This window comes from Cupressus sempervirens, chromosome 4, assembly GCF_028749045.1.
Source record: "Cupressus sempervirens isolate cs-2001-9-10 chromosome 4, ASM2874904v1, whole genome shotgun sequence".
Lineage (NCBI taxonomy): Eukaryota > Viridiplantae > Streptophyta > Pinopsida > Cupressales > Cupressaceae > Cupressus > Cupressus sempervirens.
Genome location: NC_143121.1, coordinates 161013162 through 161085250, shown reverse-complemented (window position 1 = coordinate 161085250; position 72089 = coordinate 161013162). Strand labels below are relative to the sequence as shown.

The window sequence follows — 72089 nt, the reverse complement described above, 5'->3', positions numbered from 1 at the left end:
CTGCGTACCACAGCAAGAGTTGGGGGGGTTAATTGATGTTAATGTTATGCAAAATAAAAACGTTATGTTAAAATGTTTATAAACAATCGATTCACATTGCTATATAATATGGTGTCAATCAAAATTGTTAAATCAATTTTATGAAAATTTATATATATATATATATATATATATATATATATATATATATGTAATATGTAAATATGTTATTTATAAATTTAAGTTATCATTATTTGATCAATGACTTATATTGATGGTTTATTTTCATAAAGGTGACTCTTTAATAATTTTCAACTATTTAATAATTTAATTGTTTTACATTATTAAATAAAGAATTGATAGTTTGGTGGGGAATGTATCAAACAAATGTTATTAATTGGAATATGGACTTTTAGTTCTAATAAGGAAAACTTTTATTTATCCAAAAACAATATATGTGTTCCCCCATTCATTCTTCAGACTTGGAAACTTAAACTGAGATCTCCACATTTAAATTCAAGTTGTAAAACCAAAACATGTGTTTATATTGTGTATTCTTTATGCTATTGTTTTGGGTTGACTAGTGTTGACTAGTATAGGACGTCTACCAGAGGCTTGGGGGTTATGTGATTGTGGTGACATGATGATGTTTTAATCTCGATCTTTATAAACCCAACCATGGTTATGTGATGGAATGCTCTATGTACTGGTTGTGATTACTGATTGTTATAGTTGAGATTCTTATGTATGAGACACTTGACTTAACCATTATTTTGGTCATCGATCAGTTATCCTTGGTTTATTTTTTAGTCACCATGATGGGACTGTAATGTGGATTTATTTTGATTATGTCATGATGTGACATGTTTGACTCAACCATTTTTGGAGTCTTCGATCAATATGATTGATATATATATATATATATATATATATATATATATATAGGTTTGAGAACCATTGGATATTTGATTATCAGTGATACTTCAGTTGCCAATAGAGAGCTTTTGTGTTCATGATTTTCTATGGATGTTAGCTCATGGAGATTTGATGCTTTTATGCATATTTGATGATTTTATTGATTATCTTTTGTAATTTTGAGATTTATGAGTCCATGAGCATTAGGGTAGGATATCTACATGTAGTGACGAGAAGTGGCTTGCAATGGGGGCCGGGGCCCTAAGAGGCTGCCAGGGTAACTCATTGTAAGTTGGATTAATAAGTGATAACATTCACACCTAATACTAACTGAATGAACCTAAAAAGATAAGTGTTTTGTTCTCGCCCATGCCTTGAGTGCTTGTACAGGCTAGGATGGGAGTAGTGAGATGCATGGTTGCGACCTTGCATTCTGTAGTATGCCTCATCAGTATGAGAGGATACTAGTGGCCGCATGAAATCAGTATGGACTCGTGGAATTTAGCTAACTACCAGGGTAACTTGTACGTGATAGTTGCGATGACACTTTCCCACTTGCATAGTAGGTTCCTACATGTCATTGTGTGCCTTTAGGATTAGATGTCAGATTTTGTGTTTGGAACCTTTGAGTTAGTATACTTTTAGGATTCCTGGACTTATAGAGATATGTGCTATGTGATTTTGATAGCCTGTTTGGGACTTGAGATTATCTCCTTAGCACGGTGGGAGTGGACCACTTAGGTACCATGCGGTCGGGTGGTAGTGTATTTTCCACTCTTATCATTTTGAGATTCATTGAGACATTGTGGCTGATGCGTCCTTCATGATGGTGGATATGTATCCTTTTTCATTGATGACTAGCATATGTTAGATGATGTTATCTTATGCTTTTATTTGCATGTTAGATTACTTCTATATATGATGTTGTATTTATTAGGAGTGACTTTCCTACTATGTAATATCGATGATCTCTTCGGTGATTTGGAATGTTACGCACAGAGGGATGGCTAGGATCCACGATGGTCTAATGATGCTATTGATGGTTGGGAGAAACCGTGCACTTAGTTTATTATGTTTGATCTTTATGATGGATGTATATGACTTCTATGATGATGTATCATGTGATTATCTTTACTTTGATGTATCATGGATTAGAATAGGATGATGTACCTTATTCTATGTATGTATATTTTTTGAGCTTGTCATACCCTATGACATGTACAGTGGATGAATGAGCATTTGAAATGTAATGTATAAATATTGGACTTATCATTATTATTTCATGTGGATGTTGTACTAGATGGATTCATGTATGTAATTCAACGTTAAGGGATCTTAAAGAATGTAATCTGTTATGTATGTTATGTTTACTCTCAGATGGACAATGCTATTACTTCCGTTATTGTGCATAAGTTATATGTGATGTTTACTATCATGAAAAAAATAAATTTGTTTCTAGACTTAGTGAAATTTTAGGTTAATTCTTTGGATCCCTTGGTGGGGCATTACAAGGGGTGAGGGGAAAACATGAGGTACGCTCTATACAAACAAAAGCAAAGCATTCATAACTATTAATGCTATTTAATTGAAAATATAAATGACTTCATTAAGAGGAAGATGTTATTTGGTATTTAAAGCATTAACTTTTTAGGGATTATGTTTCTACTAGCTAGAAAGTGTCAACAAGTCTCCAATTTCCAACACACTTTTTATTAGTCAAATTGGTAAATTGTCTTTCTTCCTAAAATTGTTCAAGAATCTCATCAATATTCCTACTTGACATTTACTTCACTTGACCCCTATATATGATCATATTCATACTCGACATGAGTGCTACTTGTTCTAATAATTACATCTTGTCTTTGACCTTTTATATATCAATAGTTCAATAACAAGATGATCCAATATTTAGCAATAGATAATATGGTAAAATCTTGATCTTCTTGTTAGTTGCAACATCAGTCGTAGCTCCTTATATTGGTCACATTATTATAAGAACTATAAAATTATGAGCCTCAATACTTAGTGTAATATATTGTGTCAAATAAATCTATCTTACCAATAATCCCTTCACTAATAATTATTGCATGAACTACCCCTTTTATTTTCATCATTTCTTTTTATATATCCAAACTTATTTCTTAATACTAATAATAAATTCATTTTCTTAAGCTAAACATTTTTCTATTTCTTAATCAAACTTTTCCTTGAAATATTCAAACATTGATTATCTCTATAAGAATGAATTAAACACAATGCATATCAATATAGACTCATAATTATAATATCTCATGCTAAGATTCATATCTAAAATGACTTCTATTGTTAAAGTTTAACACATATTAGAAAAATAATTAGCAATTTATAATTACTAAAAAATACAAAAGTTCAACTCACGAGTCTCATCTCATTAGCGAATATTATTAACAATTTTTTTTTTTCAAAACATCTATCAAACAATGAATTAACCTTATTATCCATTAAGGCTTGTTTTGTTGTTGGAATTTGGTTTGAGAATTGATATTTGGAATCCTGGATTTAAAATTCTAGAATTTGAAATCCATATTATGGTTTTGAAAATTTGATTTAAGACCATTTGATTAAATCCAAAAATATTTTATTTTCGAAATTTATTATTCCCGACCTATTTGTTTCAAACCTAAAAACATCTATCATTCTATATCAGAACAATTGAATCTATGAAAGACCTACAATCTATGAAAGACCCCATACACATAAAATGGTGAAATACAATTCATGCATCATGCAACAAATTTGACTTGCATTCAAGATCTGCATTCATCCACCCAACATTAACGATCCAGTTCTCTATGATTTCATTTTCTCAGTCTTTATAATCATTGTGCACCAAAGCATTGACCCAACTGAACTATGAGAGGGTGTTTCTATTATATAGTTCGAATCCCTTCCGTGTGGATCAGAGATCTCTGGAGACACTTTGCAGATCAACGTGTACATTACAAATTCAACTTTCAAACAAGCAGAGAGAAAACTGAAATATAAATTAATCATTGGGATGTTGAATGTAATTAAATTCACTTTATTTAGAAAATTATTTTGGAAAATAATAGATTTTAAATGTAGCTTTTAGAAATAAAAGTATTGAGGAGAGATGAAATTCTTATTTTAGAATCAAATGGGGATACCAAATTCACATTTCTCTAAATTCCAATTTTAATTTTGCACACCCAAACAACAGATTTGAAATTCTTGTCTAATTTCAACAAGCAAATAAAACACAATATTTGAATAACATGCATTAACCAACGAATCAACTTTATCATTTATCATTTTTGGACGCAGAAATTTTTCTCAGTTATTATTCCTCTGCACTTATTTGTATTCAACCATTTTCAATTGTAACTCTGTCATCTTTTTAAAAAAATTCAAAAGGGTGAAAGTAGGTATTCCAAATTTTCTATAAATAATTCTAGCTAGACTCAAAAAACTTCAGATTATTGATATAAAAAAAACAACAGATGGTGTTCATCATTTCCAAGCTTCGAGAAGCAAACAGTGTACGAGATCATTTCCTACCTTAAAAAATGGGCCCTCAGACTTGATTTACACAGTTCATGGTTGGCGAATCTGGCACGTTGTAGTTGACAATGGAGATATCCAGCTGTATTATGCAAGAAAGTCTGACGTGAACTACCCCATATCTATGTTTTTTAAGGGCCACGTCTGTCAATTAATTTAAAAATCCCATAACAGTAATTCTGTGATTTATAAATTAACTAATAAATTGTAGAAACTGTCACATCTGGTACATATTTTTTTGCTGTTTAGCCGCGGGCATTTTTTAAGTGCATTGAATTTCCAATACTTTAGCTTTTAAGATATTCTTCTGTAGATTTGTATCAAGTAATGTAGGTGCATCTTCTTCTTTTTTAATAGATATTTTCTTATGGATCTGTATCAAACATTGTAGGTACATCTCCTTATTTTTATTTGATAATAAAGAAAAATAACAAAATAATCTTTGACTTTCATTAGGTTAAACATATGACAGTCTGAAATTTAGTAAATCATTTTTTCTATTAAAATTGATAATGAGTGTGCCCATCTTCTTAATGTGTTTCTTGCTGAATAAGTTACACCAGTAACAAGCTGTTAAAATGCTCATAAGTTTATCTGCACTGTTCTTGTAAGCAATACATTCAATTAAAAAATGATATTCAGTGTCTACATTCATAGAGTTGCAAAGGGAACAAAGTTCTTTTGAAGTCTCCTTAGATCTTTTCCAATCCTAGATCTCAGAACTAGGTTGATGAGACTTAGTCATAAGATGGACAATAAGAATTTTGACTCTGGATGAAATATTTACCCAATGTAAACTTTTAAAAATTGGTCATACCTATCCCATTCTCCCATCTATAATATAATAAAAACTTTTGTTTCTTTTGGAAAAAAAATTCTATTTACCGATCCACTTAAATAGAAAACATGAACAACTACAACTCTTTTCATTGTTTTCCTCTGAAAGCTGGAATCACGCTTTTTTTCCAATCCCCATCTTTCTGCTTTTTGTAATTTTCTTCCAATCCTCGTGATGAAGCACAACTCTTTTCCTTCTATTCCTCAGAGAGGAAGCAAATTTCTTCTTACCCTCATCCTTCTTCTCTTTGTGATGAGTTTTCCTTGTATCATATGTACCTACGTATGGCACATCTGCGACAATTCTACAACTTTCACTGATGGCAGCAATTATTCCACAAACTTGAATCTGGTTATCAACGATCTGTTTCTTAACGCACCTCAAAGTTCAGGGTTTAACACTTCTTCCCGTGGACAATCTCCCAATAGGGTCTATGGTCTTCTGCAGTGTACTGGAGATATATCTGAACAGAAATGCTCAGACTGTGCGGTGGAAGCGAATAGCAGCATTCGACAACGTTGCTCCAACGATATAGGTGGGCGAATATGGTTGGATGACTGCTTTCTGCGCTATCATAACTCCAATTTCATTTCAACGCTTGATATTACTGGAGCACCTATGTTGGCGAACGTGATTACTGTAACCGGGGAGGCATTCAAATCCACTGTCACCGGCCTTCTGTCAAATCTGTCAAACAGAGCTTACATCCCTGCAAATAACGGTTTCGCTGCTGGATCAGCCAATTACTCTGCTTCAGGGGAGTTATATGGTTTAGTGCAGTGTTGGAGAGATATATCAATACAGGATTGTAGATCATGCCTGTTTCAAGCAAGAACAGATTTGAACAGTTGCTGTTCTTCAAACCAAGGAGCCCAGATTAACTATGGAAGCTGCAAGGTGAGATTTGAGACATCCCCCTTTTTTGAGACATCCAGTACAAATACCTCCACACCTCCAGCTGTTTCTACACCTGCTGCTGCTCCTCCTCCTCCTGTAGCCCCTTCACCTGATATGGTTAAGGGAACTTTGACCACACCAACAAGTATGTTCAAAGAATTAGATTATTCTCTTTTCATTTTATTAAAGCATGTTTAATTTTTTGACATCAAGGTTTCCAAAGCTCATTATTTGATTATCTCTTGCTTTCATTATCTGAATATAAGAGAAGAGAATAATAGAATGAATGTAAGAGAATAATAGAAAGAAAACAGATGGTGAATCACAGAATCTGATTTAAAACGTTCATGTTAGAAATGTTCAAAATTTGCATACAATTGAATCTAAAGATAAAGAACCATTTTTTAAATATTAAATTCATTTATCATTTATATCTTTATCTTTATTTCAAAATTGAGTAATTTCATAGATCTCATAGTTATTGGAAAGTTACCAGCTTGACTTGAATCTGTACTTGAATCTGTACTCCTTTATAGGAAAGAATATGCTCTTCTACTGTCTTTCCCATTTGTAGGGTCATTTCTAATTAATTAGAAGCCCAACTTAAAATTAAAAATGAAGACAATATCCATTAACTTTTCAAATCTCTCTTCTTCCAATGTGGGTGACCGTCCCCTCAAGAGAAAGAAAACAGATTAAATGAGGATTAGAAAGGGGTTTATATTCTCCCTCTTTAAGGTCTTGCAGGCTGATTGGCTGATCCCATTTCTGGGTTTTTTTATTAGTTGATTCAATTCACTTCTTGCGAATTTCTAAGACTTGATGTTACCCTATTTGTTAGATTCGAATTCTATCACACTTGAATTAATCAAAACTTACATTCAAATTAACTTCTTTCCTTGATTTTTTTTGGGTACTCTTGCAACGTTATGGAGCCAGAATTCTAACAAATATCTATTGTACTGTACAGAAAAAACTTCAAAAACATTACCCATAGTTCTAGGTATTATTGGAGGAATTGTTCTGGCGTTAGGTGTTTGTTTGATTGCATTGCGAAAAAGGGTTAAATCTGCCATTTATGGAAGGCCAACAATTGCTACTGCAGACAATCAAGGTGATTTTTTTTCAAATCCATTTCTAGTTTGTAAGCTTATTCTTTCTTACGGTTTTGGTGTAAAAAAATTTCATTATCCTCTATTAATGCAGAGGGGCGTGGATTTTCCTCCGAATCTGGTTTGCTTATGCAAGAGCAAAAACAATTTTTGTTCAGCTTAGAAATGTTAGTAGAGGCCACAGACAATTTTCATCACAAAAATAAACTTGGAGAGGGAGGTTTTGGTGCGGTATACAAGGTAAGTGAATAGATTTATTTATTTTCTAAAATAATGTCTTTCTGAATGGGGATCTCTAAATCTGTTTTCAATGTTGTAGGGAATAACTAGAGATGGAAATGAGATAGCAGTGAAAAAACTGTCTGCCAAATCTGCCCAAGGAAAGAAAGAATTTATGAATGAAGTGAGATTGGTGGCCAATATTCAACACAGAAACCTTGCCAAGCTACTAGGATGTTGTGCTGAGGGAAGTGAAAGGCTACTTATTTATGAATATTTTCCTAACAAGAGCTTGGACATGTTTATCTTTGGTAAGTCATCATTCAATCATAATTTTTACTTTGATAAAGATGAAGATGAAGGGGTTACTAATGTTGTGATAAATTTGGGTGACAGATTCAGAGAAGGGTAAAGAGATAGATTGGCAAAAGCGCCACAACATCATCTTTGGAATTGCACGTGGGCTTCTCTATCTTCATGAGGATTCACAACTACGGATTATTCATAGAGATATTAAAGTAAATAATATTTTGCTGGACCACAAACTTAATCCAAAGATAGCGGACTTCGGTTTGGCCAGACTTTTCCCTGAAGATGAGTCATATGTTCATACAAAAGTTGCAGGCACATAGTAAGCATAATAATAATAATGAGCTTTGTATACTTTCAAATTTAAATTAATGTCTTTTAACCTTTTGAAACTGTGAATATTGTTCTCTAATAGTTGTATTTATCAGCCAATTATTTTTCATATATAAATATTGTAGTTTTTAATGTAATTTGAATTTACATGCAGTGGTTACATGGCTCCAGAGTATGCAATGCAAGGGCAGTTGTCGGTTAAAGTAGACGTCTACAGTTTTGGAGTGGTGTTGCTTGAGATAATCAGTGGAAGGAAAAATGCTGTTGTTGATCTTCCCCATCATATGCAAAACTTGTTAGATTGGGTAAGAAATAGGATTTATCGCTGTTCATTTGAACATGTCTAGAATTATATATCTTAATTTTGTTCATCTCTGTATGCATATTAATTACTTAAAGCTAAGGTTTCAACTTATGAGTATTCACATATCTCTATAGAGATTGTCAAGCACTCAAAGGTCTAAAAGTGTTCATTTTGAAGTACTGCCCAATATCTATTATGCTTTGCATCAATAGTCGTTCAGTCAAAAATGCAAATAAAATTCCTAACAGTCATTACTAAATGTGTCAATACTAGTCCACAAATGGGCCAATTACCAAGCAAAATCATTTCTTGAGCTCCTTTAATTTTTGAGTTCAATAATCATTCACTTATTTTTCATACTGACCTTCAATAATCACTCATTTAAACAATCTCACATATACAAATAGTTGATCATTTATGTATCAATATCCAATTTTTTAAAAACTTTTTATAACATTTTTATTCATGATACACCCCAATTATCACTTATAAAAAGCTCCAAAATATGGTAACACATGTACTAATAGCTTTCTTGTTTGTTAATTGGTCTATTTGTGTGAAAAGTACCATTTTTTCTTATGAGTGGCTATTGGGGAGTGAACATAATAGGTATCCAGTGATTGTTATAAAAATGACACTTTTTTACCACCTCTCACTCCACGGCCTCTACATAGAGATTCTTACATCCCCGAATGCTGGAACCTTATCTTTAAGCTCTTGAGTCACCTAAGGAGACACAGTGAAAAAATCAACAGAATTTGACTTACGTTTAAGACATCTAGATGTGCAAAGTTAACCTAAGCAGCTAATTGATCTCTTCTCCTAATCAAAGTAAAAGATCAGCTTTTTTAAATAGTTAAATGACATAAAAAGAGAACAACTACTAAATCGATACCATTTAAAAATTTAACTATAACTAATAGTGTCTGTTTCCATTCTCTTCTGTTACTTTTTGATATTAGGAAGCCTCCAAAATTCTCTTATTTTAATGAGATGTGATACAGGCATGGAATTTATTCACGAAGGGAAATGCGCTGAATCTGGTAGACTCAAAGGCATCAGAAATCAATGAGGACCAGGCGTTAAGATGCATTCATGTTGGGCTTTTGTGTGTACAATCGGATGCAACACTTCGTCCAGCGATGTCTAATGTTGTTATGATGCTCTCCAACAGTTCAGTGAGTTTGCCAAATCCTTCAAGCCCTCCCTTTGTAAGGAATAGTGAAAGCTATGCTTCAACATCATCTCAGACCATATCAGGGACGACCACGTCATCTTCCCAAAGGATTCCATCTATAAATGAAACCTCGCTTACTCGAATGGAAGCAAGGTAAAGTAACAGAAGCATCAATGACGCACAATTCATTGTACCGCGTACAATGCTGCGTGTTTCACTGGAAACATGAAATTTATCGGGAGTGCTGCCGGAGAAAGAGGACTGTCCATTGCGGGGAATATTGTTAGCTTTAAAGGCATGAGGAGAGGCACATGGAGCAGGTAAGGGGGATTATTTTATATCATTACTGTAACGAGGGAATCGACTTGAGTTTATTGGTAAATGCACATGGTAGTGGAAATCTCTTTTTTAAAATGGCGTTGTAGACTTTTTCTGGCATCATGTGAATTTGATTTCGAAGACATGTTGTGGATGGGACTAGTGATTGTTACAGTTTACCATGTAAAAATAAATTTCATTAAATTTTAGATCTTTCGATCATTCATGGATGTTCTAAACATTCAAAAATATCATTGTAATGAAGAATATATTAAATTTCAATAAAAGTTTGTATAAACTGATTATAAAATTTCATGATTGTTTCATATAGGAGTTTGAAAAATCAATGGACTTTGTAAAATTAATGAATTTGTTTTGAACTAATTAATTAATGTTAGAAATTGTAAATCAAATACAAAGCTATCAATTACATCTTGAATTTAATTAATTTAATTAGAAATATATAATACAATAGTAGAACTAGAACTTCAATATTTTTTTAGAATACAAACTTTCTTATTAAAACCACCTTTTTATTAATTAGCTTAATCAATTTTTAGAATACATAATTTTATTTTATTAAATAGTTTAAATTTTACTATATTTAATATGTCTAAGAAATATAATTAAATTAGAATTACATTTACATATGTAACTAAAATTATAATTAGTTACAACACTTGTTTAAGTTGTGATATTTAAATTTTGTGTAATTGTTGCATGAAATATTATAGATATTCATTTTTTGGAAATCATATTTATAGTGACTCATAATGTCGGTTGTATAGAATTACTATCATAATGACGTCACAATTAGAACACCACCATAAGAAGCACCGATGGCTTATTGTTGGAACACTGTGAAAGACATCTATTGGTTATATAGTATTACTGTGGCGATGACATCACATTTGTGATGGTAAATATAATATCCAACAAGCTTGCAGAGCAATTTTCCCTCAAGGTACTAACGGTGTCTACCATTTCAATAACGATGGATATCATTTTGGTCAGGCGATCGATGACAAAAGTGCGATGGGAGCTTGTGTTGCTTGGCCGACGGGTAGATGTCAGAATTGCAATGGTTCACTGTCGGAAAAGGGCTCAAAAGTACTAGATTTCCTTCTTATTTTTTATTTTTAAATGGCTATAAAAGACCTTCACCCCTCATTTGGCCATCCATGATTCATGTAATCATTTGAATGCATCCATCAAGTATCGATCATTGTCCTTTAAGGCATTCGTTAAGAGAAATATTCATCCATGATATCATCCATTGAGGAAAGTTTTAATGGAGTGTTCAAGAATTCAATCATCAAAGAATTGAAGAGCATATCTTAATTTATGGATCTATCATTTTGTGTTATGGATCTAGTTTCATTTGTAGAGATATCTTATATCATTATCAAAGCATAGTCTTTGTGCATAGAAAATTTGAATCTTTTTATAAAAGTTTAACTTGGGAGAGGTGAAAACATACATTTCTCTCATTTATTTCTACTTTATCATTTTACGGTTGATTTCCCAAGCAAGGCTTGACCAAGGCAAGCCTACCCGTAGAAAAAAATACCTTTTTTTTCTTACTTGCAGGTGTAGATCTATACTTTATTGGAGTGTCAAACACAAAATTTAAAGTAGGGTTTCAATTCGTTGATTCAAATCTAAATTTGGAACTATGTGCATAAAAGATAAGTGAATACCCCATCCCTTACCTACCTTGTATAGAGACCCCTATGTTCACACAATTTGAAAATATCAATATGTAGGTCCTAGATCTAGATAGTTTTAGATTTCAACATATATTTATAAGAATTTTGTTGATCTGAGTTTATCCTCATCATTGTCTTACAAGGATAATTTTGTAATTTATTTTATCCTTTGATATCATTTATCATTTTTTTAAGATCTAATAATTGTATATTTTTAGATGTCACACATGTTCATTTATTACTTATATCTCATTTGGTCAATTCACTTTATTTTGATAATCACCTAATCAAATAAATCTATAACATAATATTCAAGGGATATATCAATCTATTTTGTACCCCTTTGAAGGGTTATGCTTAAAGGTCCTTCTTTCACTTTTCCTAACGTGGCATAAGAATTTAGGACAATTGATTAAATTTACCTAACAACATCTTAACATATAATCCCATTAAATTGTTATGTTACACTTCTTAATTACTTCTTTAGAATACATGAGGATGATGCCTTTGTTAACTTCCTAGTTATTTAACACATACATTTTCCTTTATTAATAGTAATATATTGTTTTACAACAACCTCAACCTTATCTATAATAGTATCAAGCTTGTCAATTTGATCATTCTAACAATGATATGATTGTGTTGTGGTTATATGCATGTTGTGCGGGTTGCAATGAATGGTTGTTCTCTTATTTCTCTCAAACCTCACTATTGTTAAAGATGTTTCAACTACCCTTACTTTTCTTCTTTGGATACCATGTGCGTTGAGTTTGTTTCTATTTTTTGTATTGTAATCCCACATATTTCTTGGGATTTTCAATGTTAGTTGTTCTTTTGTTGAACTCAACAATGGGGTGTTGGTTTGTTATCTCCTGGTGGCACTTTATGGTGTTTTAGATGGTTTTATCTCTTTGATAGCAAGATTATTACTAGTAGTTCTCAAGATCTTAATCTAGTTGTGGCTTATTTTTTGTTCAGATTTTTTTGATGGTTTCATATTTTCTTCTTTTGGTGCCTGGTGCTCATTAGTTCTTTGTTGGATGTCTATTGATTTTGGTTGGGCTCCAACCTATAATGCTTCTATTGGGGTGATGTTATCCCATATAGTTGTGTGATTTCTAATGGCTCAGGCAATGTTGTGGTAATGGCACATTCTACTGCTTTTTTCTCTTATATGTTCCTTATTGAGGGAGGGCATCTCCTATTGAAGTAAGGATCTACTTGTAGAAGGAGGAGGAAAATCTCTCTATGTTTTATTCTCTCGATTGTAGTTTCTTCAAAATAAGGATGATATATTTTTGGTTCACTCTTCTTCTTGTCTACTTACATGATGTTCCTATTGATGTGGGAATCTTCTTTTATCAAGGTAGATAGGAGTGTTATAGTTGAGAATTTATTTGGATGTTAGGAGTTCCTTGCTAGTGTTAGGTAGTTAGTTTTGGGCACTCACTTTAAATCCATTTTAAGGTTTGGGAAACCTTCAAAAAATTCCTCTTCTTGTACCAAGTTTTTTGAGTGGTTCTATATTAGGATACATCCTTGCTCCATCTTTCTAAATAGTTAGTTTTTGAAAATGAAGACTATGGGTCTCTTACCAAATACCACAAAGTTTTGGGTGTCATATAGAAACCCTTATTTGTGTTCTTGTTCTTGTATTTTATTTCATTAGACTAAATATCCAAATTTTCTTTGTAAAAGAGATCAAGACCCCTTTGAAAATCTCTAATTGCTTTATCAAAATATTAACATGGTTTTGATTATTTTTTGATGAATAGTCCTTTTCTATTAATAAATACTATCCTAAGATTACAATTCAGAAAAAAAGGTCAGAAGATACAAGATCACCCCGTGAGAGTTCACACGACTGAAGCTGGAATCAACAGCTACTCATCAAAAAAAAGAACATATAAAGCAACTCTCAAATAACTAGGGGGTGGTTCTGATTACTTTTCATATTATCCTCTTCAAATTATTTGACCTTTAATTTCAAGTACATGCATTTTTCAAAATAAATAACCGTTAGTCTTTATTCAAATGAAAATCTACAATTCAAAATAGTTTTGATTCTCTTGAAGAAAAAATGAACATAAATTGTTAAAAGAAACATCATTTTCTTTAAATTTTTAGAATGTATTTGTTTATGTAATTTGAAATACATTATTTAAATTTTACATATAATTACGAGAAGATTTCGGAAAAATATCACCTCATCAATTGTACGAGGGGGATGTTATTGTTTCAAGTAATTCTAAAAGTTATTTAAAACTTCCAGCTTCAATTTTGCTCCAGATATCATTGTATAGCATAGAGCTGTTTCAGTTTTTTCGTTAGATAGATAAGTTCTTTAAGCATAGCCTAATGTTACAACTTTTATTTCAGATGAATTTGTTGTTTCCTATCTGCTTCCTTATTCTTATAATCTCTTTGTTTGGACTATTTTTACTTTTCTTATAACAAACTTTCTTCAATAAAAGAGAAAAACAGTTTATGTATAATAAGGACAATTGACGAGCATCCAAACTACATTGAAAACGAATGAAACTTCTCATATTTTGTTGAATTTCATTGACAGATCTGATTGCACTTTGCATGTTCTACCCACTCAAAAAGAAAATCTACAAGAGGAACTGTTTGTCCACTGGATTCTGTGGATATAATAATTGTATAATGAGGGTAATCCATGCCAATGCAACAAAATCAAAGAGCGATAATGTTAGTTCTATATTAAATTATTAATGAAGCTCAAGTTTTTCTACAAACATCTTTATGTCAATGGATATTGGTTTAGAGGTGAAGTTGAATGATTCTAAATGAGCCCACCAAGTTTTGTTGAGTGTATGGCTCCTACATCATAAGAAATGAAGCACCTCGCATAAATGTTGACAGAATACATATCCCTTAGTCTTTGACTATTAACTAAAAGAACTCTCTGAACCTTCAATAATAAAAAATAAAAAATAAGTGCTTCCTTAGAGTAAAGTGTTCTAAATGAATATTATAGACTTGTTTTACATTGATAGTATAGACTTGAACAGTAATGGTTGTTCAGCAAATAATTTGTAAAAGCTAGAATGCCACAATAAAAAGACAGATGATTTCGGTGGTGGATAAAGCTGTTGTATAGATAAATCTTTCCAAAAATATGCTAGTTTTGAAAAATATATGTGCTTTTCTTCTCATGGATAATTTAAAGTCAAAAAAAAGTGTTGAATGTGTAACATGTAGTTTGTGGTTAGTGAGATGCAATAAAAATCAATAGAAGAAAACTCAGATGATGCTATTGCATACCTTTTATTACATGATATGCTCAATAACTATCTTTGTGCTTGCTTCATAGGGATGATATACATACATTCAAATTACACTCAATATATAACACATAATCCATAATAATCAATGCAATAGAATACAAAAAAAGAGAACTTTAATGAGTTGGTTGTATAATAAACTATATAAAAAGATTATATGTCTCCAAATATACTTAGTATTGAATTATATAAAAAAAAAATGCCTCAAATCTTATTTTATATAGATGACACAAATATTTGGATGCATATAAAAATAAACCCTTTTTGAAAACTCATTTCTACTCGACTTTATAAGATAAGATAAGATAAGATAATGATATTAATGTCCACAAATGACCTACAAAGGGTCCAAAGGACTAAAAGATACAAAGGGCAGAAAAAACACTCACAAGGAGCACCAAATGGTGTCTGAAAAAGAATAAGCAACAAAATGAAGAGAGAAAACAAGAATGAACAGATGAGAGAATGACTAGATATCCTTTCTCGGTACAAAGAAATTCATCACTGAATGATAATAACCAGGGAGACCAGATCTCAAATCTGAGTAGTACGAGGAGTAGAATGTCATTACTTGATGATTATGTGATGTGGTCTAATAGATCTCGTGTGTCTTGATGTGGGTTTATCTAGCAGTCGCTTCTTGATCTTGGAGGATGACAATGGGGACAAGAAGGCGATGATGAGCTGATCCAAGGCCTGACTTTGAGGAAAAATGAGTTGTAAAGTGTGGTCATAGAGCTACAAATTATCAAGGAGGTAGAGGGTTAAACAATGCTAGTTGGGGTAGCTAAAGCAAGCCTCTATAGTATTTGAATAGGCAATGAAACCTATCTCTGATCTGACAATAAATGGGACATCTAAAGATGAAATGGATCTTGAACTCCATCTCAGATAGAGTACAAAGGCAACATATCTGGTCGTCTCTGACCAAGTGGTGATCTATTTGACAAGGCAACCCGTGTGAACTCACTCTAAAGAACCCTAGGGAGATACAAAGGGTGTGGCTCCAGTGCAGGCTCAAGTAGAAAGGGTGCACAATAGTCCCCTCATGGATCTCTAGAAAATGCTCCAAGTAGAAGGCCATCTATGGGTATAGACCTTCGCATGGGTTAACTTGGGTAGTGGTGGTGTATTGTTTGTATAGGTTGAGTCTAACATGCCCATTCAACTCACCTTGTGAGGGGAGTAAATGAGAGGGAGCATCTAGTGAGAAATGGTAAGGAGGGAGATGATCAATATTGATCCCAATCGAGCTAAGTAAGGCAATGTCCTGGGCATACCAGTCATGAGCTCTAGGTCTCAAATCAAAGCTAACAATAGCAATAGAGGAGTAGTAGGTGAGACAGGAGTATCTGTGGTAATCATCCACTAAGTTAGCATAGCCCTTGAGGTGGTGGAGACCATCAAGTTGAAGATAGCACTAAGCCTGAAGCGATGGTCCTCGAACTTAACCAAACTAATGTTGTGGGTACTAGTGGAATTTGGTGATTCGATGGAGGAGAAGGATTTGGACCCACTCAACTGATGCCTAGTTAGAGTCCAAAAGTGAAGGTCCCCAAACCACTAAGTCATAAAGAATTGTCAGTTGCAATTATGTTATAATATTTTATATGTTAAACATGAGTTGCATGTTGTATTAAATGGTTTTATTTTGTTAGTTTTCTTTTATAATAATCCAATTACATATTTAAAATATTAATTGTGGAGGAAAAAATAACTATTATAGTTTATTATTTATTATTTTCAATAAATAAGAAATTATTATTTATTAAATAATAACCAATTTTATCAGAGTTTTTAAGCAAGTCTTTAATTACTTGTATTGTATTTATTGACATGTTTTATGTTACAAGGGCTATATTATACAATGGAAAGATACTAGTAATGATTAGTTAACTATTTATTATGTTGAATAATTGCATAATTCTTCTCAATATGATGACATGTCTCATATTTCTAGCATGGCTCCAACACCCTCATAGTCTATTGCAAAAAATTCCACCCTACCCTTGCAATAGGTTTGTACAACATGTAGGACACCGTTCCAACTAACATTGTCATTTGCATCTAGATGTTTCCTCTCTTTTGCTTGAGGATCCTCCGTGGGTATTTCTCTTTATACTTCTCATTGTAATGACCATTTCAATAATAACATCACTTGGGCTATTGCTATTCAAAAGCAATATATTATGTCTTCCTCTTCTCCAATTCATAACCATATTGTGGGTGAAAGGTCAAGTACCTTCTCACAAGGGTTTGTCTAAATGGGATATTGATGATCCCCACACTCTATCTATCTTGTGACATTCTCTCTCTCTCTCTCTCTCTCACTCACTCACACACACACACACACACACACACACACACACACACACACACACACACAATTATTTCTCTATTTCTTCTAACAAGTTTGGGCATGTTCTCTCCAACCTTTTGGTACTCTTTCTACTTTTTATGCTCTATTAATTGATTCTATATAAAACTTTGAGCTCTTCAAAATTCATACACACACACACACAAAAAAAAAAATTAAAAAAATTTGTTTCTCTATTTCTTATAACAAGTTTGGGCATGTTCTCTCCAACCTTTTGGTAGCCTTTTTCTACTTTTAATGTTGTATTAATTGCTTCTATACAAAACTTTGAGCTCTTCAAAATTCATACATACCTATAAACAAATAACAAATATTTTAATGGACTTTTATATTTTAACAATCACTCAAAGTTGAAATTTAGAACTTTATATTAATTATCCAACCAACATTGTGATCTATATTTATACTATTAATATTACTCATTTCTCGAACAAATAAACATTATAACACAATAAAATTCTAAAAGAATTTAATGAACATAAGCTAAATGTTCTAATTTCATTCTCTATTTATAACAAGCAGCTTAAAATTGAATGCAACTTAAGAAATTGTTTACGTGAAAACAATAACCTTGAAATTTTTGACATAAATTTTAAAATATTAAAAATATAAAATTTTGATATTATTTCAAAACTTTTTATTTTCTAATATTAAATAATTCATTGTTTAATATCCTTGAATAACTTTCTTATACCAAAGACATTATCTGTCAATGATCTTCAACAGGCAAACCGAAACTTGGTCTCCTAATTTGGGTATGTTAGAATCGGGTAAACATATAGACGGCAAGAGAACTTCACACAAATGTTGATCTGCCGATTGTTTACCATGGCATGCAAGAATTGAAGAATGATCGTTTAATCTCAGTGATTTGTAGGAGTGATCGTGTTTGAAGTAGTTAGTGGTTGAGTTCTAATGGGTCTAGGGACCCCATGGCTGGATGGCTTCATTTCTTTATGAATATTTTGTGTGCCTTTGTTTTCGTATTGATCTCGCATTGATCAGTGTTGATACTGTGTTGGGAAAGACTGAAGGTTTTCTTTTTAACTCTTTTCTTTCATAAGCCATGAACTAATTTGATTGATAAAATAGCATGGTAGCTTGTCATTTTGATTTTGTAATATATATTTTTTAAAATTACAAAATAACTATATATATAGACAATCTTCTTATCATATTTGACTGATATAATATTAAAATATTATATTTCTAATAATAAATTGGTTCACTTTTAATGTTTGATAATCCATTCATATAATAAGTACATGTAAATTTATTTTCAAAATAATTATATATATATATATATATATATATATATATATATATAATCTTCTTATCTAACTTGATTTATATAGTATTAAAATATTATATTTCTAGTAAACTAATTCACTTTTAATGTTTGATAATCAATTAATATAACAACTACATGTAAATTTATTTTCCAAATATGAAGATTTCAATATTATGTTTTGAATTATAAACAATAAACTACTTTTGCTTGGAGTTATAATACACATATTTTATATTTCATATTAATTATATATGATGGACACTTATTATAACTGCAATACTTAAATGTTTTTTACTACTTTTAATATCATGTGTATTAATGAACTTATCAATTTTGAATCATGATTTGAAATAAAATTTGCATATTATAATTCATGTATCCAAAAAATTTGAAGATGTTCCAAATTCATTTTGCTAATTTTGTGTGCTTGCAATATTTGAGAGACAACATATTTATAATTAAATGAAGATTAAATTTTTCATAAAATAAGAGTTCTATACAAATTAATATTCCTAGAGATTCCAATATCCAAAGTGAAAGAACTAGTTACTGAATTTAGAAGAAACCATTATATCTAACTACTTAAGCCTCAGTGCTTCAAGGATCAACTCCGCTTCCTTTGCTTTTCATAGTAGTATTCTTCAAAATCTACATGTCCAATCATCAAACTCAATCATGATTCTTCTAATTAGAGAAAGGAGGGAAAATAGGATAGAAAGAAAAATGGTACATAAATCATTGATACACACCTGTCTAAGCATAAAGTTTTCATTTTGTAGAGTTGAGACTCTTTCTTCCAATTCATTGTTCCTATCTTCAAGGTCCTTTGCCTTTGCTTCAAGCTCGCCCACATAAGCTTTCTTTCTTTCCCTTGCTTGTTGTGCAGATACTCTATTTCTAAGCAATCTAGTGAAAGAAAGGAATTTAAGGATTATGTAAAATGAGTTATGGTCATTTTTGCACAATTATAAGGAGAATATCTATTATTAAAAACTTTAAGTAAAATAAGATGTACAATAGTTATTAACTACTATATTATTAGATTTTATGTTTATAGAATGAGATTGAATATCATATCCAATTTCAAATTAAAGAATACATAAAATGTTGAATTCATTTATATATGTATATATTATTATTGCTATTATTTTAAAAAATCCAATAAGAAGAAAGAATTTCATTAGTGGTATAATGTTGACATTTGGTTGGGGCAATTTATACAATTTGAAATTTAAAGTTAAGATTAGAAAAATTGTTTTAATGATGATGAGTTGTTTAAACATGTTGAGTATAAATCATTTTATTGATGAGTTAGAAATTTTATTAGACATATTTTATTTATTTTATAATTGAAAGAAAATTATATCATTAACAATTTTATAAGTCAATAATGTGTTTGATGATTTTTTTGAAAAAACGAGAAATGTACAATTTTTATAGTGAATTATTTCCACATAAAAATATAGAAAGGAAAAATTTATGTGTCTATGCTAGAAAACTTAAACAATCTTCAAGTCACATTATTATAGAATTCAAAGGAAACCAAACTAGAGATTAAAAAAAACATATATCATGTTTACTATTCTATGTTGAAAATAAAACTTTTAAGTTTATGACCACATTTTTATGAAGAAGCTAAATGAAATAAAGGATGTGAAGATCCATGCAAGAAATTTGTAGTTGTAAATGACAAATATCATAGAAGAATTAAAGAAACTTCTAAAATGTAAAAATATTGTTGACATTAATTAGATTTATATGAAATTAATTGTGGCATGCTAGTGGGAACATTAGTCCCCGTGTATTAGTTCCCTACCTATTATATAGGCAGGGACTAATAATGGAAAGGAGTTTTTTTCATTAAACTTTCATGTCGCCAAAGTAACTCCAACATATTATAAGAATTGACTAAAATGTTTGATGGATTCAATTTCATGGAGACTTTTAGACTCGTCATTCGGGCAATAGCTCAATCTTAATAATGTCTATGGAATGGAATGTATACTATGATATGATAATAAGAGTAGTGAGGGCTATAAAAGGGTTTTATTCTACTATTGGGTTCTTACATATCTAATCTATATGTTTGAAGGAAAAATTGTATGGATGGAAAGTTGTGCAAATATGTGAGAGAAAGACACTAACTTAAGATATGGATTGTTATTAAATAATAGACTCCAACATGAAATAGAGTTGGTTGGTTACCAAAGCCTTTGATGTAAATGGATCAAATATACATTTTCCTATGGGTAAAAGTAAAAACATTATAATAAAATATTGTTTTTTTAAGGGGTTAATTCAAGTAAAGCACATGAAAAGTCAATGGTATTATAATTACATTGATTTGAGCATATGGAGAACGCTCACATGGTAATGATATATCAAAAATAATATAAGGAAAATAGACATCTACAAATGTTTTCCTTCAAGAACTATTGCAATAATTTCAAGACAACCTTATATGAGGTTGCTAGAGTTTATTGCTAAGAGAATCAAATATAAATGACATTGAACTAGTATCAATAGAATAAATATAGGAATTTTTTTAAATTAAGTTATAAATTGTTGTTTTTATGTGGTCAACTCAAGTAGAGCACATGAAAAGTCAATGGAGTTATAATTACATTGACTTGAGCATATGGAGAACTCACACATGGGAATAATATATCCAAAAGAATATAATAGGATATATGAAATCTACAAAAGTTTTCCTTTGAGAATTATTGCAATAATTTCAAAACCACCTTATATGAGTTTGCTAGAGTTTGTTGCTAAGAGAATCAAATATAAATGGCATTGAACTAGTATCAATAGAATAAGTATACAAAATAATTTAAATAATGTTATAAATCTCTAACTAATTTAGATATTATCAAATGACTCATTAGTGATCTAATTCTGAGTTATAAGAAGACTAAGAAAATAAATAAAGTTCTTCTAGGGGGTGATGGGACTCAAAATTGCATTCTCATTTTGAGTACCATTCCAAACTCTTGAGTTCATTTTGAGCCATGTTAACGCATTTTTCTTGTTTGTGTATTTGGCTATCATTTTGAGGCATTTAAGAGGTGTTTAATGTTTCTAAAACCTTGCAATTAGTATAACTATTAAATCTCTAACTATGATTCTGAGTCATTTTGTGACGTTCTATTTTGAGCAGTGATCAATTCAGCATTTTTGCCAAAGTGTCAAATAGCGACAGGAAGCCTAGTTTGCATTTGAATATCTTGTGTCTGGTAATGTTTCATGACTCCCTGCTTTGGGATTATTTAGCATGCATATCAGAGAACTTATGTTTCAATTTTGATATGTTTTGACTAGGTTTTGAATCCCTTGAAGTTGGTTACTTATCTTTGTCATACTGATGCAAATTGCCCTAAACTTAGGGAAGTCTTGTTTGACTAATTATAACACTAACTCATTTGACCATACTGAGAAAATTTCTTTCACATTGCATTCTAGAGGTTAGACACTTTCTATGTTCCAGATTTGAGTCTATGACAAAATGCGATTCCAAATGCAATTTATAACATTTTATTAGTGTCAAGAAATGCAGATTGATCGGTACCCCTGTTTGGGATGTCATGACTTTTAATTCATAATAGATGAGATCAATTGGTTTGTACCACTATGTTCCACTCTAAAAATACTTCAAGTATTCCAGTTTTTTGAGTCTTGACCAATCCATATACACACTTTCCTAGATTCATTCTGTTTGCACAAATCACAGTTATGCTGCTGTCTCCAATTCTGTAATTCAAAGTACCTCATTTTGCTTGCTTGCCAAATGGATTTTGTTATTCATCATGAGACCAAATCACAGATCTATATTCTCCTAATGGCAATGAACTATTTCCCTATTTTTTGTACCTTCAAGTATCCACTTGCCATGTTTTCGAAGTTAAAACCAAATGCATTTTATGGTTTTCTAATATATTTATTTGCAAACAGTTTTAACTAGGCAACTTCAATGGTCAATATCTTTTGACCCCAAAGTCATCATGACATGAAATCAGACATAGTGAAAGGATATAGAACAAAGAACCAACAATTTTCAGAGCCTAGTTATCTATTTTGGTCAGTTCTTAGAGCCGATTTTTAGGCCTTTCAATTAGAAAATCACAGTTTATAAATAAGTGATAAAATGAATTTTAAATGATGATTCGGATCTCAAAGTTGAATTTAGTTAGTTCGAGAAAGTCAAATTGATCAATTTGAGATATTAGGTGTTTCAGTTGAAAAATAAAAATTAGTTGGGCTTGCTTTGGGACCCAACTAACAACATTATATAGGATAAGTAAAAGAAAAGGGGACTAGTCAAATTGCACAATGATAACAAGTCTTAGAAGGTGTTCAAGTGCATCTGTGAAATGGATTTGTGTCTAGGGATGGATGTACCTTTCCAAACATATGGGTAAGGCACTGCTTTGATCCAAGAAGGATTATAATGCGGTGTCTCCATAGAGAGGTTTAAAAAGCAAAACTTCAAGCAGATCTGTGGATGCTCACTGTATTATCATGATAGTCTACCAGATAAATCATATGCCCATGCAGTTCTTTGTGAAGTTTGACATGAGAGACGTATATGAAGAAAGGCTCGATTTAAACGCAAAATCTCAGATATTTTCCTTTGTCATAGCGTTTGTCATAGCATGTGTTGTAATGAGAAGAGGGTCAGTCTCTTGTCTTGCTTGTCAAAATGTTTTTTGGACCATTATGGGTGAGGAAGTTTTCTCTCCCATTTCTACCCAGGCGTGTTTGTGTGATAGCTTTTGTTTTTCTTTGCATCCAATGTCTATGATTTAACACAAAACTCAACTCATATGTTGGGTATATGGGTTAAATACTTTCCTCCTAGTATCATATCTATCGAGGAACTATGTTTAGGCTCTGTCTAAATATAACTTGCGCCACGAGATGGGATTAATGGGTGGTATCTTTGCCCACCATTTATTACTTGAAGACTCCATTTTCTCCAGCCACTTTGACCACATTGAAATGTTCTTTGAATTTTGGGATCGATCTTTGGCATGCTGTCGAGTTTTGATTAGAAACAGGGGCGGTTATGATGGAAGGACATGCCCACAGTTAATGAGCAGAGAAGGATGGCTATGGTGGCATTTGAAGCTTGGGTCAGATTGGAAAGATTTCCTTATATTGGAACCCAAGTGCTCTACAATCGGGTGATGTTTTGGATCAGATGTTAGACATTTTTTAATGTCTCCCAAGCATGAACGGTGAGAAATAGAACAAACACGCTGAGGGAGGCCCATGCCTTGCACGTAGGAGAACGATGGAGAAAGACGTTGTCATTACCTTTGGGAGGCACGTCTCTAGCCCGCCTGAAGGCCAATTATGTTATAAATGCATGAGAATATGCAGGCTGTGGTTGGTCTCCTGAGAAATGAAATGGAAAATGTCAGTTTGGTGGAGACCTTGAACATATTCCACCATGTTTTGGATTCCACGAGGCACAACATAAAGATGTCCATTCCTGTCTGAAGACAAACAACAGAGACGTATCAAGACGTTAGACTAGACTTGGGTAGTCTGCAATGTAATTGGAAAGAAATGTAAACTCCTTACTAGTTCTCCAATGTGATTTCCTTATCTTTCACCAGCCAGATAAACCGAGAATTCGGAGTGAAAGTGTGTAGTGGAATTGAGGGAAGGAGAGGGGGAACTGGTTGCATACGTATGAGCAGAAGAATCTACATGTTTAATCCCACATTTGGGGTAAAATGATTTAGCAAGGTATTTAAAAATCGTGACACTCTAAAAGACAGTGTTCAAAAGACAAAAGCACAAGGAGGGGCACATCTTGTCAGTTGGAGGCCATTCTTGGAAAAAGCTACAGACAGATTTGTGATTAAAGTATCCTCAGTGCAAGTGCAGATCGTCTATTTTATAAGGAATAATATCAGATAGAGATCTGCTATTTCCTTCTAACTCCTATTAAAGGAATAATATTAAAGGAATAATATTAATATCAAAGATCTGTTATTTCGGAGTTATTTCCTTCTTTAGAAGGAATAATATCAAATAGATTTGTGATTGCGGAGCATTAATATCAAAGATTTGTTATTTCCTTCTTTAGAAGGAATAATATCAAATAGATTTGTGATTTCGGAGCATTCTTAGTGTAGATGCTGTTAGGATAAACTATGGACAAAAATAAAAACTACATGCAAATATAACCAATAACAAAAATAATAGAACACACAGAAATGAACACAAGGCACCAAGATTTAACGTGGTTCACCCAATCCCTGGGCTACGTCCACCAAACAGCAAGTCCGATCTTATTACAATCCAGTGATTACAACCTGATTACAATCCGTAATCCCTTACAGCTCAATACCGCCGCAAGAACCAATTTCGTATCATCACACATAAAAAATACCCAACCCTAAGCCCTTTTTATACAAGTATTAAACCGCTTTAGGGTTATAACATGTCGGCCATATATCGGCCATAATATGTCGGCTACCATGTCGGCTATCATGTTGGCTACTTCCAAAAAAAATAATTTTTTTTTGGGGCGATGCCCCGAACCCCACTATTTATGAAGTATGTACAGTACTTTCCTAATTAGTCACCACAATCTAACAATCTCCCACTTGGGGACTGATCAGGCTCCACACCAAACAACAATCTCCCACTTGGAGACTGATCCTGTAGTAATACAACTACCGCATGGGGCTCCCACTGGATCAAACCACCCTGGACTCTGCTGTTCTTTTATTCACATTTTAGTCTAAAAGACCAACTGAAGCTAAAGAGGAGTTCAGCTTCTCCCTTGTGACAACCTTTGTCAACATATCTGCTGGATTTTCATTGGTATGTATCTTCTCCAGCTTTAACTGTCCATCCTCTAAAACTGACCGAATGAAATGGTACCGCAACTATATGTGTTTGGTCTTAGAATGCAGAGCTGAATTCTTAGCAAGATGAATGGCACTCTGATTATCTGTGAACAAATAATTATCCTTCTGAGGATGTCCCAATTCTTCCAAGAAGAACTGAAGCCATATCATCTCTTTGGCTGCCTCTGTAGCAGTAACATACTCTGCCTCTGTAGTGGAGAGAGCATTAATCTTCTGTAGCCTAGAAACTCAGCTCACGGCTGCCCCACCAACAGTAAAGACATAACCTGTAGTACTCCGCCTGGTATCAATATCCCCAGCCAAATCTGAGTCAACATAGCCCTGTAAATCAGTAGTAGAGCCCCCAAACTGTAAACACTTATTGGATGTTCCTCTCAAATATCTGAGAATCCACTTGACAGCATTCCAATGCTCAAAACCTGGATGACTCATATACCTGCTAACGACTCCTACTGCATGTGCAATATCTGGCCTAGTGCATACCATAGCATACATCAAACTTCCTACAGCTGAAGCATAGGGTACCTTGGACATCTTATCCTCCTCTTCCTGTGTCTTGGGACACATCTCCTTAGTCAATTTCAAATGACCAGGTAAAGGTGTGCTGACAGCTTTAGCATTCTCCATAGAGAAACGTTGCAACACCTTCTCAACAAAATCAGCTTGAGATAGCGTCAATGTTCTGTTCTTCCTATCTCTGCAAATCTTCATACCAAGGATTTGTTTTGCTGCCCCCAAATCCTTCATAGCAAATGCATGTGCTAACTGGCATTTTAGCCCCTTAATATGATGCATGTTAGACCCAGCTATAAGCATATCATCAACATATAGACATAAAATAATGTAGCTATCATCATCCAACCTCTTAAAATAAACACAGTAATCTGAATGACACCTGTTATATCCATGCTCATGCATAAAACTGTCAAATTTCAGATACCATTGCCGAGGTGCTTGCTTCAGGCCATATAAACTTTTCTTCAATTTGCACACTAAGGTCTCCTTACCTTTGACCTCAAAACCCTGTGGCTGAGCCATATATATTTCTTCATCCAAATCACCATGAAGAAAGGCTGTTTTAACATCCATCTGCTCTAAATGCAAATCTTCAGTAGCCACAAGACTTAAAACAGTGCGAATAGAAGTCATTTTAACAACAGGAAAAAATATCTCATCAAAATCAATTCCCTTTTTCTGTGCAAATCCTTTTACAACTAACCTGGCCTTAAATCTTTTCTTACCTCCTTCCTCTTCTTTCAACCTATAAACCCATTTATTCTGTAAAGCTTTTTTACCTGCAGACAACTTGCACAAATCCCATGTCTTATTTTTCAGCAAAGAGTCCATTTCATCTTTCATTGCAGACTCCCATTGAATCTTAGTATCCACCTGCACAGCTTCATCATAACTTTCAGGTTCACCAGCATCAGTAAGTAAAATAGAATACAAAGAGGGAGAAAACCTTTGTGGAGGTCTAATTGGCCTTGTTGACCGTCTAACATTCACTGGTGTGTGTGGTATTTGTTGTTGCAGTTGTTGCACATCATGAGGAATGGCTGGAACATCAGCTTTTGGAGTATCATCCAGCACTACATAATCATCTTCTTTCTTCTCATGTTGCTGCAACAGATCTTTGTACAACACTTTTTCATTGAATATGACATCCTAGCTTCTTATAATTTTATGATTTTCAAAATCCCAAAGCCTATAGCCAAATTCATTAATGCCATATCCAACAAAGAAACATTTCTTTGATTTCACTTCTAGCTTGGTTCTATTTTCAGAGTCTATATGAGCAAAAGCTTCACAACCAAAGGTCTTGAGAAAAGAATAACTCACCTTCTTACCAGTCCATGCTTCCTCTGGAATACCACAGCCCAAAGGAGTAGAGGGACCTCTATTAATCAAATATACTACAGTATTGACAGCCTCCGCCCACATGTGTAAGGGCAACCCAGCATGCAACCTCATGCTCCTTGCGCGCTCCATTATAGTCCTGTTCATGCGTTCAGCCACTCCATTTTCCTATGGAGTTCTTGGAACAGTTTTTTGTCTACGAATACCATTAGTGGAGCAATAATCTTCAAATTCATGACTGCAATACTCACCACCATTATCAGATCTGAGACATCTTAATTTCTTACCAGTCTCATTTTCAACCAAGCATTTCCATTTCTTAAAAGTTTGAAATACATCAGATTTCTATCTAAGGAAATAAACCCATACTTTTCTAGTTGTGTCATCAATAAATGTAACGTAATAATGAGAGTCACCAAGGGAAGATACCTGAGCCGGTCCCCATACATCTGTATGCACAAGCTCTAATTTCTCCTTTTTGTTTTCCTTCCCTGTCTTTACAAAACTCACTCTCTTTTGTTTTCCATACACACAACTTTCACAGAAATCCATATTCACACATTTTAGACCTGGTAAAACTTTCCTTGAATGAAGTACTTTCATACCTTTCTCACTCATGTGCCCAAGTCTATTGTGCCACAGCGCTGTATCAGAATCTACAGCAGCTATTTGTTCTCCCTGCTCAACTGCAGTAATTGTTCCTGAATATTCATTTTTCTCTGAAACAATCAAAGTAGAAGGAACAATATGACCTGTACAAAGATATAAGGTGCCTACTTTCACACCTTTTGCTACTACAAGGGAACCTTTTGAAACCTTCCAATTTTTATCATTAAAAGTAATTAGACAACCCTCATCACCGAGTTGCCCTGCTGAAATTAAATTCCTACTCAGCTTTGGAACATGTCTTACCTCATGTAGTATCCAATGATTCCCATTCTGCAACTTAATCTTAATTTTTCCCTTTCCAACAATCTGACAGGGTTCATTATCCCCCAAATAAACAAGCCCAAAATCCCCTTGGACATAATCAATGAAATAACCTCTATGAGGTGTAGCATGAAAAGAAGCACCAGAATCTAAAACCCATGAATCATCAACACTCTCTAAAGACAGAAGCAAAGCATCCTCTTCGAATTTATTACTTACCACATTTGCCTCTTTGTCTCCATCTGATTTATCTCCTTCATTTTTCTTTCGAGTCCAGCAATCTTTCTTTTTGTGCCCTGGTTTCCCACAGTACCAGCAATCATTTGGTCCTCTCGATTGAGACCTCCTCCCCTTTGACTTTCCTCTTGATTTCCCACAATTTCCAGAGTTACTTCCTCTTTCAGTCGTTCTGCCCCTGCTTTGTGCATTTAAAACACTTCCTGATGTAGATCCACTTGAGGATTTTCTACGAGTTTCCTCACTTAAAATAACACCAATCACATCATCATATTTTAGGGTACTTGATCCAGGAACAGAATTACTCACCGCCATTACCAAGCCATTCCAGCTTTCAGGCAAAGAACACAAAATCAAGAGAGCCCTAATTTCTTCATCAAAATTGATACCCACAGAAGATAATTGACTAGTAATAGTATTAAACTCATTTAAATGATCTGCAACAGATCCACCTTCTGCCATTTTCATATTAAATAAACGCTTCATGAGAAATACCTTATTTGAAGCGGAGGGCTTTTCATACAGTGTCGCTAGGGCTTTCATCAAATCTTCTGTCGTCTTTGCTTTTGTAATATTAAATGCCATCAATGGTGCCAAGCATAACCGAATGCTTCCGAGTGCCTTTCTGTCCAAAAGATCCCATTCAGCCTCTGACATAGTTCCCTGATTCTTGGCTTTTCCTTCCAACAGCTTCCATAAATCCTTCTGATATAAATAGTCTTCCATTTGCATCTTCCATAACTGGAAGTTCTGCCCATTAAACCTATCAACCCTCAGCTTACCATCATTTGCCATTGCTCTCACTCAACCATGAGACTCCCACTTAACCGTGAGACTTTCCTGCAGAGGATAACTGAGAAACAACTAGGCTCTGATACCACTTGTTAGGATAAACCATGGACAAAAATAAAAACTACATGCAAATATAACCAATAACAAAAATAATAGAACACACAGAAATGAACACAAGGCACCAAGATTTAACGTGGTTCACCCAATCCCTGGGCTACGTCCACCAAATAGCAAGTCCGATCTTATTATAATCTAGTGATTACAACCTGATTACAATCCGTAATCCCTTACAACTCAATACCGCCGCAAGAACCAATTTCGTATCACCACACATAAAAAATACCCAACCCTAAGCCCTTTTTATACAAGTATTAAACCGCTTTAGGGTTATAACATGTCGGCCATAATATGTCGGCTACCATGTCGGCTACTTCCAAAAAAAATAATTTTTTTTCGAGGCGATGCCCCGTACCCCACTATTTATGAAGTATGTACAGTACTTTCCTGATCAGTCACCACAATCTAACAGATGCAAATCTCCTATTTCAAAAGGAATAATATCAGATTTGGATGATCTTTGGATAATATTTAAACTTTGCTATTTCAAAAGGAATAATATCAAATTTGGATGATCTTTGGATAATATTTAAGAACTGCTATTTCAAAAGGAATATATCAGATTTCGATCTTTGGATAATATCCTATTCTAGAAGCATCCTCGGTGCAAATGCAGATCTTCTATTTTAGAAGGAATAAGATTAGACAGAGATCTACTTTTTCCAAGAAGGAAATAATAGATCTTTGATATTATTCCTTTAATAGCAGTTAGAAGGATCTGTTATTTCCTTCTTTAGAAGGAATAATATCAAATAGATTTGTGATTTCGGAGTTATTTCCTTCTTTAGAAGGAATAATATCAAATAGATTTGTGATTGTGGAGCATTAATATCAAAGATCTGTTATTTCCTTCTTTAGAAGGAATAATATCAAATAGATTTGTGATTTCAGAGCATTCTTAGTGTAGATGCAGATCTCCTATTTCAAAAGGAATAATATCAGATTTGGATGATCTTTGGATAACATTTAAACTTTGCTATTTCAAAAGGAATAATATCAAATTTGGATGATCTTTGGATAATATTTAAGAACTGCTATTTCAAAAGGAATATATCAGATTTCAATCTTTGGATAATATCCTATTCTAGAAGCATCCTTGGTGCAAATGCAGATCTTCTATTTTAGAAGGAATAAGATCAGACAGAGATCTGCTATTTCCTTCTAACTGCTATTAAACGAATAATATCAAAGATCTATTATTTCCTTCTTGGAAAAAGCTATAGGCAAATTTTTGATTACAGTATCCTCTTTGCAAGTGTAGATCTTCTATTTTAGAAGGAATAATATCAGATAGAGATCTGCTATTTCCTTCTAACTACTATTGAAGGAATAATATTAATATCAAAGATCTGTTATTTCCTTCTTTAGAAGGAATAATATCAAATAGATTTGTGATTTCGGAGCATTCCTGGAAAAAACTACAGGTAGATTTGTGATTACAGTATCTTCAGTGCAAGTGCAGATTTGTGATTATAGTATCCTCAGTGCAAGTGTAGATCTTCTATTTTAGAAGGCCATTCTTGGAAAAAGCTACAAGCAGATTTGTGATTACAGTATCCTCAATACAAGGGCAGATCTTCTATTTTAGAAGGAATAATATCAGATAGAGATCTGTTATTTCCTTCTAACTGCTATTGAAGGAATAATATTAATATCAAAGATCTGTTATTTCCTTCTTTAGAAGGAATAATATCAAATAGATTTGTGATTTCGAAGCATTCTTAGTGTAGATGCAAATCTCCTATTTCAAAAGGAATAATATCAGATTTGGATGATCTTTGGATAATATTTAAATTTTGCTATTTCAAAAGGAATAATATCAAATTTGGATGATCTTTGGATAATATTTAAGAACTGCTATTTCAAAAGGAATAATATCAGATTTCAATCTTTGGATAATATCCTATTCTAGAAGCATCCTCGGTGCAAATGCAGATCTTCTATTTTAGAAGGAATAATATCAGGGAGAGATATGCTATTTCCTTCTAACTACTATTGAAGGAATAATATCAAAGATCTATTATTTCCTTCTTTAGAAGGAATAATATTAGATAGATCTGTGATTTCGGAGCATTCTTAGTGCAGATGCAGATCTCTTATTTCAAAAGGAATAATATCATATTTGGATGATCTTTGGATAATATTTAAAATCTGCTATTTCAAAAGGAATAATGTCATATTTGGATCTTTGAATAATATCCTATTCTAGAAGCATCCTCGGTGCAAATGCAGATCTTCTATTTTAGAAGGAATAATATCAAACAAAGATCTGCTATTTCCTTCTAACTGTTATTTCCTTCTTTAGAAGGAATAATAGTAGATAGATCTATGATTTCGGAGCATTCTTAGTGCAGATGCAGATCTCCTATTTCAAAAGGAATAATATCAGATCTGGATGATCTTTGGATAATATTTAAAATTTGCTATTTCAAAAGGAATAATATCAAATTTGGATGATCTTTGGATAATATTTAAGATCTGCAATTTCAAAAGGAATAATATCAGATTTGGATCTTTGGATAAAATCCTATTCCAGAAGGAATAATATCAGCTAGAGATCTGCTATTTCAGTTTAGAAGGAATAATATCAGATAGATTTGTGATTTCGGAGGATTCTCAGTGCAAATGCAGATCTGCTAATTCAAAAGGAATAATATTAGATTTGGACAATCTTTGGACAATATTTAAGATCTGCTATTTCAAAAGGAATAATATCATATTTGGATCTTTGGATAATATTTAGTTTACTACAAATCTACTATTTTAGAAGGAATAACATCAGATTTGGATGATCTTTGGATAATATTTAATTCACTGTAGATCTACTATTTTAGAAGGAATAATATCAGATTGAATGTTAAATGAGCAATTAATCAGGATATGATTTTTCGATAGATGGAGAAGAAACCGTTTTCAATAGCAACAAGGTGAGGAGATTCAGCAAGACACACGTAAAATTCAGAATCTGATCTGAGAGCTTCTTCTTCTCTATAAATTTCTCTTCATTTCTCATTGTACGAGTTCCATTTTTAATTGTGAGACCACAAGGTTCTGGTTTCATTTTCTACAACTGAGAAACCACAAGGTTGGATCTAGTTCTATTCTAGTTACTATGAGACCATATTTCCTCGATAGTCCTCTATTATGAAGAGCATCAGTTGTATTTCTTTTGAGCATTTTAACTTGCATAGTCATTCATAGTGTATTCTCTAAGTTTTTTTCATATACATGATGTATTGATTTCAAGGAATTGAACACAAAGTTTCATTGATAGTTTCATTTTGAAGTTGATCACCTTTTATGTGGGTTTGTAGTTTTTTGTTGACTATGCCCAAAGTGCATATTGTCCTATTGCATCTTGTTTTGAAGTTGTATGCCACTGTTGTCTTATTGTTGGGTCAAATACCTAAGTAATTTTCTTTGGATAATATTTAAGATCTGCTATTTCAAAAGGAATAATATCAGATTTGGATCTTTGGATAATATCCTATTCTAGAAGCATCCTCGGTGCAAATGCAGATCTTCTATTTTAAAAGGAATAATATCAGACAGAGATCTGCTATTTCCTTCTAACTGCTATTGAAGGAATAATATCAAAGATCTGTTATTTCCTTCTTTAGAAGGAATAAAATCAAATAGATCTGTGATTTCGGAGCATTCTCAGTGCAGATGTAGATCTCCTATTTCAAAAGGAATAATATCAGATTTGGATGATCTTTGGATAATATTTAAAATCTACTATTTCAAAAGGAATAATATCAAATTTGGATGGTCTTTGGATAATATTTAAGATCTACTATTTCAAAAGGAATAATATCATATTTGGATCTTTGGATAATATCCTATTCTAGAAGGAATAATATCAGACAGAGATCTGCTATTTTAGTTTAGAAGGAATAATATCAGATAGATTTGTGATTTCGGAGCATTCTAAGTGCAAATGCAGATCTGCTAATTCAAAAGGAATAATATTAGATTTGGACGATCTTTGGATAATATTTAAGATCTATTATTTCAGAAGGAATAATATCAGATTTGGATCTTTGGATAACATTTAGTTTACTACAAATCTACTATTTTAGAAGGAATAACATCAAATTTGGATGATCTTTGGATAATATTTAATTTACTATAGATCTACTATTTTAGAAGGAATAATATCAGATTGAATCTTAAATGAGCAATTAATTAGGATATGATTTTTCGAGAAATGGAGAAGAAATAGTTTTCAATAGCAACAAGGTGAGGAGATTCAACAAGACACATGTAAAATTTAGAATCTGATCCGAGAGCTTCTTCTTCTCTATAAATTTCTCTTCATTTCTCATTGTACGAGTTTATTTTTAATTGTGAGACCACAAGGTTCCGATTTCATTTCTACAACTGAGAAACCACAAGGTTGGATCCAGTTCTAGTCTAGTTACTATGAGACCATATTTCCTCGATAGTCCTTTATTATGAAGAGCATCAGTTGTATTTCTTTTGAGCATTTTAACTTGTATAGTCATCCATAGTGTATTCTCTAAGTTCTTTGCATATACATGATGTATTGATTTCAAGGAATTGAATACCAAGTTTCATTGATAGTTTCACTTTAAAGTTTATCACTTTTTATGTGGGTTTGTAGTTTTTTGTTGATTATGCCCAAAGTGCATATTGTCCTATTGCATCTTGTTTTGAAGTTGTATGCCACTGTTGTCTTATTGTTGGGTCAAATACATAAGAGATTTTCTTTATATTGCATTGACAAAATTGCATGGATATAAGGAGGATTTGATATGTAGTGCCTCTCCCATTTGACTTCTGTAAGTCATCTTGATGGATGCAATCTTTTTGATCTTTCGTTGAGAAGGGATCATGTTTGGGACCATGAGTGGTCTACACCATTGAGGTGATTTAATTTATGTTTCTATATCAGTTGCTTTGATTATGCTTTGGCTGACTTCTGAGATTATGGTGTGATTTATGGTTCATTGAGGTTTGTGCCAGTGGTTACCAGGATCGATGTGGTAACATGATGTTGTTCTATAACTACCATGAGATGTGTGCAAAGATTGCATTATGTACTATTACCATGCTACACTAGACTAGGTTCCTGTAGCAGTGGTCAGTCATGTTTATGACTGTGTTCACTTATGTATTTTAAGTGCCTTTTTGTTGTTCTTTAATCAACCTTTATTAAATGCTTAAATGATTAGAAATGGACTGTCCATTTGGATTATTTGGTTATGTGCTGCAGACATTTACCTTGTTATATTTTGATCTAATAGATATGTGTTACTTATGTTTTACATTTGAGAGGACCTGAGGGTCAGATGTTATACTTTGATTTCAATATTATAGATTTTAGACTACTATGATGTTTAGTTGATCTTTTGAATGATGATGCCATTTTGAGATGACAGTGTGTTTTATGATGATATTTGGTTATCTAGTATTTGGATATACCTTTAATTATGTTATGTGATGGGTTTAATGCTATGGTTATTTACTTCATTCCTGCATTGTTATGTTTTATGTGAACATGAGTGATGTAAATAGATTATTTTAATATAATTAAATAAATGATTAAATTAGGTGATTTAATGCATTTATTGCTTCGGCTATGTTATTATATGCAATTGCACCTGATTGTGTTGTTTAGTGTTTAGGATTTATATCCCTGGTAGTGGCACATGGAGTTAGTGATTCAACCATTCATATTTTATCAATGTCATCCTTGTATGGACAACATATCCTTATTTTAATTGTTTAATTAAACCTTTCAATGATTATTAAATCTAAACTCATTTGTATTATGTGATTAGACTAGTGAGCATGTCTATGCATTTAGAGTGTCCCATTGTCATGAAAGTTGTTAAGGAAATTTATGTGTTTTTGGGTTTTTGGGCTTTTTAATTGATTTATTTTAATTTCTGGCAGCTTTGCCATAGATAAATTCCTATTTTTAGGAATAACCTATTTTCGTTTGGGTGGATTCAGAATTTAACTAGGTTGGCTAGTTATTTGCCCTAATCAATTATTCACTTGAAAAGTGAATAAATATCCAAAAAGGAATTAAATTCCTGACTTCTCACTTTTGAATTAGAAAGTTGGAGAGTAAAACCCAAAATCCTCTTCATGAGGATTTACTGTTTTGTTTGTTGTGGAAGCTACGAGCATGGGATCGTCACGAGGTTGAGCTCATTGGATCTAGCTCAGGGAAACCTTGGATTGGCATGATTTTTAGCTACTTTTATGAGCTATTTATATTATGATTCAGATTCCCATTTTGCTCTTTTAGCTGTGAGGTAGGGCTTTTCTATTTTATTTTTTTTGCTCTATTTCTGCTTCTATTTTTTGTAGCCATTTGGCTAGAGGTTGAGAACTGGTGTTCCCCTCTGTTTCTATTTGTTGATTCTACCCAGTTGGTTAGGTATGAACATTTTCCTATTTTTCAAGATGAGAATTTGGGGTTTTACGTCGTTATGCTGGCCATTTTTTGCATACAGTGTTCGAACTTGATTATTTTTTGATTTTTGGAGTTTATATACCCAAAGGCCCAAAGGGTTTTAGTTTTGAAGTTTTTTCAAAATTTGGAGTTTGTACCTCGTTTTGTGTGTTGCCCTACTTTCTCAATTTTTTTGGCACGAGTTGTGTCATGGACCTAGATTATCCATTTGTATATCAGTCAGACTTTGTTGCACTTTTGTGTTTGCATTGGGATGTGTGTCACATCCATACTCCTAACTTTGTGTTTAGTTGAGTGATTTTATACTTGCAGTTATGGTTTCTTTTGGACCTTTGTTATTGTTTCGTGGACACTAGGATTCATGTAGAATCCATACTCCTGGATTAAGGCCGGTTAAGTGAGTTCATGATGTTTGGTCTTGTTGCATCACTAGGATTTGTGTAGAATCCATACTCCTGGATTGAGGCCAATTGAGTGATTTCATGATGTATGCTTCTATAGGCTTTGGGATTCATGTAGAATCTATCCTCCCATGTTACTTTCAGTTGGGTGTTATCTTTTGCATTGTGTTCTCATCTAGTCCTTGTGTTTTGATCTTTGTGATAGTGGTGCACCACACACGATATGTGTGCGTACATTTATCTGGTGAATTGCGAGGCCCGATCTTCCATGGTACTTTCAAAAGTTATGATCATTAGGGGTTGGGTTGGGAGTATGCATGCCCACGGGCACTTGTCATAGGATGAGCGTGCATAGAGTAGGGTAGCATATGGAGGGGGCTTCTATCTCGTAGCCTGGTGACCTCAGTCCCATAGGGTTGGAAAAGGAAGTTTTAATTAAGTGATAACTAAAGAAAATGTGTGAATGGTAATAAAACTTAAGATAATGAAAAAAGTTCTATGTGTTGGCCTTTAATGGAGTAGCTTGAGTGAGTGTCTACATTCATGTGATGGCCTCCAAGGGAGTACCTTAAGAGTGTTTCCACATGTGATCCAACCTTGGGCTTTTGGATGCCAACCAACTCTCCATGATGTCAACCCCTACTTAGTAGCCTATTGAGTGTCTGATTAGGACCTATACTCCTTGCATTGTCTTAGGTTCTTGGTTTCAGCCATCATCCTATCTAGCATGAGTGTTAGCCATGGATGTTGTTTTGTGTTTTTTGTGGCTAGATCTTTATCTCCATCAACACAATGGATGTGAACCTATGGGTGCCACATGGTTGAGAGGCATAGCTACTCACACCACTGTTAGGGACTGGTGGACAAAGATGATCTTGTATCCTAGTACGACTGTTGTTGGATGTGTTCACTTTGTACTTCAATTTATAGAGTATGCTTCTTGTGGTTTATGCTTTCATTGGGATGTTGTTTATCATGTTTAGATGATCTTAGTTTTGACACATTCCTTATTATGATGATTAGCATGTGATTAGGTGATGTTATCTACTTGCATGTTTATCTTCTATTGTACTACTAGCATGTTAGATTTCTTTATGCTTTTGGTTATTAGCATGCTTAGTAGTGATGTCCCTATCACGATAGTACCGATGGTTCGATCAGTGGCTTGGGATATTACATTCGGGGGATGGCTAGGGCCCATGATGGTCTTATGATGCCATTGACGGTTGGGAGGAACCATGTACTTAGTTAGTTATTCAATTATTGTGATGTTATTTTTGTACATTGCAATGTGTTTTATATTAACTATGATGTTGTTTCAATACGTTCTGTTATTTCTATGATTTAGATGGATAGATGTGCCTCTTTTTTGTTCCTTGGCATATTGTTGATTATGCACTCAATTGTTCACTTCTCGATCTATGTGGATATGGTACTCCTTAGTGTGGAGTATTTGAACTCTGTTTTTCTCTTATTTTCCCCCTCTTTCTTTCCTTAAATATTTTTGTGTTGTGACACAAAAGTGTATCACACGCCCATTGAAACTTTGTTGTACGTCCCCTAATTTTATTGCACGCCTCTTGGAGAATTATCACATGATACTAGAAAGTATTGCACCTCCTTATAAGAAATGTTGTAAAATCCTACGCAGGTAGGCAGTGGGCACCTTTTGGTCTAGTCCATACTTTTTGAGAGTTGATTCAGATACCCTCTTCGGTGTTCTTCAATCCTATGGTGTCACATTTTGGATCTAGGTTGTTTCTATTCTTATCTAGTTTTGCATCTTTTAGTTGTAGTCCTTTGGGGTTTAAAATATATCATTTATTTAATTCCTTATACTTAAGATATATTCTAATATATGCGACGATTCATTTGAGATGGGTTTCAGACCTCTACGAGCTAAGGTAAAGATTCTAGGAAATTTCAGAGCTTCAAAAATCTAGACTTAGCCAGTTATTAGGAGTCTACTTTGATCTTTTACCTTGGTTGATCTCTTATGCTTTCTCGTTTGTGGTTTTGGTAGTTGTGGCATTTGGAGATCCAGTGGTGTTGGATTGTGTGTCAGTCTTCCATTGTGATCTTTGTGATCTATGTGTGATAGTTGCTTTGTGCTCTTGCACTTGTTTTAAAAAAATTATCTTGCTTGTATTTCATCCTTGTTTCCAAGGATCTCTGAGTGGGGCATTACATGATATGTATGATTTTTTTTTTAAAAATAGATTTCTATTTACAAAGTTGATAGATAGATCAAATATCTAAGTATTTTAGGTATGCATGTGTATGTTAAGACTTAGTTTATGCTCAACGGATAAGGGAATGATCAACTTGGAGATTACATGTTTTTGTTGTTGCATACCTAGATTATGCTAATTCAATAATTAATCAAATATCTTTATCCCTTTATGTTTAAGAATTGAAAGGAGTTGCCTTCACTTAGTTTATCACATTCATAGGTCATGTCAATAGCTATTTCATGTCCATGAATGTTTGCATAAACATAGAAGATTCAGAGATTTTATCTGTTATCTAGATTCAGTTATAAGCCTTTACACTGATACCATATAAAGAATCTAGGGTCCACCCGCCTAGGTCTTGCAGAGCTTGAAGAAGAATGAGAGTTAAATAGCCTTATAGTTGGCCCTAGTGTCTAAATAGCTGCATCGAGGATGGGAGTTAGCTACCCTTAGGTGTAAATGTTCTTATCACTAGGTTATTCAAAAGTTGTTAATTCAAGAGCCAACAGGGGGAATAAATGTTCACTCACTCTTATAGATTTGCAACTAATGAAATAAGTATGGAAAGGATGATATAAAAATAATGTACTAAGAATAATATAGATCTCCACAAAAGCATTTAATTTTTTTTTAATGTTTAAGCTTGCTAATTTTAATGTTCTTTTAACAGGGGTGTGTACAACATGATAATTCAATTTAAAGTGTATATGTTTGATCTAATGGTTAGGAAATAAAACTATTAGAAAAACTATCTCTTCCAAGGATATAATTTTTCTATAGGTGATAATATGTCCTTTATATTCATTTTATGGCATGCATATGGAAAAATATGGAGTAATTGAAAATTTTAACTTGGTCATTGTTGAAAGAGAATGTAAAATTATCATTATATTTATAGAATCTATAGCTAGTAATAATTATTGGGCTTACCTAACTCTTTTCTTGATTGTTGATTTCAGCGGGTATCCACATCTCCAATTCTTCACTATTCTTTTTATTTTGCCTATAATCATGCTCTATTTGGCTTGGGGAATTGGAAAAGAAAGTAATAATCACATATGCATGATGTTTCTTGTTCAATATGACATGATAATATCAAAATATACACAATTATTTTGGTTTTTATTTTTTATTTTTCTACTAATATCAAATATTATAGTCCTCCAATTTGTCCCACTTAGTGTGGCCTTCATGTAGCTCATAGTTAAACTGCAGTGGTATATCTCTACTCCTATTCAAATGTCCAAGTAAGATAGAGATGTGGTAGAATAGAAAGAGCCTCTAGAGAGGAATTAGTTTAGGTGAGGAAACTAAAAGAAATCCTAGACTTTCTAATTGTGGGGGAGTAAAATGAAATTATCATGGTAGATTACTCTTGGAAGTGACCCTTCTACCAAGAACTTTCAAAACCACATTTTTTTAGACAAATGGGGCATATATTGGTCTCAAAATGGATAATTACAATTATTTAACCAATGTCTATCTTGAAAGTGACTCTTGAAAAGTGTTGTGTTGCATCAAAGGCATTCAAATCTTAAGTTGGACTATATATATTTTTGTAGAACATATATCATAAACATGCTTTGAAACTTTGAATGCTATAGGATATCTAATATATTTTGGAAAGGCAACTTGATTTTCAATAAAATGTCTATCAATGGAATTGTGGAACCTAATCATAGATGGTGGGGGATAGTGACTTCATCCCTATAAACATTAAAATGATAGTATTTATGTGAATTGAAATCTAACAAATTTGATAGAACTATTGGAAATGATGCCTTCTATCTCTAAACTTGTGCACAGAGAAAATATAAACCTATACTCTCTACATTAAATGGTGTCTAAAGGAAGAGTGTCTTTGTACATAGATCTTGGTATTTTTTATTGGTCCAATTCAATTTTCATACCAATGTTCTCAACTTCTATCTTTTGTTGGTCTTACTACAATATAAACAACTACAAAAATAAGGTCAATGCCACTTCCTACCACAAATGGAGAGATAATCTCCTAACCTAGGAGGAATTATTAGTAAGTGACCTAACAACCTATATCAAGAGGTTGCATGGGACCTTTGACGATTTCTTAGGAACCAAAAATTTGATGAAGTCGTGAACTTTTTCAAAGAAGATGAGTAGGACAAGGTGGAGAAAATGACAGATGGGGCTTAAGTTAGGGGAGCCACCTGTAACCACCCAATTATAGTCTAGTAAACTATAAACCCTTTATTTGAATAATTTTAATACTAGACCACTATTATGAATCAGATAAATTTTGCATAATTATTTGATCAATAATCCTTGCTCAAACCATCACATAATCATTTATTTGATATGTGTTAAAGTTTGGCACTTTATGGTAGGCTTATTTAATTTAAAAAAAAGTCCCCTTTTAATTAAATAATAAGTCCTCTTTATGATTTAAGTACCATGAAGGGACATTTAAAAAAATAAAAATAACATCCCACCTCTTAAAGTACACTTTTCAATTAGTGGAATCTTTGATGTTTGCAAAAGGATTTTTTCCTCTTTATCTCAACCACTCACTATTTATCTTCTTTATCATAGCCTTTTAATTTTATGCTTAAGACATGAGCATGTGGATCAACCAAGAATCAATCTCCACCATTGCTCATTATCTTTCCTCTTAATCTTGGTTGTCAACTCATTTTCAATTTCTTCAAAGGGGGGCCCTCTCCTTATTTCAAAGGATCCATGATATACCATCTTGAATTGAACCAAGGTTATGTTCTTACTTTTTCATATGATTTCTTGAGCACAAGTTGAGTTCTTGTGCCATCATCTAATTAAGCTTTTTATTTCCTTTCTTGCATTTATCTTAGATAAACTAGCTTAATTAAAATGGCATAGTAATATTTCATCCATGTTAGCTTAGATTTTGATTACATTTTAATTATCTTACTTTTCTTTATCATGGATTCCTTCATGGATATCTTTAGATTCTTTTAAACTTTTTACTTGGCATCTCTTTAAATTTTCCAATTCATAGTGCACCTTGTAGGGATCTTGCTTTCTCTATCTAAGAGCCACCTTTTATCAATTGGATTCTTGCATGTTATGAATAGGAAGATAAAAGTTATCATTAGAATTCAAATAGATTAGATCTTTTGGAGATAAGAGTTTATATAAGTGTTCAACATGTTGGAACAAATTACCAAACCACTTAGGACGATAGTGGCAAATTTAGTCATTTGATATCTTACTATTGAAGCCAACTTAAACATATCTTTAGCTACCATACTTTGGTACCAAATAATATTTTTCCATGATGAACATATTTCCTTTTCATTTTATTCTTTGTTACTTCTCCTTTTAATGGCCTAAAGACTTTCCATATAAACCATTATATTCTACTCCTCCATGAATTTTTATCCTTCTAACTATTGAACATGAAAATGTTATTTCTATTCTAAAGAACTCTGGCCTCCTAAAGAAGGTATAAAATTTGTGCAATGTTTTTGTCTTCATTATTTTGATATCTTAGTAGACCCTAAATGGGTTCCTTTGGATGAGAAATCATGCTTCTAGTTGTGAAAAAGGAAACACCTTAAGGACAAATTTGTCACAAATTGTACAAATGGTTTCAGTATAGATGATGAAGATTCTAATTAGATGTCATCTAATAGGTATGTATCATATTCTTATAAACCTAATTATAATATAGAAAGGGAAAAATAAATGTGGGTAATTCTTCAAAAGTGTCATCTAAAGGGAAGAGGAAAAACACTCTTTTTTCATACTTAAGTTGTAATGACCAAAAACTCTTACCCTCATTATGTAAAGAAATCCAAAGAGAACTTTTATTATAAGTGGTAAAAAGACATGCAATCTAGTACCCTAGATCCAAAACATGTCTAAGGACTTGTCTTGTGTGCACTTTCATATTCATATCATACTTGAAAACATAAAATAAACCTCTAAAAAAAATGATTCTTTTGTGGAAAAAATAGTGGGTCCAAAGAAATTATAAGAGACGTAGCTTTTGATGACTCTACTATTTTTGTTATATTGTTCTTTTAAGCATGTAAAATAAAGAAGAGGGATAATTCCCTCATGAACAAGACATAATTTTTTTGAATGTGATTAATGATCTTATTATAGAGAATGGTGAGAAATATATTTTTACTTATTTATAGTGTTTCTAAAGTTTTCAATATTGATACAAATATAAGTCTAACTAATTTGATATAAATATTGGGACTCGTGCATATTATCTAAACTCAAGTGTAAAGAATTTAAAACATTTCCTCTCCCAATATAATGGTGTATAAAGGAAGAGTGTATTTGTGCAAAACCTTTGTACATTTTTGGGATAATTTAGGGTTTTTGGCATTTTTCTCAACTTTAATCTTTTGTTGGTCCTTGTGCATTATGAACAATGATAGAAACAAGGTCAATCCCAATTCCTAAAAAAAAAAAGAGCTCTGGTAGAGCTTAAGTCCCTACCTTGTGAAAGGATTAGAAGGCGAAAGAAAGAAAAGACAATAGGTCTCATTTTTTATATTGATCATCCCTTAGTAAATAGGAAATAAAAAATGTGCATTACTATTGTAGCAAAAATATTGGATCCAATCCGGCCAATAGAAGTCATAAATATAGGATTAATATCATGTTTTAGTATTTTTTAAATAATAATATTGAATTATAAACATTTGTTGAAATACTTTACAAAAATAAAAAATATTTATTAACATCAATTTCTAAGCATTATATTTAAATTACTTAATAATAATTTTACACATCATACTTATTACAACTTAGAGGATATTTTGTTTCAACTTAAAGGATATTTTGTTAACATTGTTTTTATATTTTATTAACCTTGATATAAGATGTCTATTGTTTTTGAAATTAAAAGTGACCAAAAACAAGGGGGTTGGCCCTTACAACCAAAAGGTTGGTAACCAGTACATCACCAGCATACTACTATGAATAGAAACAACTAATCTATAGTAGAAGTCTATAGAGTTTACCATACTATTGAAGTTCATAATAAAAACTGTTGGCACACTCAGGTCAACCTAAGTTTGAGTAATAGCTAGATACCAACAAACCAAGTAACAACATAATAACATAAAACAACTAGGATCCTATAATCCCTTAAAACTATAGACTTATTTCTTAGTTTTTTCCTTTCCCTTCCCAACCAACAAAACCCAAGCCCAATCATTAGCAAGAAACTTAAAGAGGAGCTTATGATCCTCCATGTCCAGCCCTGTTTCTTCTTTCTCCTATGCCAGTAATTGGAGGGTGGTGGTTGTAGCATGAGTGACCCTTGAGGTAAATTTAGGGAAGGTGCAAAATCCTTCCTCTAAAGTTTTAACCCTTTGATCCAGTTGAGCAATCGTCTCCTTTTGCTCCTTGACCTTCTCTTTGTTTTTAGTTCCCTCCTTTTTAACATCCTCTTTCACTCTTTCTACTTGGTTATCATCTTGCAAAACCTTTGGGTTAGTAAAAACCTTGGATTTTTCCTTAACCAAGGAGGGAATGGTAATGGGGGAGGTATCCACTTTGCTTCTATCTTCACAGAAGGTAATGGGTTGCAAGGTGAAGCTAGCTGAAACATGGGTAGTCTCTATAGTGATGGCATTTCTAGCCAACACCTAAGTATTTTCAACAGACATCTGAGCATTATCCACATAATTGTTAGTAGGATTCTCACTTTTTTCTACCTCCTCTTAACCTTTTTCTTTGTTGGAGTTAGAGTTATTCTCCTCCTCCCTCTCCCTTTCATTGTTCTTAGAGCTCTCCTCCTCTACCTCTTCAACCCTAAATCTATTAGATTTTTTCTTATTCCTTGCCTGGGATTGGGCAATTCTTCTTGACCTTCTCCTTCCCTTTCCACTTCACTCCGCCTCTGAGTCCTCCTCTTCCACCTCCACCAGTTTTTCAACTTTAATTTTTTTGATACACTTTTGTTCCACAACCACTTCAAATTTCTTCTTTTTCTTATTTTCATGGCTAAGGGAAGGTCGTGGGGTATGAATTCTGGTACCAATGCTGGTACTTGGGGGGGAACTTTAATGGTAGTGTTGGTTGTCAACCACCACGACCCTAGGGGGGTAAAGGGAAAGATGGAATTGGTATAGGCAAAAAATTAGGCCTTGGTGAATAATGGTAAAGTTATGCCCCTTATTCCTCTTCTCACTAAAATCACTGACCATATCCTCCATAGAATGTAATAGAAAAAATGGGATACAAATAAAATCCCTATTTCTAAAATTATTCAAGAGGGGAAATTGGTAATAGTAGCAAACACCAAACCTACCCTCCAAATGTAAGCTATTTCATGAGCACTAGGTAGATTTCATCCCATGGAGCCGACAACTTATCTTGTTGAGATAATGGGTGTTGCACACATTGCATAATATTGTTATATTTTATTTTATTATGTAATGTTGTGCCTAGATGGACGTGTGACATGTAAAGATTCCCATGGAATATTCTTGATGAGTTGTATTGTAACATTGTGAAAATATTTTATGTAATTATTTAATATTGGGGAAAAGAATTAAATGCCCAATATTAAATGTGGGGTCAGTGAGTTAGGTAGCACATGGTTTTAGCACATGGTTTATGTAATACCACTTAGTGGTTTTGTGGGACTTGCTACTATATAAGCAGCCACAAGGGTAGTTGTTGTAGAGAGTAAGAAAGGGTGACAAGGAGAAGACAAAAGGCAAGAGTCGAGCGGGACAAGGCTTGACAGGTTAGCCAAGGGAGCATTTGTGAAGGTTGAAAGCATGGCATGGGATGTGTGGATTCATGCTAGTTCACATAGTTTGCTTGGTTGTGGCTATGGCCATGAAGGCTTCCATGGTTGTATGGCAATGGTATTTTTTGTTGAATAATACATGATGATGGATGCTTTTGGAGGCTGGGTTTTTCCCTCAATGAGGGTTTCTAAGGGTATATCTTGTGTCACATTTTATGGGTATGTTGTCTATTCTCTTGCATGTGGATTTTAATTCCGTATTTATTTTAGATCTATTATGGGTTATGTGGAAACGGTTATATTCTTTATTGTCAAGTTTCCTTACAAGTGGTATCAGAGCCTGGTTTTGGCTTGGTCATGGGTTCAAATCTCCCCGGTGCCTTCTCGACCCGCGTAAGCACCTGTTATTAGAGCCCATTTGCCGTTGCACCAAAAGCCATGACTGTTAGTGAACACGGAACACCACATAATTAACCATCTGTGGGCAGGGGAGCGCGTCGCATCACCCAACAAATCCCTCTTAAATCCTCCTTTTTACTGAACTAGTTCTTCGTTATTCACAAAAAAACTACTCATACTAGCCTCATCTGTTGTTTTCATGACCTTTCTCCATTTTTTTCCTTTCATAGATAGCTCGGTGGCCATGGAAATTACTTCCTCATGTACTTGAAAAGTAATGCCATTTATGGTTACCTTGCAGTCATTCCACCCATTAACGAACTAGAGGTCACAATTCTTGTCATACCCTACCATCACCTACATGTAAGGCAAAAATCCCCCCTCCTTTAATAGGAACCATGTAGCCATCCTATCTTTGAAATTCTCAATTTTTGTGGGCTCCAACCTAATCAAGTCTCCACCCATATCTTTCCCATCTTCTTTTGATTCCCCCACCTCATTGATGCGCATCTGAATCTCCTTGTCTTCAATATCACTATTAATACTATTAGCCTTGGGCCTCTCTAAAAAGAGCGAAATAATTTTACAAGCCTATTTTCGAGACACTTCAAAATCCCATGCAAATTCATTATGAGAATCGTGCATGTTTAAGATCATAATTTTTACACCCTTAAAATCTCTGACAATCTGAATAATGATATTATTCATACTTTCAAAGGGGAAGTAATTTGAATTCCATAGTATGTTACCATAATGGTGAAATGACACTCTCCTTAATTTGCATTCATTCATTTTTCCATTCGTATAGCCACATCTTCTCTTCATTTCCCTAAAACTTTTATTTAATTTAGCAAAATTTGACTTTCTAAGGAAGAAATTGCCAAATTTGGCCCTGTCCTTAAATTTTGTAGTCATAATTAATTAATACTCTCCCCTCTTTCCTTGCATATCAAGGACTTAATATCCTCATTTAGATTTTCCATATTTCTCCAGCATGTGATTGCCATTAATTCAAAACCCATGGTAGTCAATTAGCCACCTTATTTCCTTCTCTGTAGATGTGCTACAAGTGGACATTCTCCATCCCTTCTAAAATATGTCTAATGTCCTTCATGATAGTTTGAATATTCCATCCAAGTTGGGACACTCCATTTACCATATTGATAATTAATTTGAAGTCCCCTTCTATAGTTATTTCTTTAACTTTAATTTCACTAATCAGCTGAAGACCCCAAAGCAAAGCCATACCTTCAGCCAAATTATTTCTTCCACCCCCCACATTTCTAGAGTAGACTAACAATGCCTCACCATTCCCATTTCTTAGCACTCCACCCGCCGCTCCTATACCCCCTCTAGTAGCACCATCAAAGTTTAGTTTAAATTGTGTTAGTGTTGGTGGTTTCCATCTCATTTGTTGTCTCTTTAACACTTTTGAGTTATCAAAAAGAAAAAAAATCCTCTTGAAAACCCCATTTTTAGCAATCTAACCTTCTTTCCTACCTAGTTCTTCCTTCAATAATTTACATTTGGCTACTCTTATATTTTCCTTTAGCAATTTCTCCATGATTCCCATACCTACCTCCATAGGTTTTTCCACCTCTTGAAATATTCTATTATTTCTTTCTTTCCATTTATGCCAACAAATATATGGTGGAACAATTCTCCACAGAAAGACCAATTTTGGGTGGTAGAAGGGATAGCTTTAGCTCTCCATGAATTGGCATAAGTTGTCCTTTAGAATCCAATTCAAACCAAATTTATTGCACACCATAGCCCAAATCTTTAAGGCATACTGACATTCAAGGAACATGTGAGAGATACTCTCCTCATTTTCTTTGTAGAGATAGCATCGATTTGTGATAGAAAAACCCCTTCTTTTTAGATTGCCATGAGTTAAAATTTTACCATGTTGAATAGTCCAATAGAAAAAATTAATTTTAGGGAGTAGATTACTAATCCAAACTTTACTCCATAATGGTGGGTAGAAGTCCTTATTAAAGAGGTGTTTGTAAGCTAATTTGACTGTAAATTTGCCACTAGAAGTTAAGTCCCGAACTCTAGTATCCTCTTGGATCAAAATTGGGGGTCTTTGTGCTCCTAACAACATTTCCAATTCCTTAAGAAGAAGCTAAATATCCTCCTAGGAGTAAGTGTCTTTACATAGTTTCTTCCACTTCCTCCCTTGGTCAATATAGTCCTCCACCTTCCTTCCGATGTATTCCTTTAGTAAAACCATTAGTCTTTTGAATTTTTTGTAGACCAGTAGTTTCCCCCCATCTAATTATCCTCCTAGAATCTGATACTATGCCCATTCCCCACAATCCATCTTGTCCCTTCCCTTAGTAAGCTTCTACTCTTGACAATATTCATCCAAATTTTGGGGCCTCTTGGGAGATCATTATTGAAGAGATTCCAAATGAAAAGGGAATTTGACACATATTTAGCTTTCATTATATTACCCCAATCCATCTTATCTTCTCCCAATCTCTAGCCTATCTTCATAAGGAGGGCTTTATTCAGATCATGAAGTCTTCTTACTCCCAACCCCCCTTTCTCCTTTGGCTTACAAACCTCCTACTAGTTAACTAGGCTCAATTTGTTCTTCTCCTCCATCCTTGACCAAAGGAAATTCCCCTGTATTCTCTCAATTTTGTCCATCATATTTTGGTTGATTTTAAAAAGGGATAGGAAGTAAATTGGAATGCACTATAGAGCCATTGAGAGCAACTAGAATTTACCAGCATTGCTTAAAATTTTCCCTTTCCATCATGCCAACTTCTTTTGAATTCTTTCCACTATAGCATTCTAGAAGTCATTAGTCACCTCCTTAGTGGTTAATGGTAGGCCAAGATAAGTATTTGGGAGGTTGGTAGACTGACAATCTAAAATGTTTCTTATCTTCCTTTTTAATGAGGCACCAATATTAAAGAAATAGATCTTACTTTTATAGTAATTAACTTGCTGGCCTAAACTTTCTTCACAATTATGGAGAATAGCCTTCCAAGCTTTAGCTTCCATAACTAAAGATTCTCCAAAAAGGAAATTATCATCAACAAATTGCTGCAACACTTTGGTATCAACAATGGTCGCATGCCTAATCCCTTTAACACATCCTGTATTAACCAGTTTAGAGAAAGACCTCCCCAAAACCTCAGCAACCATAATAAAAAGGTAGGGTGATAGTGGGTCACCCTATCTTAGTCCTTTCTCCACTCCAAAATTTCCCCAAGGGGAGCCATTTAAAAGAACAGAAAATTGAACCAAGCCTACCATCATCTTCATTAGATTTATAACTTTGTCATTGAACCCCACTCTTTTGAGCACATAATAAAGGAAGTCCCACTTCACCTTATCATAAGCCTTGGAGATATCCAACTTGAAGACCATTCTAGATCTTTTATTTTTTTCCATTGAATGAATGATCTCATGTGTGGTTATCACTGCATCCAAGATTTGTCTTCCCAGAACAAATCCCTTTTGTGGAGTACCAATAATTTTTTCTAGAAATGGATTTATCCTATTGACCAGAACATTGGCAAAGATCTTATATACTATATTGCATAGACTTATAGGCCTAAAGTCCATTAGGCTCATGGGTGTCAGAGATTTGGGGACTAAAGCAATAAAAATCTTATTAATCCTTTCTAATATCTTCCCAATTTTAAAGAAATCTTTGGTAGCCCAAACTAGTTCACTTTTAACAATCTCCCAGAAGTGCTAGAAAAAACCTGGAGGGAAACCGTTTGGACCTAGGGCCTTATAAGCTTTCATAGAAAATACAACATATTTCACTTGCTCCTTCATGATGTTTCCTAGAATGTGGCTATTTTCCACTGCACCCAGCACCTGTGGGATCGTATTAGTCAAACTTCTTCTGATAGCCTGATTTCCTGTATTGTTATCCTTAATGTAAGACTTGCTAAAATATTCCACTACAATTCTTCCCATGTCCTGCTCCTCTTTATAAACCCTTCCTCCTCCTTCCAATCTACTAATTATGTTTCTTCTTCTATGATTGGAGGCTAACCTATGAAAGAAAGTAGTGCTTTTTGTCACCCTCAATTAACCATTGGACTCTTGATCTTTGTTTCCAAAAAATTCCTCCCTCAACATAATATCCTTCCATTTTTTTCTATATTCCTCTTCTTCCTAAGTTGCACTTTCAAGGTTATTTCCTTTAGCAATCTCCCCTTGGAGCTTTTTAAGTTTTTCCTCCACTTCTCCTTTGATTTTGAACAAGTCTCCAAAGGAACTCTTAGCCCATCCCTTAATGTTTCTCCTTATATTATCAAGCTTTTGGGTCAATCTATACATTGCAGTGCCATCTAACCTTATATTCCACCATTCTTGAATTCTATCTTTGAATTCTGGGTGAGATTGCCACATTATTTCATACCTAAAAGGTTTCAGTCTACCTTTTAAACCATCCTCCCACTAAAAGATTAAAGGGGAATGATCTGAAGTAGTTCTAGTAAGGTTTTCTAATAGGGAATTGTCCAATCGATTCCAATTCCTTGTCACCATTAGCCTATCCAATCTAACCTAGATAAGATCACTCCCTTTTCTATTATTGGTCCAAGTAAATGGGTTCCCTCTCAATTACACATCAACAAAATACATTCTGCTCATAAAATCATTAAGGTCTTGCAAACTTTTAGGGTAGTCTATGCTTCCTCCTAATTTCTTTGAGCAATAAAGTGGGGTATTAAAATATCTCATACACATTAATTGTTTATCTTTCATATTTTCTAGAATCCTTACTAGATTTTCATATGTTTCCTTTCTCCCTACCTTACTATTAGAAGCATATATATTTATAAGCCCCCAATGTCAAATACTAGTTTGGAATTCTGTTATTAAGAAATTTCTATCCTTCCATACTTCAACCCCCATCATAGAGCATGAGTTCCACATGGTAGCAATGCCCCCCGAGGCTCCTTCAACATCCATATGCATGTAAGTAGCACCTGGCCAAACACGACTAGCAATTCTATCAAAATTAGCTCTAGACATTTTAGTTTCCTGTATTAACATAGAATCTACCTTTTCCTGAAATATGCACTATTTTAGAGCATATTACTTCTAGGGATTATTTAACCCCCTTAGTTTCCAAAAGAGGAATTTCATTTCTTATCTCTAGTTATAGTCTCTAGTGTAAGTTGCTTACCATTGACCATGTCCCTTACTGCTTGTTTGGTCCTAGTTGCTCTGTCAGTTGGTCTTCCAGCTGTCCCACATGCCCCTACATCTGATTTTTCCCACCCCCTTTTCTTGCATTTCTAAACCTCCCATTCCCCATTATCCCCTTCTCGTGGTGAAGTGGGGCTCAGTTCTTTTTCAACCTTTTCAATGCTTGCCATTACTTTAGCCGCTTTCTCCATTGGAGATGCATTTATCATCTTTATGGGGGTACTTACCCTCGCTTGGGTGGCACCTTTCATGGCCATTAGTTCTTGGAGGCCCTCTCCTCCTTGTTTTAATGGAGAGTGAGGAAGAAGGTGGCTAGCCACTATTTTTCCTTCCTCAATCATTTCTCCTTCCTTAAGTTCTCCCATCGGTGAACTCAATAGTTCATCTAGCTCATGTCTAAAGGGATAATCATCCATTTTCTTCTTATCCTCCAAATATTTCCCCTCCCCAGGATCAATATGCCCCCTTCATCCTTTACTTGGGGTAATCTGCACCAAATTATGCTCCATTTTTTGTGCATCAATAGTCTCCAATCTTGGGCCTTCTAAGGGTTCCCCCATAACTTCCATTACAATTCACAGGGAACCTTCCTTTTGTTTATTCTTTTGCACTTGGGCCTTATAGTCCACAATAAGGTTTCCAAATTGACCACATTTTTGACAGAACATGCCCGCATTCTCATATTCAATGGGATGAACTTTCTCTCCCCATTTGGTTTTGAGTGTGACCACAGTTGGGAGGGCCTGGTTCAATGCCACATTCACACAAAATCTAGCATATACCAGTCATGATTTTTGCATAGTCACTTTGTCCACAATAACAAAGTGTCCAACAGAATTTCCCACCCATCCTAAGATCTTCTAATCCCAAAATTCAAGGGGTAGTCAAGATAACCTTACCTTGACTAGAACTAGCTTGTTTAGCTCTGCACTAGCATCAAAGCCTAAGTGCCACCTTGTAAAAGCAAGACAATGCTTCCCATAGTACCAAGTTCCCAAAAGTATGAGGTTGATATCCTCCTCAGACATGAATTTAAAATAGAAGAGGCCACTTGGCATTGTTGAAACACCCACACTACCCCTAATTCTTTATTTCTGACTCACCCATTTATGAACCATCTGGATTACAGGTTTGAAGGCAACGAATCTTCCCACAACACAAAGTTTAAGGCTAGAGGTAACGTTGTCCACCAAAGTATTAGGGAGGGAGACCATTGGCCCATCTATGCCATGAGCAATCTTGGGATCCTCCATTGAAACATTAGCCACCGAAGAACCCACTAGTGCATTCTTCCAACCTCTTAGAGTCCCATCTATCAACTTCTAACCACCTTGTAGTGGACAACCAGCAAGTCCCCCACTACCCAAAATGACAGTGTTAGAAAGAGTCTTCCCAACTTCACCCATGGATCCACCTCCATCTATCATGTCCTCTAAATCCCTATGTAATGCTAGCACCATTTGCAGATCAGGGAGGATCTGGAGGCCTAGGGCCCATGATGAACAAATTCAAAATTCAAATCTAAACGATAATGGGTTGTAAATAGTTTTTAAAGTTATCTATTGTCATTAATATATTATACTATATTATAATAAAAATCTTAACATATTAGAATAATGTTTTATATGAAATAAATAAATATATAAAGCTACCATTTTTCACAATTTTAAAATATATATACTTAAATATATATTCTACTTTACTATTCTTATCCCTTGAACTCTCTATTTCGATCATTTCAAGTAGTATAGTTAAACTAAAATAATACTAAAAATATTTAAAAAGTTATCTAGAAGCCTTAATTAATTTAGTGTAACAACAAAGAATAAAATATAGAATAGTCGAGAACATTCATATCACCTTATTATTGTTGTTATTCAACTATTGAAGAGGAGATAATTAATTTTTTAAAGTTAAAGTCATGTTATGAAGAATGTTTAGATTTTTATTCTTCTACTAGCTACCACATCATGAGGATAAAGTGTGTACCATTGATCATTTTATTTACTAACTAATTAATTGAACCAACTTCTCGAATGTTCATGTTGCAATCTTCATAGATATTGTCTTTGTAGCGACTACAATGTAGAGTGATGACTTGGCCAACATTTAATCAAAGGTTTATCTGTCTCCCATGCTTTATGTTAGAGTGAATGTAATTGAAGCTCTAGATTTACTATTGAGTGATAGAGGAAGGTTTCCTGAGCTATGTATTAAGATGCAACTTAGAAATCAAATGTTGGAGATGAGAATAGATCAAAGTAAAACCTCTATACCTTCTAGAATGAAGTTTGGGTTTTGTAGAGGCAAAGCCATTTGAAGATTATCTTGTGCTTTGGATAGAGGATAGGTTGGGTCCTAGTAAGGATGAAATGTTAGGAAGGACTGTAATCCACTTGACAACAATCAAGAAGCGTGTGGATCATAGGACTATCAACTCTAGGTGGTTTAATCTTCATAAGAGTAATGTCTCAGATGGGGTTAAGAAGGAATATGAAGCCAAGTTCAATAGGAGGATTCATTTTAGAGTGTGTCTAGTTGAAAGTGGGTATCATGTGTTGGATGAATCAACCCTATACAATAACAATTCGAGGCCCATTCCAAAGTAGTTGTGGAAGCCTTATATTAGTGTTCTTGAGGTTGGTATATTGAGTGCCCAAAACTTGCCTCTAGTGAAGACAAAAAATGGTAGAGTGATGGCCGATACTTATTGTGCTCCAAGATATGCACAAAAGTGGATTAGGACAAGAACAATCATTGATAGCTTTAGTCCCAAGTGGAATGATCAATAAACTTGGGAACTCTGTGATCCTTGCACCGTTATAAGACTAGCCTAGTATTTGATAATTTACAAATTGGAGGAGTCCCTAAGAAAGGAGCAAGAGCTAACAATATGGGTATTTGAAAGGTAATGATTCATCTATCTAATCATGAGTTAGTTGGGCCTCAACCCCTTGTTGTAGCAGAAAATTATTTAATAAAATCATTAATGCATACAATAGTTTTATGTCTCTAAGAAAGGATAGAAGTTTAGGCTAGGTTTCTTGATTCCACTGACAATTGATGGCCTTCCCCCTTGGCCATCCAATCATTGTTCTTGATCCCTTTTTACTTCTGAACAAAACCATAAACCATTTTATTCTCAAGCAAAATCTCACAACTTTCTAGAGTAATTAAGGGACACCAAACAATTGTATGATTGTCTAATCACACACTTTTGTAGGTTTCCACAGAAACCTCACTTCAGTCATCTTTTCAAAAGAGTAGGATATAAATTCAAGGAAAGTAGTGATAGCTCAATCCATGCAACATTGTCAAGCAAATGCAACCAGAAGGCCAGGAGGAGTTTGGCTTGGAAGATGTGGAAATAATGTTGAGGTTTGTTTAGAGAAGTCATCTAAGAGCTTTCTGCTCTTTACCTATAGTCTGGTTAAGGGTTTGGAGGCTCAAGATTTTGAATGTTTAGATGATTTTTGAGAAAGATAAATCCTCCCCCTAGTAGCAAAATATAACCATGCTTGTACTGCTTCCAAAACTTCTTGTGAGAATCTAGAGCTTTAGGGTTATATTTTTCTTTAATTTTTTGAGTTAAAAAAACAATTATACCCTTAGTAAAAATAGATCTAGCCAATGGAAATTTAGAAATTAATGCATATGAAATTATTTTAAAAATAAAATTTGTTAAACTTTAGAGTATTAGAGATTTTTACACATAAAAATTAAATAGATGGTGCTACTAAAAATATTAGTTCCCTGCCTATAAATAGGTAGGGACTAACAAAGATCATCCCTATTATAGGGTGAATTATTAGTGAGTGATTTAACATCCTATATGGAGAAGCTACATAGGTTTGACTTATAAATCATTGAGAACTTTGTTGAGGGATGGAATTGTGATATCATATAGGTGTACAGGCTTAAAATTTCTATCACAAAGGATATCATTTCTTAGGCATCTAATATGTGTATGTAGAGTAGTGAGATTTTTTAGGACCAAGAATGAATTAATGAAGACAACTTTTTATTTAATGAAGGTTAGTGAGACAAGGTGAAGACAATGATAGATGAGGCTTATATCATGCGAAACATTAAACCACTCAAGGAAAATGTTGAAGATGTGGTGATGCAATATCTTACTCTTAAGGCCAACATACCACATTTTTAACCACCATTTTATAGTTTTCATCTCTATTTAATGGCCTAAATACTTATAATAGAAATAGTTATATAATATTCCTTGTTGGTGTTAAATATTCACTAACTATACTTTAGTTAAGCTTACTTAGAACAATACATTGCATAGAATTTTTTCATTGAGACACATATGAGTGTTGTACCTATATTAAGCATAGTGTTGGAGAATTTCACTCTAAATGGTGATAGTTGTTACCTCAATCCACATACATATCATATTGTCATCATCTTAATTGGCATACATCATTGCATAATGCAGGATGACTCAGCTTTGGTATACATGTAATTCCATCTTGTAAAGGTGATAGCTTATTTCCGTCTTATCAGTGTATGTTATTACCTTATATATACAAGATTATTATGTACACTTTGATCAATCCATTGATGTCTAATATATTTATTGATGTTCATTATCAATAATATCATTACAGAATCTTATTGAAATTATATTTTCAATCTCTTGTGAAAGTTATCTCAATCTTTTATTTTATGGTAGGGTTATTGTAGAGTCACCTAAAAATTTAACATGGCATCAAAGTAACTATAACATGGTGTTAGAGCTCTCTTGAGGTGTAAGGACCCCTTCTCAAAAAGTGCAATCTCATCTTGATCCAATTTTTGGTGCAGAATCTAATAATTGGGGCATTATCATTGCATAGTCTATTAGGAGAAATATGGGGCATTTTATTTTGTGGATTTATATTGCACAATAAAATTAGAGCCTGTTGGTGCAAATTTAAGGTTGGAATCATAAAGGAGGTCAAGAAACCACTAAATCAAATTTTGTTTCATCAAAATTATACATTTGAGGCCAAATCCAAAGTCATTTAAATCTTGGAAGTCTAATGACAACAAATCTAAAAATATAATGTTAAAAATAACTTTCAAATAGGAATATCTCACTCCTTTGAACTCTTTTTTCTAATTTTAAGAAATGATTTTTGTGATGCGATAGAATTTCTTAATCTACAAAGTGGTACAAGTTCATTTAAGACTATCCTTTTGAGTCTTTTGAAAAATTGCAAATCCTAATTTTTGCAATTTTGAAGGCCTTAATGGCTCATATGAACTCTTTTTTAGGTGCAATTTTGTTTGAAAGTAAGGAATTGTTTTTGTATATTTTCCAGATCTTTCACTAGTTTGTAATGACTATAAACTAAATTTTACTTATTTGGCTTAGTTTTGTTATTACGATGGATGGGCCTTAGTTTGGTCCTTACATAATGATCTAAGTTTACTATAGCATGGTTATAAGGTATAATTGTTATTTTTTTTTTATCTCAATTTGTATTATGAAAGGTGTAGCATTGATTTGATCAAGGGGTATAGAGCACATCTTGGAATGATTCTATTGACTATTATGAGTTCTAGGCTAAAGGAATAACTACACCTGTTAGATAGCTTTATCTCTTGCCTCTTCTTTATGGGCTTATTAATGAGACAAATTCACAATGTAAGCTATATGTTTGGAGATAAAAGAATGCGCATATACTATATTCAATTAGTAATAGTTTCATTAGTTGTGAGGGGTTTATCCTCTCTTTAATGACATTTTCAACACAAGTGGAGTAGATACTTTTTCACCTTCTTTATATAATAACACTCTTTATTCTTATTCTTTAGTTTGTTTTCCACATTTCATGGTTCATCTTGGTGATACAAAAGCATCATTGTGCTTGGAGAGACCTATTCATTCATCAAAAGTGCATACTTGGAGATCTTCTTCATCTCATTTGGATATGAGTTGGTTTGTGACATCATCACCATTCTTCATTTAAATTTTACTTCCTAATTCTTATCTAGAAGGAGAAGAGTTCCTAAATTTATGCTTGGTCTGTCCTCTCCCAAAGGGGAGAATTTTTCTCTATTTATATTGGATTATTTATGTCTTCAAAGCCTCACCATTCTTGTACAAGATTCTTCATAATGGAGGGGGTATCATGTCTCCTATTGTCCTTTCTATTATGCATCTTGTGTGTTTTCATCTCCTTTCCTAAGAATGTTTTTTCCATAGGTTTTCCCTCTTTCTCTTCCTTATGAGATATTTCATTTCATTTATTACATTACATATTGTACATGGGCACGTAACATGGCCTTTTAGTTAGGACCCATATTGCATTATAGTTTTAAGTGCACTCCCCTAAGTTGAACTTAGAGGTTTTTGGTGTGAATAATATTAATTAATTACACTTTAATTATGCCCACTTGGGATAATACATTCCATAGTAGTTTTTCATTTAGACACCTAGGATTTTGCAACTATTAAGTACACAAGATTGGAGAAATCCACTCTAGGCAGTGATAGTTATTAGCTCAATCCTCCTTTAGTGCACATATCACATCTTCATCCTTGTCATGTCACATACTTCATTTCATAATAAAGGATGATCCACCTTTATTGGACATGTAATTCCACCTTATTTAGGTGATAGCATATCTAGTTCTTACCATCATCTTCGTAACTTGCCTATATAAGAAGGAACATTATGTACATTTTGATAAATCCATTAATGTCTAGTATATTTGTTGATGTTTATTATTAATAATATCATTCTTTCATCTAGAAATTATCTTACCAATCTCTTGTGGAAATTATCTTTGTCTTACATTTGATCTTGGCGGTGTTGTAGACTCACCTAAAACTCTAATAGTCATCTCTATGAGGGATTTATCCTTCTCATTATGGAACATGCAAAGCTCATTTTTATTCAAAATAACCTCCTCCTTTGATGGTATATAATTTTTGAAAAAGATCCATGGCCACTATTTATTCTTATCTATATGCTTTGAATTTTATCCTTTGGATGAGGATGCATACTTACTCTTGGGAAAAAGGAACACCTCATATAGGACAATAGCCTGCAAATTGGACATATGGATTCAATATAGATGATGAGGTTTCTAATCAAGTACTTTGTGATGGTATGTGTGATGCAAGAGCATCCTTGGGTCATTGTAAATCTTGCATAACCTAAAAATATTCCCTTTCAGGTTGTATGGTTATTGTTTGTTTGGAGAATTTGCTAATGTTTTAGCTCACAATCAATTCAATTGGCATACTATCTTTTGCAATCATTCTAGAGTGACCAAGACATCATGAAAATCCTATTGGGATCTTTGTGTGTTGTTTTGATATATTTTGAAATAAAGTTATCTTAATATTAATTTGATCATTTTTTGCCCTCCTATTCGAGTTTCGTTATGTGCATGAGTTGTGGCTAGTGATGGACATTCATGAAATGCAAAACATAATGGTGAATTGAACTATGATGTAATACATTTCATAAACCCTCTTGTATGTTTACAAAAGAAAAAGTATTTGTTAGAGTTCCTTGCGATTTGGCTCCAGACCTATTTGTGTGAAATACACTTTCTTTATAGAATAAATTATGAAATAACTTTGACTTATGAATAAAAATCCTATATACAAGAAGGGTAATGGATCTAATTATGACTAGTGGAGGGTAGTGGACAATATAGGAATAAGTGACAAGTATGATACATGAGTAAGAGGTATAATACATCTAGGAAGGAAATTAGATAACTTGGGTTTAATTCTAACATTAGAGTATTGGTGAATGATCATTTATGAATCAAGAGCACATTCATATTGATAATGGTGACATAAGACCTACATTCACAGGCTATCATTTCTTGTTATATTGTTAGAGATCAAACTTTTTGCAAGATTGGACATCTCTTTTAGAGATCCTCTATAATTGGCTATGTCAAGTGGTATGAGAGTTATTTTCAATGGTATTTTGGTTGTGGGTAGGTGCAAGCAGTTGAAATATTGTGTCTTGACTTTCATCTATTGTTATTGTGGAGTGACAGTAGTTGAGGTTCTAATCTACATCAATTAGAGGCCAATAAAGGAGGAAAATGAAGGATTAGCTATTGAAATATTGAGATCACACTTGTCAACATAGTTATGGGGTGGAAGAAGGTTGTATTTGACCTACAATTGTGGTGGTTGGACAAGAAGGAATGGTGGGTTTGTGAACATAAAAAAGAAAAAGAAATCTAGACAAACCTAGTTGCTTAATGAAGATTGTTGGTGTTGGTAGATTTTTAGATAGGGTTCTAGGGAAATCAACACTTGTAATTAAATCATTGAACTTGAGGAATTAAAGATTGACACATTTGTAAATGTAACACCTAGAAGATGAATTCTTGAAGACTAGACAAAATGATGGAGAATTTTATAAATAAGATAAGGACAGGGATCCAAATTTCTTTACCTAGACCTAAGAATTTTGTGAGATAGAAGATGACTTTGGGAAAGAATCTAAAGATTTTGAGTGAGAAGAAATTGAGACTCTTTTAGAGGAAATATTGTTGAGAGCTATGGAAATAATGGGTAAGAGTAATAGAATTGATGTAGCAATGTATTCTAGTTCTTTACATCTGGAATAATTAATAGATTAGATTAATGAACAAGAGGATTAGTTTGATCTTTAAGATATTAAGGGTACATATAAAGTTAGGTTAGCACAAACTATATTGAAGGATCATATTATCTTATAGAGATAGTATTGCAACAAGATAGGAAAGATAATAGAGAACTTAAGATAACGAGTTGGAGGGTTGTGGTTTCTAGACTTAAAGATAAGTTTATACTAGAATATTATGAACTTGAATTGTTGAAGAAATTAACTAACTTAAAGAAGAAAATATTTGACAATTAAGGACTATACCAAAGGATCTAAAAGATGACAATTCATTTTGGGCACCGAGAGTCAGCCAAGGAGAAAGTGCTAAACATGTTAATGGTTTGAAATTTGAAACTCAAGATGATATAAGTATGTTAAGGATTCATACAATGGAAGATGCTTATCAATATGCCTGAAGGAATAAGATAAGAAGAAGTGAAAGAAAGCTATATATACAATTAAAATGGTCTTTGATAAAGGAAAATGTAAATTAGTGATAAAAGATGAACCTAATTAGAATATTCATAGTAGGAGATACAAGTAACAAATAATTCAAAGGCAACTGTTTTAAATGTGGGAATGATGGACATAGACCATCAGAAAATTTAGTTAATTCTAGCAAGGGCATTAAGAGCCTAGTGGCACAAGAGGAACAAGAAAGGAAGGATTAAATTGATGAAATAGAAGTTTCACATGAGATAGGAGAATCTTAAATGTTTGAAAGAGTTATGTTGAGTAAGGAGGAACTAGATCCTATGTAGAGGAGGCAATTAAACTGACTTGTTTACAAGTCTTTTTGTAGGTATTCCAAAGTAATAGTAGATGGTAGAAGATAGAAGTTGATGCAAGAGCATCTTACATTACAAAATAAAAGGGGCATGATTTTAAAAAAAATGGAGGGAGAAAATGACAAAAATAAAAGGAAAAAAGAATTAAAAATAGAAAAGGAGAAAAAAAAAAAAAAAAAAACACATTTTTATTTTCAAAGTGCAAAGGTGAAATAAAAACAAAAATATAAAAAAGGTGTTATTTCATTCATCGACATGTGTAGGTGGCATATTAGAAGTTTGTGAAAAGTTCCTTAAATCATACATTTAATAGTTGTTGTGATCCACAAAGGTAATGTAAATTTCTAATTAGACCAGATTGAGTGAGAATTTAATATTTATTGCAAAGTAGTTCATTTACCTTTCATCCCACATTGGTTTCTTTTTTAATATCTTAGGTGGTAAGTCAAAATTTAAGCAAGGCATGTGAACATTTGTAGTCAATCTTTGGAGGTGAAAGATCTTAGTGTATAATATCTTAGTTGGAAAGTTCTTCTTGGTGAAACCCTTTGGGTTCAAGCTTTTTGGTTGTGAGCTCTTCTTGTGGAACAACTCTTGGTGGAAGATCTTAGTGTAAAAGCTATTGGTGTGCAAGCTAGTTGGAAGCTCTTAGTCTAGAAGCTTTCTTTTTGGAAGCTCTCCGATATTATAAGAATTTGTGGAATTTAAAGTATTAATGGATGTTTTGTAAAGAAAATTGTCTTCTCTTTGTCTCCATATTGTTGCACATTTATGGTCATGATTTGATGACGGTGGTATGGCCCTTCATTGGTGATATTATCTAGTGACCCTTCTTCAATGGTATTAGTGAAAGAGTTCATGAGCATGTGAAGAGATCATCAACTACGAGGCAATTTACAATAGGACCTTGGATTGGGTAAAGTTTTTCAAGAAGTTCTTAATTGTGTACACAAATCATCGACTGTGAGGCATTTTCAACAAGGTCTTTTGATGGATCTTACATTTAGACTTAAGTGGAGAAGAGAAAGAAGTTTACTTTTTTGATAAAATGGTTTCTAAGGATTCCTAGGACTAAAAGTTTTAGAAATAGAATGCAAGAATAAATATAATTGGATTTGCATAACCAAATGAATGAGATTGAAGAAAACTTGTCAAAGAGAAGAGTTCTTCATCATCATCATCATCATGTATATGTATGTATATGTATGTATGCATATATATATATATATATATATATATATATATATATATATATATATGTATGTATGTATGTATGTATGTATGTATGTATGTATGTATGTATGTATGTATGTATGTATGTATGTATGTATGCACACACACATGTATGTATGCATATATATATGTGTGTGTGTCTGTGTGTGTGTGTGTGTATACACATACATATATATGTATATCTATATAAATGTATATGTATACATATAGATATAGATATAGATATATATGCATATATATACATATATATGTATATGTATATGTGTGTGTGTGTATATATATATATATATGCATACCTATACATATATATATGTATACATATACATGTACACACACACACACACACACACACACAATGGAATATCACACATACAACACAAAAGGAAAGGAAGAGCATGAAGATGAAAATATTTGTGAACCTAAAGAAGATTAAAAAGAAGAGGAAGAGCATGAACATGACAAGATTGTGAACCTAAAGTAGATGAAGATGATTTGAAGACTACAAAAGTAGAGGAAGAGTACAATGTTGTAGATGGAGGTTAAATAAGTGAAGTAGTTATATGCCTTCTTGAAGCAATGAAAGAAATAAACAAAGGTGAAGGTGTGGAAGAAGTAAATTATTATGAATCATGGGGTGCTAAATTTTGGATGGATTTGAAAGACACGATGATATTTTCAATGGGGATCTTGTTAGTGATGTACTAAAAGAAATTTAGAACATTTGCATATTATTACAAACTTTATTTAAGGTTTGTTAAATTCAACAAGATTTGAGTTGAATAAGAGTTACATATGGAAGGAGCTAATTACAGAGGAGTATTGTCAACAAAAGATACTTATTCCAGCTCGGTGTTGGAAAGGATGAAAGAAGGAAATATATTGAAAGTGGATGCTTTTTCCACCTGAGTGTTGGAAGAGAATATATATATATTTTTATCAGCAAAAGCTACATCATTTTGTGAATCTATATTCACAAAACCTTTCCTAGCACGGGTGTTTGGTACAAGAGAATGTTGGATCACAAAACAAAAGGGGGCATGATATTTAAAATTAATTTAAAAAATTGGAGAGAAAGTGACAAAAATAGAAGAAAAAGTAATAAAAAATAGAAAAGGAGAAAAAGGAAAAACAAAGAACATTTCTATTTTCAAAGTGCATAGGTCACACACACACATATATATATATAAGAAAAAGGTGTTATTTTATTTATTGAGGTGTCTAGGAGGCATTTCAGAAGTTTGTAGAAAGTTCCTTAAATCATGTGTGCATTTAATATTTGTTGCAAAGTAGGTGTTTACCTTGTATCCCACATTGGTTGTGTTTGTAATATCTTGAGTGGTAAGTGCCTATTTAAGCAAGGCATATGAAAATTTGTAATCAAGATTTAAAGGTGAAAGATTTTAGTGTATAAGATCCTAGTTGGGAATTTCTTCATGTTGAAGGCCTTTGGGTTCAAGCTCTTGGGTTGTAAGCTCTTCTTGTTGAAGATATCTTGGTGGAATCTCTTAGTGTAGAAGCTCCTAATGTGAAAGCTAGTTGGAATGTCTTAGTTTGGAAGCTTTCTTTTAGAAAACTCTCATATTATAAGAGATTGAAGCTCTCTCATCTTGGAAAATTTGTAAGGAATTTCAAGTATTAATGGATGCTTCATAAATCATTTTGTTTTCTTTGTCTCCAAATTGCTATGTTTATGGTTTTGAGTTGGAAAGTGTGGTGTGACCCTTCATCAAAATTATTGCAAAGTATCTGAGGAAATGGTATAGAAGTTGGGATGGGGAAGAATCAGAAATCATTGTTGTTATGGGATAAGTTGGTTTCAAGAATATCACATGGTGGAAGTGAAATAATAGTGTTGGGTTAATTTCAACATTGGACCTTATTGTTGGGATGAGTTACATTGTGACAAGGTTAACATTAGAGTTTTCCATGTTTTGTTGGGTAGACTTAAGTAATATGATGTTGATGATGCTAATGATTACCAAAAGAGTTTAATTTCTATGATTAAAAATGACATAAGATTTACTTTACTTACTTTGAGGGGGGAAGGAGTGGAAGCTAAGAACCAAATTATGAGAAATCACACCTAAGGAGAACAAACTATTTTTAACTAGGAGGCAATGGAGGAAATGGATTCAAGTAGGCAAAGATAAAACAAAAATTGATTGAAAATTTTAGTGATGGAAGAGGAATAGATAAATGAATCAATAAATTTGATTATGAAACAAGTAGTAGAAGTAGAAGTAGTGGGAAGCTAAGTAGGGATTATTCAACTATAATTTTGGACAACAATTTCATCAACAATAGTAGGCATGGTTGTGGGTAAATTAAAGTAGAATTTGTTCTTTAGATGGTGAAGACAAGTGGGTGAAGAATGAGCATGAATTCTACAATATGAACGTTGTCAAATGTTCATAGATTATTTTAATAGAACATCTTCTATTTACCTGAGGTGTTTGATATAGGAGAATCCTTGGGTCATTGACAATCTTTCATCTCTAAAAAATAATCCCCCTTTACTTCTTTGCTTATTATTTATTTGATCAACATCTTGTTGATTTAAACTATGGTCAATCCATTTTGCATGTACTCCTACGTAATCCTTTTGGAGTGGCCTATCAATCATGGGGATCTTATGTCAAGCTTTGTAAGGAATTTCAATCTTTCTAGATAAAGTTATCTTGGTATTGGTTTGATCCTTTACTACCTTCCTATTCTAATAGTCAAGGTGGCAAATTACAACTTATGATGGAGATTCCATGGGATATGATGTGTAATGAAACATTGTTGTATGTTGTAATATCTATTGTTGATCCTCTTATATGTTCACATGGTATGATGTACCCATAGAGGTTGATCTTATGATTTGGGTCCAAACCTATCTAATTATATTATATTTATTTTTTCTTGGAAATTAACAATTAGCTAATCTAACTTGTGGCTAGAAAATTTATAACAAAAATGTTAGCATTTATGGTTATGAGTAGTCATGGATAGTGGGAGAATTGCAAAACATGCTATATGATTAGGATGTCTACAATAGACATACCAACAACTTGGATGACTCTAGTTTGTTTATAATTTCATAATTTTGATGGATAATCATCTATGAATCTATAGCAGTTGTATATTGACAATGTTAATATAAAATCTACATTTGGAGGCTAACTTGATGATAATCCAATGATGTTACTTCTAATGATTTTCTTTTCTTGTTAGTTTGATGGATATTTCTATTGTAGCATATACTTAATGCATTATTTGACATCTCTTCAAGGGTTCCTTTGCCCTTGTTTATGTCAATGTGTTGGATTATTTTAACCTTAATTCTCAAATACAAGAAAAAATGAAAGTGGGGAGTAATATAAAAATTGACAAAATGGAAAAAGAAAAGCCCTATTTTGTCTCTCTTAATTAGAATGACCAAAACCATCCTACTCATCCTTGTAAAAAAAATTAAAAGAAAAAAATGTGTTGGAAGCCTATAATTTAGATGAAAATTAAGAACCTAATTTGAACCATACATCTGAGGACTTGACCTGTACACTTTCATATTCATATCATGGATAGTAATGTAAGAGAAACTTTTTTAAAAGTCTTGATCTATTACAAAGATAGTGGATGTATGGAATTTATAAGATACATAATTGATTGCCAATCTAGTCATTTTATGTGGCTATTATTTGAAGTAGATGTAATAGCAGAACATGAGTTCCCTCATTCACAAAGTAGAGGAAAGAAAAATGAATGTGAGTAGAAATCTTACTATAGAGAACTCAAAAAAAAATTGTTTTCCCTTATTAATAATATTGCTTAAGATGTCAAGGTGATAAAGGACTCCAAAAGATTTTTTTGGAAATTGAAGATTCATTTGATATGGTGCAACAAATATTATTGATTCTATTGTTTATCAGTGATATAGATATGCCAAAAATCATAGCTTGGCTCATAAAGTTAAAAAAGACTATTGAAGGAACTAATATCAAAAAATAAATTATTTCAAACATTCTCATATCTGTATCATCTTTCTATGACACCAAGGTTGTTTTAATTGAAGTTCTTTCAAATATTTTCAAAGGATTGGATTCTCTTGCAATGAGTGTGAAGGACTATGAGTGTGAAGGACTATGAAAAGAAGCAAGTGGCTATGCAGTAACAAATGGGTACTAGTCCTAATCTTGGACCCTATCCCTAGTATATAGTTGAGATAAAGAATTTATTTTTAAGATGACAAGGTCATAAAGGTCTACATATTATAATGCTCATGCAATGCAAAAAAATAAACAATTTTTTAAGATATCTGCAATAAGTAAGACTTATCTTAACACAAATCTTTGTTTTCTTTTGATTCTTATGTAGGATTTATGTTTTCTCTAGTTTTCTAGTAGTCCATCCTTTCAAAAAGGGGTTTCAAGGCCCCCTGAAAAGTTTCTTTCTTTCATTAAAACCAAAAAGATCATGAAACCAAAAAATTATAATCCTTGTCAACTTTCACACTTGTGAGGACTATCTTATTTGCATAAGTTGATGATTCACTAATTCTTACAATTTTAGTTGGTGAATGACAACATATAGTTGAATGTAGAGACAATTTTTTGTAGAATTGTTATTTCTCTAACAAATTGCATATAATTAGAAATTTGTATTTATAAAGTTATGTAGTACCTATCTATTCTAGAATATTTACTTGTTTATATATGAATTGTTTTCAAACAAGGGGTTACATCTAGAGGTCTAATTAAATTATCAAGACATATCATACCTATATATTATTGTGTCATATTTGTGTACTATTTATACAAAAGAATGTAACAATAAAAATAAATAGACTACTATGAAACTATTGTATAATAAAGAATAATAAATATGACAAGCAATAATAAGATATTCCTTTCTTTATCCACATAATACATTGCAAAAAAAATTAACTACTTGCTAAATTAATTAAAATAGACAAAATATTATAATCTATATAAGATAATTTGAAAATCTTATTTACTTATTATCTATAAGATTAAAAAAATACACAATTTTTTACTATAATTCATTTCTCCAACAACTCATTCTATCATTCATAATGAAATATGATCTGAAGTGATAATAGATTTTTAATTAATATTCTAATGCAGCTATAATTGAAATAACTAGTAACTGTAAAAAAAAATTCATCATAGAGATCTAACAAAATCAATATAATTAATAGTTTACAAACATATTCATCTTCAAAACTCTTAATTAAAAAATAATTATCCAATGTAATTAATTTTTTTTTCAAATATATCAATCTTAAGAACTCTTTAATAAAAACTATAATCATCTACTAAAACTATAAATTCCATATTAAATAACCACCAAAACTGATGATAGAGAATATATATTTGATGGATAGATCTTAAAATACTAAATAAGAATGATAACAAATGCAAATTAACCTAGAAAGACAACACGTAATCATAGTTGAGAATCAAGATAGCTAAATTTCAAAACAAACAAGATGCACACCTTTTGAGACGTTTGTGTTCTTTGTCAGCGGGTGTTCTGCCACGCTTTCTTTGCCCCCCACCGCTGGTAGACTGCTGCTGCTGCTGCTGATTCTCCACCTTCACTTCAACTGAATTCACAGTCTGACCAGGGATATATCCCATCTCTGGTACTCTCCGCAAGTCATCATCACTCTCATTTACTGCATTAAACACACCAAATAAATGACCTCATATTAATGAAAATCTGCATTGCATACGCCGCCCAACAAGCTAGCCAAAAGATAAAATCAAAGTTTTGGACTCTAAATCGACACAGAAACAAAGATATTAATGATTTAAATTTGGAAACCTTGACTATATGATACTTTTATACTATTAGTCTAAAATAATCAAGTGTTAATGATAATGTGAGATGTTTGAGTCATGAAATTGTTTTAGATTTTTTACCTATTCAGATGCCACACCCATCAGTAAGATCAATTAGAAAAGGATCCAAATGTAGAAATCCGTGTGTAAAGCGATCTGATCTACACACTATATCTTTTATCTTCACAGAACGCTAAATATATATCTTTATCTTCACAGAACACTAAATATAATGTACTTATTTCCTTGCACTAGAAATTACAGTGATTGAAAAGATATCACGAGACCCATTTTATGAAAAGTCTCTACAACCATCTCAGATTCTGTGTGTTGAGATGTGCCAAAGTATTCAACAGACCCATTTTTTTCAACGAAAAACAAGCCATACCTTCACTTGGTACATTGCCTTAGATCTGCAAACTACATAATATTACGGACCGTAGAAATTTATTTGTGTACAACTTCATCCACTATAATATTGCTTTGGAAATCGACTGTTTAGATCTCTATAAAGATATTTCAGATTCACAGTCAATATAATGTTTACACTTTTGATCTAGAAATTAAATTAGTGTGTGATATTTAAGCCGTTTCATTTTTTAAGGGTCTGTTTGGCGGCGGGCATAGGAATGTAGAATTGGCATGTAATGTTGGAAATAGGAATGGCTATTCCAATAACAACTATTTTTTGCAATGGGTATAAGCTCATTTTAGAGGCAAAATGGGAATATAAAACTCGTATTCCAAATTTTTCTATTTCTATTCCATGAACGAAACAGAAAATAAAAATCGTATTCCAATTTTTCTATTCCTATTCCATCAGCCAAACGAACTAAGAGTAAATAGTCTTGCGAGAACATTCAAAACACCTCTTTGAACATCACGTTTCAGATCCACAGTATATATAACGCTTACTTTGTGAATAGTTTGTCAACAACAAATAATGCTGCTCAAAAAGATAACTTTCATATTCATGTATGTTTTATAAAAGGCGTTGCAAATCCACAGCCCATACAATGTTTGCTATTCAAATAATTTTATAAGAGCAAATGAGGCAAAAAAATGTTGCAAGTATATCCAAAAGATTGTTTGAGAATTAGTTATGTGTTTTTATAATATGGTCTTGTAAAGAAGACTCGGATCTATAGTCCATAGAATGTTTGCTCTAGAAGTAGTCCTTTAACAGCAAATAATGTTTGATCAGGGTGTAATTTGTTAACAGCTAATAATAATTTTCTATACTTTCCTCTTTCTGACAATGGATAATGGATTTACGGACCATTAATGTTGGGTAATACCCATATGTACAATTTTAATCATTTCTAAAGATTGCTTTTAAAATGAGTGGCATATATTTTTTTAAATATTCGACACAATATTTACTTTGCAAATACTTCACTAACATCAAATATACTTTCCAGTAGTGTCTAAATCAGCTTGCTCAGGCAACTTCCCATAACCTTTCTATTGTAATGAAACAGCCCAGCAACTAAACATCTGAAAACCACCCACAAGAGGATCCAAAAATTCTTATCAAGCCATATAAATGATTATCGATACTTTTCTCTTTCTTTTGATGGACTATTGAATGCCATCCAAATCATCAAATGCGAAAAATATACAGACTGAATCTAAAAATAATCTCTATCAATAGATAAAAACCCATTTAAACAAAAAAGGTTAAGAACTTATTCAATTGATGCAACTCCCAAAACTCATATGATCCAATCTATAATACATGAGCACAAACATATCACAAGAATAAATAATCTAAACAGAACTCACCATAAGTATTGGCTGCATCATTTTGGTCTCCTGAACTTGAAGTTTTATCCCCACTCAGAGATTGTTGCTGGGTAGAAGTTGAAACTTCAGGAGCTTGCATTGTAGAAATTTCTTTTAACCCAATTTAAACACCCTTATTGTTGTCCTTACCAATGCCCTTTGATTCAACTAAATTTAGAAAAATATATCTTCTTTTCACATCAATTCTACAGAATGATCTTTCGGTTCCAATCCTATACACAATAATCTTGGATTGTGTATTCTCCCTGCATTGGATTCCTGATTATCTTGGCGTTTATTTCGAAACTATGACAGCAAAACATAGCATTTGCAATCTTCGAGAAAACACGTGAGAGATTAAATGAACGCCTGACTTTATTCCTTTACCGTCCGATACGGAGAATCTGACGGTTCTGATGTCGTTGTCGTGGAAGGCTGAAGACCCTGAGAGTTGTGTGGTGATTCAAAGGCCAGAACTCTTGTCGTCGGTCTCTCCTATGAAAACACGTAGCTGCAGATGGTTCCGACACGTGTATGGATCCGATTAGGTTTGAAAGAGTGATATGAGATTCTATCCTCTCGAATAGGGAAGGTGTTGTTGGAGAGAAAGAGGCCAAAACATTGCACAACTACTCTGATATGAGTATTCCTGTCCAAAGAGTTTGGCATGAAGAACCATTCTTACAATAAATTGTCTAAGTTGTTCTTATGTGGATGACTTAACTATCATACATAAAGGCTTGATTTCTAAGTTAAAAAGTATTTAATAGTCAAAGTTAATGCTTAAGGGTGCTCGTTCTTATGTATGTCAGTGAATGCATTCATTTCCTATCCCATAAGCTAGTAAGATTTGTTTATTCTAGTTTAAATCTTATGATTACAAGATTTTTTTATGATTGGTTGATTTTTTTAATTTATAAATTAGATTAGAGGAAATGGGTGGCTTTCTATCAATTATATTTTGTTGGATAAACAATAAAAAAAATTAAAGTAATTGGTAATGTTAGAACGAAATAACTTTGAGTTAACTATTTAAAAAGATTGTTGACATTGGCACAAGATGACATTTGGTACCATATTGTATGGGAGAAGTTTGCAGTTCTTACTGTCATCTTATCACAAGAAGCTCTCATCAATTGAGAAAAATGTATTTGAACTATCGTAATTAGATAACTAAATCTAGGTTTGACCATAATGAGATATAAAATAAACATTATAACCTAATCAAAAGGATTACTCACAATATAATCAACTACAACTATTATTCAATATAGATATATCTTATATGTATTCAATTACATATTACTATCACACTATAAATTGCTTTGGTACACTAAAATGTATTCACAACTTATTTACAACTAGTGAGTTCATCATAGATTTGCTAGGTACAGGAAGCATAAAGTTGGATTATCCTTTTGGATAGATTTGCAACACATATAAACTTAAGTCACCTCTAATAAAACTATTAAAAATAGGGACCTCTCTCATGAATGACCTAGAATAATTATGGCTAACGACAAATTGAACACTTTTATGTTGTAATCTCATAAATTTTGGACCAAAAGACTATGACCATTAACCAACAACAACAAATAAAGATGGTAATGCCTACCTACCCACGGTCTACTAAAAAATAATCAGGACACAAATGTGTATAGGTTGAAGTAGTAAATTTATTGCAAATCTTCAAAATTGGGTTTTTTTCAATATTCTTAATTTTGAATTAGCATTAAAATTACTTTAAAACAGTTTAGTCAAAGTAAAACCATTAAACAACTACATTTGGTTTATAACTAATATAATTAGCTAAAACCTTAAATTATTGTCTAGCTAGTTTGATTTGTTTAGTATTTCCACATGAATTTGATTCACAATAGTTTGATTGTAATTGCACTAAAATAAACAATCTCATCATCTATTTTAATTAATGATAAAAGAATTAACCATTCTAGTAATCTTGTTTCACTTATCAACAAAAAAATGTTCTCATTATATATTTCAATCAATTAATCATTCTAGTAACCTATTTTCAAAACATAGTAATTTTCCATAGAAAATATAGCAAACAACCTAATTTCATTTAGCAACAAAAAATTGTGCTTAAAACATGTAAAGTGTGCATTTGTACCATGTCTTAAAAAGAACATCCATGGTTATAATTTGATATATCTAGGTGGATTTGTTTTTTAATATTTCCTAAAATGTTTTCCCTGGTGTTTAGCTTAGTCGGTAGAAGCAATGAGTTCTCATTGTGAATTGATACTCGTTCAAATTCCAAGAGGGTTGTGAAATTATAAATTGTGACTCTTGGCCTTCCATTGGTTGTATTTGTTTCAAAAGTTGTTTCTAGTATACCTACTCATAAGAAGCTCTCATGTAAAATGATCTATTATATAAATGAGTTTCTTAAATATAGAAAAAGGAAAAAGAATTACCCCTTCTAAGATAAAATTTAAGATAATTGTTTTTGTTGTAATTTTTTATCCCAATATCCTCCTTAGTATATCAAAGGAGCACATTTATAAAGGTCAAAGAGTGAATGAATGAAATTCTCGGGGATGCTCCAATGGTTTACAAAAGATTAAAAAATGGTCCAAAGAAGGTATTAATTGACAAATTAGAGGGAGAGGAAGAGAACAAAAAAAACTTTTACTTAGAATAAAAATGACTAGAATAAATGGATTGTCTACACCATTACAAGATACTACTACACTCATTACTCCTTTTATTAAAAAGAATTTAAATACTCGCCTACCAATACCTTCAACCAAAGAGGAAATAGAAAAATAACTACCTCCTAACCCGGTGCTATTAATTAATGTTGATATTGAGGAATAGGTTTGAAGAGGTTAAGTAAAAGAAGTTGATATAGAAGGGGGAAAAGGAAATAGAAGAAGAGCCACAAATAGAAGAAATTTTTTCATAAGTA

The 72089-nt window shown here is 32.9% G+C and overlaps 2 protein-coding genes across 2 annotated transcripts; one reads left to right on the top strand and one right to left on the bottom strand.

The window, feature by feature from the left end:
• Positions 1 to 5362: 5362 nt before the first annotated feature.
• Positions 5363 to 10272, top strand: LOC149560470 (cysteine-rich receptor-like protein kinase 10). Its single transcript, XM_089824695.1, has 7 exons — positions 5363 to 6335; positions 7161 to 7304; positions 7397 to 7542; positions 7622 to 7832; positions 7918 to 8152; positions 8318 to 8468; positions 9472 to 10272. The coding sequence occupies exons 1-7, from the start codon at positions 5468 to 5470 to the stop codon at positions 9799 to 9801; spliced, it is 2085 nt and encodes a 694-aa protein (XP_089680821.1). The 5' UTR covers positions 5363 to 5467; the 3' UTR covers positions 9802 to 10272.
• An 8826-nt stretch (positions 10273 to 19098) lies between these two features.
• LOC149560469 (transcription factor HY5-like) lies at positions 19099 to 69489 on the bottom strand. The gene is made up of 4 exons (XM_089824694.1): positions 69158 to 69489; positions 67026 to 67206; positions 19397 to 19553; positions 19099 to 19295 (listed from the first exon to the last, which is right to left on the bottom strand). Exons 1-4 carry the CDS (start codon positions 69255 to 69257, stop codon positions 19245 to 19247), a joined length of 489 nt encoding a protein of 162 aa, XP_089680820.1. The 5' UTR covers positions 69258 to 69489; the 3' UTR covers positions 19099 to 19244.
• Between the last annotated feature and the right edge of the window lie 2600 nt (positions 69490 to 72089).

Coding starts and splice junctions, on each gene's coding strand:
- LOC149560469 (XM_089824694.1), bottom strand. CDS start 69,257: ATGCAAGCTCCTGAAGTTTCAACTTCTACCCAGCAACAATCTCTGAGT. Junction 67,207..69,157: donor TGATGCAGCCAATACTTATG/GTGAGTTCTGTT, acceptor TGTTTAATGCAG/TAAATGAGAGTGATGATGAC. Junction 19,296..19,396: donor AAAACTTTATGCTTAGACAG/GTGTGTATCAAT, acceptor TTGGACATGTAG/ATTTTGAAGAATACTACTAT.
- LOC149560470 (XM_089824695.1), top strand. CDS start 5,468: ATGAAGCACAACTCTTTTCCTTCTATTCCTCAGAGAGGAAGCAAATTT. Junction 8,153..8,317: donor ACAAAAGTTGCAGGCACATA/GTAAGCATAATA, acceptor ATTTACATGCAG/TGGTTACATGGCTCCAGAGT. Junction 8,469..9,471: donor TGCAAAACTTGTTAGATTGG/GTAAGAAATAGG, acceptor GATGTGATACAG/GCATGGAATTTATTCACGAA.